The 66,608-nt window shown below is 47.7% G+C and overlaps 1 protein-coding gene across 1 annotated transcript; it reads left to right on the top strand.

The window, feature by feature from the left end:
- The first annotated feature begins 8,707 nt into the window (after positions 1-8,707).
- LOC120840523 (zinc metalloproteinase-disintegrin-like stejnihagin-A) lies at positions 8,708-33,748 on the top strand. Its single transcript, XM_040211112.2, has 5 exons — positions 8,708-8,811; positions 10,803-10,970; positions 19,259-19,400; positions 23,552-23,656; positions 33,677-33,748. The coding sequence occupies exons 1-5, from the start codon at positions 8,741-8,743 to the stop codon at positions 33,746-33,748; spliced, it is 558 nt and encodes a 185-aa protein (XP_040067046.1). The 5' UTR covers positions 8,708-8,740.
- The last annotated feature ends 32,860 nt before the right edge of the window (positions 33,749-66,608 follow it).

The raw sequence follows: 66,608 nt of genomic DNA, 5'->3' as shown, positions 1-66,608 counted from the left end.
TAGCATCCGGTTGCACGCTTTTGCCGCGTGTTTTGGGGAATCCAGATTTCTGCTCAGCAACCCTTTAAGCTCAGGCAAGCATAGTGGGCAATCCACATGTGCATCCCATTGCTCAATAAGAATTGGCTCCGGCACGGCGACAAAGCTCCCGGGCACCGATAATACCATCCGTATGAAAGTTGTTCGGGCAGCTAATAGATAAGGGGCATCGACATTCCCCTCAGTCAACACCTAAGTGCTAGGTTTTATTTTCTTTTCTCCAAAATGACACCGCGTTTATTTTCTTTTCTCCAAAATGACACGGAATTTGAATGTTTCACTAAAAATCAAGTTGAAAATCACGCGCTTCAGAACAGTGACATTCAGAGGGCGCTTAGGGTGTGGGGATAGCAAGGTGCCTTCTAATTCATTTTACAAGTAGCCACAACCATTACAAATGACAAAGCATTCGCTTCCTACTCCCTGCACCGTCACGCAGTCGGCGCTTCAAAGAAGGCCGTTAACTGTGAAAGCTCTTATCAAGAAACCTTAGGCGATCGCAGTGAGATCACACTCGCGATCCTCAAAACATTTATTGAAGGGAGCAGGGGCGGCAATCGTATATAAGTTAGGTGAGTTTTTTTTTTTTTCTTTTTTATCTTGATGTTTATGTTTCTTTTTGTCATGACAGCACAAAGTATTTACCTACGCGTTTACAACACATTGAAGACAATCGTAAGTATCGGATTCGATAAAAGGTTATCCACCTGCGAACGCTTGTTGTGCGCTTTTTAGCAATGCTATAGTCACCAAGGTTCCACGAGTACATGAAGAAATACACGCCGGATCTATTTGAAGGTAAACATGCACTCGTGGACCACTTCCCACTGGCCCCTTTATGGAGCAGTAACCGTGTGCGTTTACACGCCCTATCTCACGTCCCACCGCTCTTGGTTTGCGAAGTACACACACAGACCGGTCACCACTTCAAGTCAGTAGACGTTTTTTTAGGAAACCGCTTTGCATAGCCGATCGGCAGAAATATGATCGCTGAATGACGTGTTTAAAAACGAGTGCTCGGTTTAATCACAAAAATGCTTATCCCTCGCCAAAAGAGGACGAAGACGCTGAACATATCACCGAAGTTAACTCTTAATGCGTACCTGGGGAGAGACGGATAAGGCGTTTTGCCAAGGAAGACCTGAAGAAAAAGAAACAAACGAAAAAGTATAGCACCTAAGCGTACGTTTGTCAGGCGCGTAAACCTCTGAAAAGTCCGAGGTTTTAGTTTGGGCTGGAAGCCAAGTGGATTGAGGCGCCTGGCTGCGGTACGTGAAGTTCTGGGTTCAAGCCATTGGAAGTATCGCTTTTTTTTTTCTTTATATATATAACGTTTTGTTTTACACCATAACGCAATTAAAACACTAATTCAGCTTTCTTTCTTCTTTTTTTTTTTGCCTCTTGTCAGCGTTTGTAGTTGCAGCTTGGTGAGAGCAGTTGCCAAATCATTTGATAGTTTCCTACCGCTGTCCCGTTATACCATTTCACAAATCAAATTAATTTTTGTAAACTAGAGTGCACATTCCTACTCTTTACAGACCGTAGAATTATCTTACAAAAACCTCTAGCCGGACACTCGTCGCTGGCTCCGTCGTGAAGCACACACAAACCGTTGTAGTCAATTGGTTGTACACATTCGGTCGTCCCAAGTGCTTGATACGTACGGTAAGTACTGTCAGTCACGATATGGTCGAGACACAAGTTACGGCTTACAGAGTAGACACGATGTTTTTATAACATGCAAGACATGTTTTTGTGCTTGCTTTTGTTTAGTTTATACGAAAACGGCAGAAGGGGTATGAAAAAAAAGTGATCTGGCAAGTGATCCACCGAAGCGGTACTGCAATCACCGAAAAGACACGAAGAATAAAAAAAGCTGAATAGTAATTAGCGTTTAAATTAGGCGAACAGTGCTTTAAACAAAAAATAAAAACTAATAAATACGAAAATATAGATCACCCCAAACTGACTCAAATCCATAATTTCGCATAGCCGATCATCTCGACTACCAAGCAAATTTTATTTAATATGATTTTTAAACCCTGAGACAATTGGGACAGATAGCGTCTCAAACTCAGTTGAATAATTTAGATTTCGAAGCTTTTATACCCACCTCTTCAGGTTACCCACGACGTCCCCACTACCAAAATATATAAGGAAGAAATCCCCCGCCTTAACGATAAAATTGTGATTCATGCGCACCACCTCGCGTGCACTTCGACCATTTATCCCCATTTTTTGTTTTGTTTTATAGTCTCGAGTTCCAATCTAAACTATCATATATCAGTCTTTTCAAGAGGTTAACGAAACCTTTTTACAAATATGAGTTTATGATCTTTTTGTTTTAAGTTATTATTTGTTTCTTACTATATTCCTCGGCAAACCATTCTCTGGTTGCTTCTGAAGTATGCAAATACGGTTAATTTCGGTGATGTACGGCCTCCTCGGCCTGTTTGTCCGAGCAAACCTTTATTTCCATGACCGAAGCGAGGACGCATTCTGGCGCACGTTGATTTGTGATTGTATTCGCGCCGATTGGAGACGCACAATGGTTCGCCTAAACTCTCTATTGTCAGATGAGAGCTGTCCGCGACCGCGTCCTGTTTTTTCACTGGATCGCGAATGTACGCCACAAAGCTCTAAAAGTAAAATACTAGTATTTTCAAATGTTATATTTAAGAAAATCCCAATATATTGCCGCGCGCGCAGCTGGCCAAATAGGCAGCGCGCGCGTGGTCTAACGGTTATCGCGCTTGCCTCCCACGCAGAAGGCCAGGGTTCGATTCCTGGTCGCTACTACACATTTTTGTTGACAGTGTAATTTGATGTTCTAGTGAATTCGAGAACCGTCTTGCTGATTCGAGGTTAGAATGGTCTGCACACCGAACCTTCTACGCCGAACGATCCAGAAACCCACAAGGGTACATAAGGGATTTCGCAAGGCGAGCGGAGTCAGTTTCGCCCCAGCGTTCCACTCTGATCTTACGCCAACTTCGACGCCCGCGACGCTCTCTTATTATCTTTTGTACCCTTTTATTTTTGGCACAAGTTCGCCACATTAAACGTTTATTTATTCCTGTTCATTTCTTGTTTATTGGTCTCCACCCGTGACATTTTGGTGGAGGTGCGGGGTACCCCCATACCCGTTCAGCGCTCCACTCCGAGTTCCCGCAATGCAAGTCCGGACCCAGCCTCCCGAGGACCGAGCGAAGACCAGATCGAGACCCGATCGAGTCGCCGCACCCAAGGTCTACCCCCGGAACACGGACTTCTGCCACCCCGGACCAGGCAGCCAACGAGGCCGACGATGGACAACCAGTCGTCGCAGAACCCGTCCGCCGCCGCCGTCGTATACCTTCCCGTCGCTCCCCGGACTCCGACGCCATTCCACGGGGAGGTCCACGAGGACGTTGAAGATTGGCTGCAACATTACGAGCGAGTTGCTCGCCATAACGCATGGACTCCGGAGCAGTGCCTTCAGAACGTCTACTTCGCTCTGGAAGGCACGGCACGCACCTGGTTCGAGAACCACGAAGCGTCAATTCAGTCGTGGCAAGACTTCCAGACGGAACTTCGACGCGCTTTTGCCAGCCAGCAGCGAAGTCAGCGGGCCGAGAAACTTCTTCAAGCAAGAAGCCAAGGGCCAAACGAGAGCGTCACAAGTTTCGTCGAGGACGTTCTCCGCCTCACGAACCGCGCCGACCCAAACGCTCCTGACGAGAAAAAGCTGCGGTTCCTGATGCGAGGGGTGAAAGAGACCATCTTCCGAGGCCTTGTCCGCAACCCCCCAGCCACCGTCGAAGATTTCGTCAAGGAAGCCACAAACATCGAACGGGCACTTCAAGCACGGGCCTCTCATTACCAGCGACTCCCCGGCGTTGCTGCCTTCTCGACTTCCAGCTGCACCGGCTCGGACCTCCGCGACATCATCCGGGACGTCGTGCGGGAGGAAATCAGGAAGCTTCTTCCTGCTGCCGCAAGCCTGGATTCGCCCTCAATCGCCGTGATTGTCCGGGAAGAAGTTCAGAAGGCGCCGCAGCCACAAGCTCTTGTCAACGCCGCTCCCGAACAACCGACACTGAGCTACGCCGCAGCTACCCGACGACCACCGCCCCCTGCTCACCCGTACACCGCGCCATCCCGACGTGAACCTTCAGCGCCGCAGTTTCCCCGACGCCAGGAAGATCGGGCGCACGCCCACCCAGAACAGGCAGCGCCACGAAAGACCGACGTGTGGAGGACAGCGGATCGACGACACCTGTCCTATCACTGCGGTGAAGCCGGCCACATTTACCGTCGATGCCCCTACAGACAACTGGGGCTGCGCGGGTTCCACCCGAGCGACCCGCGCCCAAGATACGACGAACGCCCTCGCGACATTGAGGAGTACCTCCGACGCTCGCCCTCCCCAGTGTCGTCTCTCCACCGTGAAGCCCGCTCCCCATCGCCACGACGTTCAGCGTCCCCAGCGCAACGACCCAGCCGAGAGAGCCAATCTCCCCTGCGTCGCCGGGAAAACTAAGTGCGGCAACGCCTGGAGGTGACGTTGCCAAAAACGACGGAAGCAAACAGCCTCCAAGAACGCCGGAGCGCTCCCACTCTACCGACGCCCAGCATCGTACCGACGTCCCTGCAACGGTGTCCAACAGCCTAAACGTTGTTATTGACGGCCTCGACGCATCGGCACTCGTGGACATCGTGGACACCGGAGCGGACTACTCAGCCTTGAGTGGGAGGCTCTCTCGCCGCCTGCGAAAAGTGACGACGCCGTGGGATGGACCTCAAATACGAACCGCCGGAGGGCATCTCATCACACCAGTCGGAAGTTGCACCGCTCGCGTCAAGATCCATGGGGAGACGTGCCCTGTGAAATTTGTCATTCTACAAGACTGTGCCAGGGACGTCATTCTCGGCATGGAATTTCTGTCTGAATACGGAGCCGTCATCGACCTTCGTGAAAACAGATTGACGCTGCAAACCCCTGTGCCACCTTCAGAGAAACCCCAAACAGCGTCACCGCCATCCGAGTCGCTGCCGACCACGTGAACCTGCCACCGCGATCAAGTGTTGTCGTACCCATCATGGCCGATACAGCTACCTGCGGCGAAGTTGTCCTGGAAGGCAACCTTCAATTGCTCCTGGGAAGAGGAATAGTCGTCGCAAGAGGAGTAGCTGAACTTCAGGATGGGCGGACTGTGGTCCTCCTGACGAACTTCCGAAATGAAACGCAACACCTCAAAAAAGGTGCCGCTGTGGGCCACGTCGAGAAACTTCGGAACTCCGCCGAAATCGCCGCGATGGCTGAAGAATCATCACCACCTCAGCAAGACAGTAAGTCGCCAGCGCAGCTTGACATTGACCCTAAGCTTCCGGGCCCTAAACGACGGCAGCTGATTAACCTTCTCACCGAGTACCACGACTGCATTGCGACGTCGTCGAGGGTGCGCCAAACTGCCGTTGCGAAGCACCGAATCGTTACCGAGGACGACGCGCGCCCTGTGCATCGATCGCCGTACAGAGTCTCCGTCAAAGAAAGGGAGGTGATCCAGAAGCAAGTCCAAGAGATGCTGAACGACGACATAATCCAGCCATCAAGCAATCCTTGGGCTTCTCCAGTCGTACTGGTTAAGAAGAAGGACGGAACGCTTAGGTTCTGCGTGGACTACCGGCAGCTGAACGCGGTGACGAAGAAAGACGTCTACCCACTTCCCCTCATCGACGACACGTTAGACCGGCTGCGCCACTCTCGATACTTCTCATCGATGGACCTGAAGAGCGGCTACTGGCAGATCGAAGTCGACGAGCGGGACCGAGAGAAGACAGCTTTCGTCACGCCGGATGGGCTGTACGAGTTCAAGGTGATGCCCTTCGGACTATGCACGGCGCCAGCAACTTTCCAGCGTGTCATGGACACCGTACTGGCAGGACTGAAGTGGCAGAGCTGTCTCGTCTACCTCGATGACGTCGTAGTGTTTTCCAGCGACTTCGACGAGCACTTGCGACGACTCCGTGCTGTTCTTCAAGCCATACGGACCGCCGGACTCACCCTCAAGCCGTCAAAGTGTCGGTTCGCCTATGACGAACTGAAGTTTCTAGGTCACGTGGTTAGTAACGAAGGCGTTCGCCCCGACACAGAAAAGACTCGCGCCGTCGCGTCATTTCCAGCGCCGACAGACAAAGAAGGCCGTGAGAAGATTCCTTGGACTTTGTGCCTACTATCGTCGCTTTGTTCGGGATTTCGCAAGGATTTCCGCACCACTCACAAACCTCACGAAGGATGCCGAGAGGTTCGAATGGGCCGAGGAACAGCAGCAAGCATTCGACGAGCTGAAGCGACGACTCTAGACGCCTCCGGTTCTTGGACATTTCGATCAGGATGCGGACCACCGAGATTCGCACTGACGCAAGTAACGCAGGACTTGGCGCGGTACTAGTACAAGTACAAGAAGGCACCGAGCAAGTCGTCGCCTACGCAAGTCGGACACTGTCCAAGGCAGAGAGAAATTACTCCACGACTGAGAAAGAATGCCTTGCGGTCGTGTGGGCAATTACGAAGTTTCGTCCGTACTTGTACGGAAGCCCGTTCCGCGTACTCACGGACCACCACTCGCTCTGCTGGCTTGCGAACCTCAAGGACCCGTCAGGACGCCGCGCTCGATGGAGCCTCCGGCTACGAGTCTTCAACATGACTGTGGTTTACAAGTCGGGACGCAAGCACAGCGACGCTGACTGCCTGTCCAGGGCCCCTGTCGAAACACCTCCCGGCAGCAGCGACGACGATAACGACGAGTGCTTCCTAGGGGCAGTGAACACCGATGACATGGCACGACGTCAACGAAACGATCCGGAGCTGCGCGCCTTAATGGAGCACCTGGAAGGGCGCGTGAGTACCGTGCCCCGTATTTTCTCACGAGCCCTGCCAACCTTCGCCATTCGACAAGGCGTACTCTACAAAGAGAACTTCGGGGACAACAGCTCGCCGTGGCTGCTGGTAATCCCGACCGACCTTCGAGAGGAGATCTTTCAAGCATGCCACGACGACCCGACCTCCGGACACCTTGGGTACAGCAGGACATTGGCCCGTATTCGTGAAAAGTATTACTGGCCCAAGCTCCCCAAAACCGTCCACCACTACACCCGATCCTGCCACGAGTGTCAGCGACGCAAGAAACCGCCGACGAAGCCGGCAGGTCTCCTGCAGCCAATTCCTCCGCCAAATGCACCTTTCCAGCAGATCGGAATGAATCTACTTTGTCCTTTTCCGCGTCGACCCTGGGAAACCGTTGGATAATCGTCGCCACAGATTATCTCACGCGGTACGCAGAAACGAAAGCCCTTCCTTCGGGGACTGCCGTTGAAGTCACCAAGTTTTTCCTCGATTCCATTGTCCTCCGGCACGGCGCTCCCCAAGTTCTGATTACAGATCGCGGATCGCCGTTCATGGCACACCTGACCCAAGAAATTCTCCGGCTCAGTCACACCAGCCACCGTCGTACCACCGCATACCACCCGCAGACCAACAGGCTGACGGAGCGACTCAACAAGACAATCGACGACCTGATGTCTATGTACGTCGACGTTGAGCACAAGACGTGGGACGAGGTGTTGCCCTACGTCACGTTCGCCTACAATACGGCGGTTCAAAACACCACTGGATTCACACCTTTCCAGCTGGTACGTGGTCGAAAGGTAACGACCATGCTGGACGCAATGCTGCCCCATGAGCCATCTGACAATGAGAGCGACGACGCCCAGGCGGTTGCTCAACGCGCCGAAGAAGTCCGCCAGCTCGCCCGACTCATGATTCAAGACCAGCAACGCGTCGACGCAGGCCGCTACAACCTTCGTCGCAGGGACGTTCACTTCCAGCCCAGAGACAGGGTGTGGGTGTGGACGCCCATCCGTCGCCGCGGCCTCAGTGAGAAACTGCTGAAACGGTACTTTGGACCATACAAGGTACTTCGTCGCCTCGGCGAGCTGAACTACGAGGTGATGCCCGATGGAACACGAACATCGTCACGCCGCCCACCACGACCTGAGGTCGTCCAGGGCGTGCGACTGAAGCCGTACTACGCTCGATAGGACTGTGGACCTTATGTGTTTCAAATGACCCTTTAGTTTACCGTTCTGTTTTATTTGCTTCGTTTTGTTCTTGGGTTGCTTCGGGACGATGCACTTTTTAAAGGGGGGAGTAATGCCGCGCGCGCAGCTGGCCAAGTAGGCAGCGCGCGCGTGGCCTAACGGTTATCGCGCTTGCCTACCACGCAGAAGTCCAGGGTTCGATTCCTGGCCGCGACTACACTTTCTTGTTGACAGTGTAATTTGATGCTCTAGTGAATTCGAGAACCGTCTTGCTGATTCGAGGTTAGAATGTTCTACACACCGAACCTTATACGCCGAACGATCCAGAAACCCACGAGGGTACATAAGGGATTCCGCAAGGCGAGCGGAGTCAGTTTCGCCCCAGCGTTACGCCGCTGTTACGCCGACTTCGACGCCCGCGACGCTCTCTTATTTTCTTTTGTACCCTTTTATTTTTGGCACAAGTTCGCCACATTAAACGTTTATTTATTCCTGTTTATTTCTTGTTTATTGGTCTCCACCCGTGACAATATATATATATATATATATATATATATATATTTATTTATTTATTTCAGGACAGGCCCGCCTAGGTGGCGTTTGCGATGAACGTTACAGCATGGTAATGGTGGAGGACGTGCCTATGTCATTTGGAATGGTGAGCCTCTTGCCACACGAACTGGGACATGCGTAAGTTCACCTATGGAGCTTGTCGTGGTGCTGAGAAAACGAACTAAAACTTTTATTATTTTTAAGCGGTGAATTTTGCAACTTTGCCTTTCCGATCGGTGCGGATACAATCGGAAATACAAAGCTCCGCTAATATCCAAAGTCTGTATCTCCGATACAGACCTCCGATCACGGTCCATAATTTGTGTCTCGGATTCTATCTGATATACTGATCTCGGATGGTTTCCCGATTATAAACATTCCCCCATTGATACTTTATGTCTCATATAAACCTTACTGAAAACAAATAAACCAGTTATTTATTTATTTATGCCGCCTCTTAAGCATTCCGTCGTACTCCATATAGTAGTATTTTTTTCAGTACAATGTCTTGCATTGTCTGTAAATCTGAAAGGAGCAATGACCACATTTTGTTTTTAAGCAACTGAAAAGTATTAACACTTAACCTATCATTCCCAACAAGCGGGTTAAAAGATAATCAGGTTACTTGGATATTTAGTTTGTTGTTTGTTCTATTTAACACTGAAAACATTTGTTACCTCTCTCAAACAAGTGCAAATAAAATATATTTTCGGAGTACTGTACGAATATAAACCAGAGAAACACTACTCCGACATCTTAAAGCATATGAGATGATTATGAAGTCATATACACGCATGGCTTAGCGTAAATCACCCTGAATCTAATATACAAAAATCCGAATACACAACTTCCAGACCGAAAAGCAAGGTATTCATATATGATATCGGCATCGCTCGTGCAAACAGGATAAGGTTGAATCGCCCAAGTTTATCTATCTGTCTGTCTCTCTGACGTTTGATTTGTTTGCGTGCGTGCGTGTGGGTGTATGTTCCTGTGCGTGCGTGCGTTTGTGCATGTGTGTGCGTGTGTTTGTGCGGTGTGCGTGTGCGCGCGTGTGTGTGTGTGTGCGCGCGTGTGTGTGTGTGTGTGTGTGTGCGTGTGGTTTCATTGTCTCCGCACCAGGCAACTCACGCATTTGAGCTCTGTTGAGTTATTTTCATCCCGATCAGCTTAATTCTTGAATAACGACTTTTTCCAATACAAAGCAAAATGAATGGTACTACAGATCGGAGTCATTTGATATATGGAGGATTTGATTTTTAAAGATCATAGAGCTTTTTATTTTGGGAAGCTTGCCTTATTGACTATGCACGAGCTAATATATTTCAACCATACCATAGTATTTTTTTATCTTCGCAACTCTTCTGTAACAGACAAATAAAAGGTGATATTGCGTATAACTTTAGACGTATTAGATTTTTTACAAAAATAAAATTATGTACAAAATATATCGAACCAATTCTAAGGCCTTTCCTTCTGAAGCAGCACCCGTACAATTTTGTTTTTCATTTTGCCAAAAACCAAAAAAGTAGCCCATAAAAATGCGTATTATATTTTGAACATAAATATAAATGTGATTACAACGTCTCTAGCATCTTTCTTTTCCACTCTAGTGTTCTGTGTATGGTTTGCCATGCTAAACCTGTGCAAGGTACGCTAACGTTTCTGTGTTCAATTTACCCTCTGACAGACCAGAACACATGTTATACATACAAATACAATACAGTTTAGAGGTTGGGGGCTGCACATTGTGTGTGCGGGTGATATCTAGATAATTCATTCCAGACAAAACAATTGTTCTTAGTTACGAAAATATGCAATACGTATTTCGATATCTTAAACTGAGGACATTTAATTAACCATATTTCTCTTCTGTGATTTGATCAGAAAAATGTAGCTTGTTTTCTTTTTTTAAATAATAGATATTTTCTCTTGAAAACTATGGAGTCATATTTTGAAAGTAAACAACAGTACAAGTGATCGGCCGCGAGTAACTGGCAGTGAACAATCGAATTAAAGGGTAAAAAAGTGTTGCACATAGAGAAAGAGGGGGTAGACAGGGGTAAGAAGAGTTAAAGTGTACAGCAGCGAAATCTAATGATTTCAATTTTTACTTCCTAATGTTACAGTCTTGGGGCGCCTCACGACGGATTAACACATATGTGGAATGAATGTCTTCCGCCAAGAAACGACTGCCGCAGAAATAGCAATATTGGAAACTTCATTATGCATCCTTCCAAACCAGGCAATGTGAAGTTCTCAAATTGTTCCAAAGAACACATGATAGCATTCATATCGTAAGTATTGCATCACATATTTAAAAATAAAAAAAACAGGATGAGATTTACCTTTATCCTGCTACAAAACGTTTACCCATAAGATGACAGGAAGGCGGAAGCAGCGTGCTCGTTGCTCGGTGGACCAATGAACGGCCTGTTTTGTTTTTTTTTGTCGCTCGATCCTGCTTTCTTTGCACGTGGAAAAGGCCGGGACTGCGGTCACGTGAGGAAAAATGGGCGGACAAGTGGTCCATGTAGAGTGTAGCCTCCATTACCCTGACACCTTAGTAATGAACGGAGTACATATACGACCTCACACTAGCGCGCATCACATACATTATATCTTGTGGCGAAGAGCGGACGCCAGTTCTGTATATTGCTACAGAATTCAAGTAAACTTACACAATAGTGCGATATAGTTAGCAACCCGATACAACGTATTTAGGTGTTCACTAAATGCAAAGCTAAATGCTAAATGATGACCAATAATTTCCGCGAAATAGTTTGTGGCGACCAAACCACCACTTGAGCGACCCGGCTGTAGCACCTAGCAAAGGGTGTAGGGGGGGGGGGGGGGGGGGGAAGCTGAGTAAAGAAGGAATTCTCTGATTGTTCCGAGTCTTGTTTTTTTGATGATGACTACAAGAATGGCTACTTGAACCACCGTGGCAGCGAGACGAAAGCATAATTTGGCGTCTCACAAGCGACCCGTCCGTGTGGTCGGCTCCGGAAGGGGAGTGCGTTTTCTGTCGTTTGTCTCGTGCTTGCGTTCACAAGTTTTGCGAGATTCCGGCCGTAGGCAGATCCACTCGGCTAGAGGAAGCACCTTTCCTTCACGTGGCGTTCGCGAACAAGCCGTACTTCCGTGCATTATGGCACAGCTGACACTAGAGTCTTGGTCTGAGCCCTACCAGCCACTGTCAGTCAGTCAGTCAGACAACTTTATTGGTGCCCGAAAAAGGAATTAGGAAGTGGTGAGGAGCCCACTAAGTCCACCCCCCCCCCCCCCCTCAGACGACGGCCAGGATCCCTTGGACCTTGGCGGCGTCTTCGGCCAGTCGGATTAAGTCTTCTTGGACCCGAGGGTCCGAGCTGAGCAGAGTTGTCTCCCAGCTCTCTTCATCTCTCAGCTGCGTCAGTAATTTATTCGCGCAAGCGCCCCTGTCTATGTTACTACACTTCCACACCATGTGTCTCAAGTTCGCCCTCTGCCCACATAGTTTGGACGTGCCCGTGTATCTGTCCGGTTACCACTGATTTAGTAAAGCCGGAGACGGATAGGTGTTCTTTGCAGACGTCTTCACACCGTGGACTGTCTCTTGTTCAGCGAATGGTGCGCGGGGGGAAACCTCCTCCTCCCGTCCGTGCAGTGGTTGACAATATATCTAAATGTCACCAGCCTGTCTCTCCCGGACGACGCGACGGGGGCCCCAGACGTTGTGCCGGCCCGTACGGTAAGTCTTCGGGCCGCGTAGTGAGCCTCCTCGTTGCCAGGAAGCGACGCGTGTGCTGGTGTCCACACGAGTCTCACTCTTTCTCTGCCACCGAAGTACGTCGCACCCCTGGGGACAGGCAGAGTGTTCGGCGACAGTCTCCCTTTGGCGAAGTTGCGAACCGCGTTCTGCGAGTAGGACACGATTGTCCTGACGCCGGGCATGCTTAGCGCGAGCGCCTCCGCCACCTCTTCCGCCGTCTCCGGGTCGTCGGTTTTCTCGCTGCAGCTCGCGACGAGGTGTCCGTCACCGTTCACCACCGCCGCTGTTATGGCTCCTCTTCCCTTGTACTCGGCCGCGTCGACATACGCGACCCCCTCCTCTTGTTCTAGCGCTCTTCCCAAGGCTTTGGCTCTCGCCTCCCTTCTCTTGGCTTCGTGTACAGAATGCATGTGCTTTGGGATGGGGGAAATCTGCAACATCTCCCTGATGTGTAGAGGAACGTCCACTTTCTCGCCTCTCTGTGTCTCATACCGGAGGCCGAGGCTCTCGAGAATTTGCCTGCCAGTCGCGCTCCTCGTGAGCCGTTCCAACTGGGCCGTTCTTTGAGCCTCGATGAGCTCGTCGATGGTATTGTGTACCCCCAGGGCCGCCAGCTTCTCGTTTGACGTCGAGTCTGGCAGCCCTAGTGCTCGCTTGTATGCTTTTCGCACTATACATTCCAGCTTGGACTTTTCGGCCACTCCGAGTCTCATGAAGGGAACCACGTACGCCAGCTGACTCATCACGAAAGCTTGTACCAGGCGTATGAGGTCGTTTTCCTTCATCCCATTGTTCCTGTTTGAGATGCTGGCGATGAGCCGGGCGACCTGATAGGCCGTCCCTTTTAGGGCCTGTATCATCTCCCTGTTCTTTCCATCTGCCTGTATGCACAGGCCCAGCACCCTGATGCTCTCGACCTGGGGGATGCGGTGCCCTTGCGCGAAGAGTTCGATGTTCGATTTCTCCTTCCCGCCGCGTTTGGGTCTCAGCAGAAAATACTCGGACTTCTGCGGAGAGCACGCCAGTCCCCTGGGAGCTACGTACTCTTCCACCACCCAAATTGCTTCCTGCAGTACTTCCTCTATATAGCCCTCGCTGCCGCCAGTCACCCACAGCGTGATGTCATCGGCGTAGATGCTATGCTGCAGTCCGGCTATCTTCTCAAGTTTCGCGGGCAGGCAGATCATCGCCACGTTGAAGAGGTACGGGGACAGCACCGATCCCCGTGGCGTTCCTTTTCTCCCAAGGCAGATGTCTTCGGACTCGACCCCGCCGACCGCCAATCTCGCCTTCCTCCCGCTCAGGAAGTTCTGGATGTATTCATATGTTCGCTTGCCCACGGCCAGCGCCCTGAGGTTGTCGAGGACTGTGTCGTGTATAATGTTATCGAAAGCCTTCGTCAAGTACAGGCCCAGGATCGCTTTGGTGTCGAGGGGGGAGCTCCCCGTTCCATCCACTATCTGATGCTTAAGGCGCAGCATCACGTCCTGAGTGGACAGATGCGGCCTGAAGCCAGCCACCGTCAAACCATGGCGTACAATCTCCAGAGTAACCAGCTCACGAAGCGGCTAAACAAGACCATCAACGACGTGGTATGAATGTACGTTGACGTAGAACTCACGACGTAGAACAGGTATATTACGTCCGCCTACAACACAGCCGTTTAAACGACCACTGGAGTTATACTATTTTAGCTGGTTCACAGTCGCAATGTAACGACGATGCTCGACGCGATGCTGCCCCATTCGCCAGGTGCCGAGGGAAGTGAGGAAGCCCAGATGGTTGCTCAGCGGGCAAATGTCCCTCCAACTTGTCCGGCTTGGTATTCAAGACCTGTAACTTGATGACCCTGGCCGCTAAAACCTTCGTCTTCGGTGCGTTCTTCCTGCGAGGAGACTGCGTGCGGGTGTGGACAGCGGTCCGTCGTCACGGCCAGTGTGAGAAGTATTTAATGCGGTACTTTGAACCCTACAACATTTTTCGCCGCCTAGGTGGACCTGAAGAACAAAGTGGCGCCTGAAGAAACCCAGATTTTTTCACGCCGCCGGCAGCGATTCGAGGTGGTTTACGTCGTTCGTCTCAAGCCATTCTATACACGATAGCACAGTGGGGAGTTTTGTGTTCCAAGTTACTTTTTAGTGCTCCGTTACTTTTATTTTGCAATTTTGTGTTGTGTGTTGCATCGGGGCGATGCATTTTTTGAAGAAGCGAGTAATGCCACGCGCGTAGCTAGCCAAGTATACAGCCCGTCCGTGGCCGGGTAGTTACCGTGCTTGGCTCCCACGCAAAGGGCCAAGGTTTGATGCTTGGGAGCGGACGCACATTTGTTAAATCTTTAATTATCGCGTTTTGGTGAGTTCAAGATTCCTACTGCTTATTCCAAATCCGAATGCTCTACGCGCCGAGTTTTCTACACCGATTGTTCCAGAAACCTAAGCATATACACATGGGGCACTGCATGTTGAGCCGGGGTCAGCCTCGCCCCAGTGCTCGATTCTGATGTTACGCCGCTCTCGAAGGGTGCGGCGCTAGCCTTTCTCTATTTTATTTTGGGCACAAGTTCGCCCCATGAAGCGTTTAGTTTTCTCGAGTTTTCTTGGCCTCATGAACTTTCATCTGTTTCAATACTAAGTGAAAGATCAAAAACTATAAAGTAAAATGAATATAAACAAGCGTTTGGAGATGATCAAATACGTTTGATTTAATTTCTGCACATTTTGCAATTTTGTTAAAAAAAACGTAACTGCTTTTGTTATAACGCAATTCCTTTGTCCTTTTATCATCAGCCACTGTAGCTATTATTTTTCCCATCTTTACTTGGAACCAACAGCTTGTAACATCGGCTCCGCCCGGGATTTAGTTATTAACAATGAGTATTATCGCAGACTGCGTTAGTTCGTGGGGTTAAGTTAAGAAGACACTTATGACCTCATTACATATGCCCGCTATGCTATGTCAAGGGATAGATTTCAGCGTATTTTTCATAAAAATGAAAGATTTAACGTTATATAGCACTTTATATGCAAAATATATGAACAGTATATACAGCGCCGAAAAACGACAGGACAATGAGAGTAAACAGGACGAGGCGCACTCACAAGTAAAGTTTATTTAGGAAAAAACACGTAATATATAGGCCGTTAAAACGCCTATTCATCCCATCAATCCAAAAGACCTCTTGATAAAATTAAACTCTTCCCCTGAGAGAGCAAGGGAAGGCTCGCTAACGCATTCACCTCCCTTCGCTCTAATCTCAAACGCCTCGTGCACTTCTCGGCATATTTTATCTTTATATTTCGCCAGAACCTTCACATCATGCAAAACTGGTGAGCACGGGCAGCGACTACAATGAACAGCTAGATTACCAGACGGGCTTGCTCTCATAGCTGCCGCATGTTCCCGTGCACGATCATTGACACATCTACCAGTCTGGCCGATGTACACGGAGCCGCAAGTCAGCGGAATTTCGTAAACCACTCCGACGGCACACTCAGCATATTTGGTTTTGTGTTTTGTGCCGCATTGCTCCATGTCTGTCTGGGGATAATTGATTGTACGGCACAAGCGTGCCATCTTTTCCGGAGCTGAAAATACTACGGATACTCTAAACCGCTGTGCAACTTTCTTTAAATTATGGGACATGGCATGCAAGTACGGAATAATTACCAGTCTCGTATTAGGCTTCTCTCTTGCCCGATTGGTTGCCCCTTTGAATTTTTTTAACAATCCTTCCGCAACCTCAGTCAGGCATCCTTGTGGCAAACCTGCCTTCTGCAGGCGTGAAATATGTATATTAAAGCTGTCTTGCACAGAATGTTCACAAGATCGTTTTAGGGCCATCTCCAAACACGTGCTAGCAATGCCCCTTTTTACTAATTTCGAATGGGTAGACTCGTACGGCAGGATGCGTTTCTTAGATCTTGGCTCGTACACCCAGCATATGTGGATCTCCAGAAAGCGTAGTTTTCGGTCAAGGAACTGTAGTGTCCCTTCTACCGGCTTCTCGTGCGTAAACCTCAGACCTCCAGGACACGAGGAAAACACATCGAGCATCTGGGTTACAACGCCATCCAGCGATCGCTCTGCCAATTCGCTAAACACAAGGTAATCACCAACGTAGCTATAAATCTTTATGCTGTTGTCGTGCCCCAGCTTCTCGGCAATGGTGTTGTCACGTTTGCTTAAAAAAATATCGGATAGCACCGGCGCGACACACGACCCGATACAAATGCCCTTCTTTGCAAGAAAACGTCGCACATCGTAGACTACTTTAGAGACCAAGACTTAAAACTGCTTACGTCAGATAAGGAGGGTGGCTTTGTAGTGGCGTCGCGGGACTTGTACCATGAGAAGGCTCAGCAGGCTGTTCTCAAGAACTTCAAGAAAGTGAGTCCGGGACCTTTGACCAAACTCAAGACGCGCGCTAAGGAACTTTGCAGTGAAATGAACCTTCTTGGACTTCTGAAAAGTGTGCAATCTATCAAGGGACTCGATTTAGACATTTTCTTTTCTGCCAAGACGCATTAGACAGGTATTCCGTTTAGAGCGATTGTTACAGAGAGGGGATCTCGGCAATCCCAGCTGTCCAGCTTTCTCGCCAAACACCCGTTGTGCTTGGAACTACAAGACCCTTTCTTGGTTAGAAATTCGGAAACGATTATTGATTATTTGAAGGGAGACGCTAATGGGATGCGTAGTGCTTTTTCTTTGGATGTGGAAAATCTTTTTTTATTCTATCCCGCACGACCATCTCTTTTCGGGGGTTAGAAAATGCATAGAACGGAACGGTGAGGTGTCATTTGCCAATTGGAGTGGCATCAGTGCGGAGAGTTTTTTGGAACTGTTGTCGTTTTATCTGTCGCACACGTATGTTTCCTTTCAAGGTGATATGTACGTCCAAAAGAAGGGCATTTGCATCGGGTCGTGTGTCGCGCCGGTGCTATCCGATATTTTTTTAAGCAAATGTGACAACACCATTGCCGAGAAGCTGGGGCACGACAACAGCATACAGATTTATAGGTACGTTGATGATTACCTTGTGTTCAGCTAATTGGCAGAGCGATCGCTGGATGGCATTGTAACCCAGATGCTCGATGTGTTTTCCTCGTGTTCTGGAGGTCTGAGGTTTACGCACGAGAAGCCGGTAGAAGGGACACTACAGTTCCTTGACCTAAAACTACGCTTTCTGGAGATCCACATATGTTGGGTGTACGAGCCAAGATCTAAGAAACGCATCCTGCCGTACGAGTCTACCCATTCAAAATTAGTAAAAAGGGGCATTGCTAGCACGTGTTTGGAGATGGCCCGAGAACGATTTTGTGAACATTCTGTGCAAGACAGCTTTAATCTACAGATTTCACGCCTGCAGAAGGCAGGTTTCCCGCAAGGATGCCTGACTGAGGTTGCGGAAGGATTGTTAAAAAATTTCAAAGGGGCAACTAATCGGGCAAGAGAGAAGCCAAAAAAGAGACCGGTAATTATTCCGTATTTTTCATGCCATGTCCCATAATTTAAAGAAAGTTGCACAGCGGTTTAGAGTACCCGTAGTATTTTCAGCTCCAGAAAAGATGGCACGCTTGTGCCGTAGAATCAATAATGCCCAGACAGACATGCAGCAGTGCGGCACGAAACACAAAACCAAATAAGCTGAGAGTGCCGTCGGAGTGGTTTACGAAATTCCGCTGACTTGCGGCTCCGTGTACATCGGGCCAGACTGGCAGATGTGTCAATTATCGTGCACGGGAACATGCGGCAGCTATGAGAGCAAGCCCGTCTGGTAATCTAGCTGTTCATTGTAGTCCCTGCCCGAGCTCACCAGTTTTGCATCATGTGAAAGTACTGGCGAAATATAGATAAAATATGCCGAGAAGTGCACGAGGCGTTTGAGATTAGAGCAAAGGGAGATGAATGCGTTAGTGAGCCTCCCCTTGCACTCTCAGGGAAAGAGTTTGATTTTATCAAGAGCTCTTCTGGATTGATGGGATGAATAGGCGTTTTTAACGGCCTCTATATTATGTGTTTTTTCCTAAATAAACTTTAGTTGCGAGTGCGCCTCGTCCTGTTTACTCTCCTTTTTGTCCTGTCTTTTTTTCGCGCTGCATATACTGATCATGAACCAACTAGTCCAAATTTCTACTTTGCTGCACAATATGTGTCTTTGAGCTTTAATTTTTGTGATACTAAGGTAGGCTATGCCAAACTTTCGATATCGATCTCGCGCCACTGATGTCGCAGTTCTTTCGAACACAATTAAGTTGTTATCGGTGAGTTATGGCCTGAAAATGCTCAAAGAAGCAAGCGTAGAGCCAAACTTGACTTCCTTTGGCCAAAGCCTGGCTATCATGGACCTAACTCGCTAAACAAGTGCCAAAGGTAGGCTTCGCCACTGGTTGTTGCGATGCCATCTGGCAGCATTGTGCCTAAATCACCAAGACAGTGCCAGTGTCAGGCTTTGCTTCTGGCTTTTCAATTTCATATGGCTACGTTGGGTCTAAATACACAAACAAGTGCGAGATTTAGGTTTCACTGCTGGATCTTCAGTTCATACGTGAAGTTCCTACAGCAGACAACAACTTTACTGGCGCGAAATGAATGTTGCATGAAGAATGTGGCGTCTGTGACTCAAGGTTGAGGCTTCAGAAATTCCGTGACGAGCCAGAGAAAAGCCAAAGAAACACCAGATGAATTAATCTGGCAATAACTAACACTTGAGAGCAAAATCGTTTTTAGTCAAATTTAGGCCCTAAGGACTCCCAAGCTTGTGCCAAGTTAGGCGTTTCTCTGGCGCGTTACCTGGTTTACGTCTAATCATATACACCTTTTGTATTTTAGAACTCTATCCACCAGTTGTTTCGAGATTAAATCAAATCAAAACTGCACAACAGAAGTGAAAGAGCTACCAGGTGTGTCTACGAACTTAACAAAAATTTGCCAAATAGCCCATCCTAATTTTCCAGAGTGGAAAGTGGAAACTGTAAGTATAACTATTAATTTTTTATTGCACACGGTTGCGACCGTTCAGTTTTAGTATATTGTGTTTTCCCACACTAGAAATGAATATTCCAACTCCGAGCATTACCTAAATACATAACTCTATAGTATTCTGCACATCTCTGACACTTAAAGAAAGGCAGTTCGGCTACACCTCTAGTACAATTAAATATATTTACCTAAACCCCTCAGGCTCTTCAATGTATCAGAAACAGAGTAGAATTTCTGAATGTGTGCACACGTTGATTAAAGGGAAACTCCCCCTAGTTCTAAGGAATTTGGCCTTATGTGTAATAATATTTCCTGCAGTAATATTAAACGGTTCGAAAGAATTTCTTAAAAAGATATGTTAGATTTTTGTTCTACTTTTACTGAAGATAACCAAACAACAAAACCGCAACTCAGCCTGCAGCGAGCAACATTGCTCCTTCGACGTCATGTACATACTCTAACCATGTGTGAACATAATTTGACTAAATCCGTTACAAAACTGGTCACAGACGCTGCTCTTGCGGGAACTGTACCCCCCCCCCCTCCCCCTCATGCCTCCACGGTTCACCTCCCGTCGTTCAACGGGCCTGACGTGTGGTATGGTAGCAGCAGGCTATTCTATGTAATACGTCCGTTCTGAAGCACAGCGTCTACATGGCGTCCCACCGTACTCTATATAACGCACCGTTGTGAAACGAAAATTTAGATGGCACTTCAAACGACGGGAGTCGGACTGACGTAGCTGAGGGGGATGCCCCAGAACTGAGGTAATCAAGTAACGTTTCCATGTGGTACAAATCGGGACGTCAAGTAATAGGAAGCCAAACGCAGCTGGGCGCAAGAGAGAGCGTATCCTCTGCTACGACTGGAGGTCTGCTATAAACGACAACGCCTGCAATACCGCGCCAGTAGCTTGAGTTTTATCGCAGAGAAAGGCAAGCTTTCCCAATGGCTTGTTTCGAAAGCAATATTAAAATGTTCAGTTCAGTAAGCTACACGTAAATATGCCGCGATCGGTTTTTACAAGCACGCAGTGCTTAACGTGGTAAATTAGCTCTCTCGCTGTGACTGACGCTTCCAGCAATCAAGCATGCTCGAACGAGAGCCCACCACTGCTCACAACCGCATGAAAATCTCGCGAATCACTTGACCAACGATGAGCGCGCTGCTAGTACCCCCTGCAGCCTTTGCTTGAAAACGTACAGAACAACCGAACAATATCCCTCAGTGCCCTGAACATGACGTAGGCAGCGCATGGTGAGCTGCGCCTAGACGGTGGAATTGACTGCGGTGTTGGCCACACCTCGCCTCGCCCGGTAATATTTGCAAATTTCGAAGATTTCGCACGACTAAAACTTTGCTTGTCTGTTTCATCAACGTTTAGGCGGAATTAGACCTAAATAGTTTTTTCGTGGTTTTCTAAGCGATACTAAAGATAAATTCATTAATGTCTTAATATCGAGAATGAGCCCAAGTTGCCCTTTTAGTTAGTATGTAGTAATATTGCCAAACCAATTGCCGCTAGAAGTTTATGTATTTAAAAAAATGTATTCCCTTAGGGCCGAAGCATTAGAGAGGGGGCGAGGATTTGGGTAGTCAAAAAAGTTTAAAAGTTGTTTTACAGGCTGAAAACAAATTCCAGGTAGCTAAAGAAACTTTAAACCTATTGAAATCACTAACAGGCCTATAGAAAGGGGAAGGCGATTCGTATCACAAGAAGTTTAGGGATGAAATACTGTAGCAGGATTTAGTGTTACATGGGAGTGTGTCAAATATGCAGCTCTGATGGAGGCCTGAGGATATGTAGATGGAGTCATTAATTAGGTGATTTTTATATTGGAATTAGTCTAATAAACCTTGAGGGCGGTTAGTAAATTAAACCTACAAATGCGCATAGATTTACGACTCTTAGTACTGTTTTGTCGCGGTACTGCTGTCACTTTTACTGGTTCAGTATTCTAGTTGGCTGTAACACTATATGTACAATATTTATCGTTTAGGTTTTTGTTCGGTACCAACAACTTGCAATCATTAAAAGCTCAGGTCGAAACTAATTTTCCCACTCAAGACACTAGCTTCACGCAGACCAAACCTAAAGTTAAATTTATTATTTCACAATTATGTTTAAACGACTACGTATATAATATTTGATACCGAAGATTTGTAAAGATCTTTGTTTCCAGCATAGGTGAAATAAGTTAACTACTTTTTCATGTGTGCAGGAGCATGCTTCGGTATCAACCCATTTCCGTTCCAGTCTCCTGCGAGCCGATTCACACGACGGTCCGAATCGCGACTTTCGTCCGCGGACCATGTTCCACGTGACTGTCAGGTCACTGTTTCTTGCGACCCATGCCACGTCCGCGCACGTGCGCACTGAAGAAGTCGGGCTGCTTTTCACTAGTAAATTTTTGGTCGGTGACTTAACTTACTTCAAAAGCCTTCAGCCTTGCAATGGTACAACTTTGTTTTTTGGTTTGCTTTGGACGATTAAAACAAAAAAAATGTTGCATTAATGTGTTGTTTAGCGCGCGCTGGTTTGTTTTGTGACGCGATTCGTTGTTCGCGCGTGAAAGAAGCTGCAGAAACTTTGCCTGGCTGACGCGACGCAGGTTTCCGTACTCCACCGTGCTTGTGTCAAAACGCCTCTCGCATAGCACGCCGGAATATTTTTTGCACGTCCAATGATTTTCTCAACTAGCAAGGCCTTTATTCTGGCTGTTGCGTACAAAAGTGTTGTGCACGAGCGCGGATTGTATGAAGGCATCTCCAGACAGCTCACCGCCGACCCATGACTTCGTCCCCTCTACACCGAAGGCTCTTCGAGCGGGACCATGCCTGTGGCACTGTTATGCCTTGTGTAGTTAGTAAAGCTAGTGGCGCTTCGTGCTTAGCCCATGCTGTGGTCTTCATTGCTCTGCACGTGACAGCGATGCTTGATTCTTTTTTTGGCAGCAAGCGTCAATTTGGCTCTCAGACAACGGTGCCAAAAACGCAATCGTGCGATGTCAAAGCTTCGCGGCAATGTGGAATCGCGACCAGGTTCGGCCCGTCTTCGCCGCCGCTCATCGTCTCCTTCGCGTGGATGCGCTTTGGAGCCGGACAAACCGCGGACGTGCCTTCACGTGATCAATCTGTCCGTGAATGAGTCTGTCGTGTGAATCGGCCACGAATGAGAATCAACAGGCCAACGTCCCTTTCAGTCATTGCAGTAAGGCTAAAATGCGACCAATGTTCTTATATGCAAACTTTTTAAATACTTTTATACAATCCAACCGCACGTAGCATTTCTGGGTTTAAAAAATGTCCCACTTTCAAAGCTGGCGCCAAGGAATAATGTATCTTTGTCGCTCTATGTCTTTGGTACGCCTTAAAACTCCTAGACCATTCTCGTTTCAAATTCAGTTCCAGCGACGCCGGATTATCCTGCTGAGCCTTTTTGCGCGTGATCAACTGAATAAATAGTGTTTTGAAGAATATCGTTGTGGAGAGCCGACACAAAACAAGAATAAGTTACAAATGAGTAGTGATCAAGGATAAATTACCAGATAACGTGATAAGGCAGGCGAGCTGGTTAAAGTTAAACATTTCAAAAACCTGTTTTCTGTAACCGAAGCGTTCGGTTACCCACTGAACCTGGCTCTTGTGAGGACAAGCTTGTTAGAGGGCACTATCGAACAGAGACATGACTATTCCAAATTGGACTAATTTAGAATGCCAACTCTTAAATGGCAACAAGGAATTTGCCGCCACTTCGCCGTACTCCAAACATAGTCATCTATGTTTGAGACGTCCTTTTCTGTACACTCTTTGTAGCCCCCACTTTGCGTTTTAGAAATGTAGAACTTACCAGCTTTTTAGTTACTTTCGGCTGACAGATTTTTTCATCGCCCGATTCGGGTCCTAGATGTCTCTTGGGATGAATCGTCTTCAGTACATTGTCTTCATTCTTGCTGTTTTCGATATGATACACTATAGGTCGATCAGCATTTGGAATTCATTTAGTGTTAAATTTGAACAAAAATCGCGGATAACACAAATAAACTCATAAAAATATGAAAAGGCAAACTACAAAAATGCTAATGCATAGCAAATAAATAACAGTTTCAAAAACTGACGGTGTATTTAATTTTTAAACAACAGTTTAAAGAAAAATGCCGTTTTGAATGCTGTAGTAGCTTCGACTATGAATTGACCTGCGGAGCTGAACATTTCCTACCGGATGGAGCTGACTGTGGGGATGGAAAGGTAAAATACTTTCATATTTGTACTTCAGTTGTCTTGAGTGATTTAAGGTAAAGAATGGTGACACTTACAAGAACTGTTTTTTAATATTGGTTTTCAGTTGCAGACCTAGGGAAGAATGTTATTTTTTTTTATTTTACATACACGTGCCCACTGTCTCAAGTTTGTTAAACGTCCTTTGCGAGATGCCATATTTCCAATATATATAAAAACAGAACAGCGTGTCTATCATCAATCAGAAAATTGTTCACACCTTATATTGAACACTAATGTTGTCTGCGGCCTTCAATATAGTGTTAGCAAAGAAAAGAAAATGTATTTGTTTTCATGCAATCCTTTTTGTGTTCGCTTCTTCCGATATTTCATTCATCTGTTAGCTGCTTGACGAAACCGAACTTTTTGTGGTAATGCCGATTGCTCGACCGATTAAGGCAAATTTTAACCGTAATCTTGTTTTCTACAAATGTTTCATAAACTGAATTCAGCATTAGCAATATCACGTGTAGAAGTGTGTTTATTTCTTTTAGCGCACCACTGAACACAAGTTGAGAAACCCACGCAGAAATCGCTGTTAGAGTGGACCTACTTCATATGTTTTTATGATTGAAAGCAATCTTTGCTCACTCGCTTGCCGTGAACCAAAGGGGCTCGGGAAAAGAGAAGGTTTCCTATAGTTATGGGAGAGAAGGCGTGGAAAGAAAAGGGCGATTGTCTATCAAATACGAATAAAAACGATCACCCTTAAATTAAATATTCGTCAATGTAGTCAGCCCGGCAAACCTTTCGTATCTCTGCAGATCAGCGATCTCGAAATTTAAGTGTATCTTAAACGTAGCCCCTTAAAAAGGAGAACATTTTATATAATTTTTTCCAATGTCCTCTTAATTGCATGAACGCACACTGGCGGACCGAAGTAATACCAAGCTGTGACTCGTGCATCACATAGGATTAGCGAGTTTACGAATTGTGTACCTAAATTTTTTCATGGCGGAAAAAATACAATCTTGTCACCACGCGCCTATCAAAAACGCGCATTGGGTTTGGCACATAGACAGTGGTGACGACACTCCCCTTTTAATACGCAAACCATCTGGGCACGGTGTAAGAAGGCCCAGATGGAGTAACGCCGTTTCTGGAGGCTGTTGGAAGAGCAGCTGTCTGGTCATTAGTTGAACAATGTCAACAACATAGTTTATGTACAAGAATTTATATTGCAATTGTTCCGCATCGTTCGCACACGGCCAGACCTCGGTGCTTCCTCCGTGTGTTTTTTTTTTAGGATCCCGCTTCTTCTTTTTCTTTGTGGGGTGCTCGCTTCCATATAATAAATTATAACACCTCCCCCCCCCCCCCCCCGCCCTTTCCCCCGCAAAAATAAGCAAGTGCCCATATGCCGTTGTAGTGAACTTTTAAGCTGAGAAAAGTTAATACTATCGGAAGATAAGATTTTCTTTTTTTTGCGGAGGGGATGGAGGTGTTTTATAGCTCCACAAAACAAGCGCTTGGTGTTTGTGCCTGGCATGCAGAATTGAAGAGGATGGTAAGTGAGCTCGTTTAAGTTGTTGCTCTTGGCTATTCCTTTACTGCAGGCAATCATCGCTGACTCCTGCTGGTGCTGTGGTCTCGATCTCGATGAGTAGGTAGTCTAGCAAGGCTTCCATATGGCATTGCCGAAGTCCTTGTGCTGTTACAACGTCCTCCCTCAGCACGTTACGTTCGTCTCGCGGGCGCCGTCAGAATGCTCGAAGTACCGTACGTTGATGGCTCTCGGTCATCTCCTAATGTGGGTAGGGACGTCGTCGCAGTTACGCTTTCTTCGTCTGTGAAAATGGTTTTCCGTTCTGAGCGATTAACTCGCGGGAAGAAGACGGCCACGGTGTATGAGGGAAGAGTCTTGATTACGATATTTGTTAGCATAGCCGAATACGTATTGAAGGAAATTCTGAGTCCTCGAAGACTTGGAACGTGGCCTTCCACTTGGTCAAAAAGCCTTTGCAGTCCCTTCGCATTGTTGAAGGGGGTCACCGCTTAAAGAGTTCGAAGCTTTGAAAAATGGTATTGCTAGATCTGTTTGAAGTCTCCAATATGTCGTGTCAAACTTTCTACTGGATCATTGTAGTACAGATCGGTGACTTGGAGGCCAGCGATAGAGGCTCACGCAGGTAAGCTGACCAACGACTATAGGTGCTGAAAGTGCTGGCTGTTTGACAGATCGTCATTGTCAAGTACGGCTTGTTTGAATTTCGCCAACATGGCCTCCGCTCCAAACATTCGCCCCTAAATGACTGTATCTGCTAATTGGGAAGCCTTATGCCACTGCGTCTCCTTTAGCCTCTTCATTCGTAGTGTAGTCAATTGCCGATGCTGATGAACGCGGCGGTTCTTTTGAGCGCAGTTGCGTCGCTTGGCTTTGAAGCACACTCGAAACGGAATGTGTCTGTTCTTGGTACGTCATAACGGACGGGCATTCGGCTTCAGGGTCTCCATTCGCAAAGAATGAATGGCGCCAATTCGGTGTTGAATTTCATGAGCTCTTCGGAGCTGACGTGACGCGAGAGGATTTGTCATTGGTATCCTCTTGCATGTTCGTCTCTAAGTTGATAGTGCAGTGTATGACACGTGCGTGTCCTTGGCCTTTAGAGAGATGCTGTGTTCTGTCTTATCACCAGCTTGAAAACTGTAGTCACGTGACCGTAACCGGAGGCACGAGTGACCTAAAACAAACATAGCGTTTTCTCTGGAGTCAATACCAAGTGAATAGGACAGCTTCAAGACGGCGAGCTTTTAAAGTTCCAAATAAACTGCCCAACCCAAAAGGGACTCCAAAACAGGAAGTTTGAAGATCCTATATTTTAGGCCGTGAAACCTACATCATAAATTGACAAGCAGAATTAGCCGCGACTTCTTTCCGCGGAAGTTGTCCAAAACAATATATCCACCAGAAAATACCGCAGAAACGCCAACTTCGTCGAAGTGCATACTCAAGGGAGCTTGTAAACTCTGCATATTATACATAGGAGTCTTACCATCTAACTGGCCTTTTTGATTATATGTATTACGAAATGGTAAATTTGTGTTACTTGTAAACACACCTTCCGAAACATATTACTGTTGTCAGCGAGCTGCGAAATTTATGGTGCTGATTATTTCTGGGCAATCTTTTTTTTCAATTCTAAGTTCAGTTTATATCGCTGCCATCTATAAACAAACTCTGTGTACCCCAGTGAAAATACTTAGTTTGGCTGAGGGATCGAAGCTCAGCAAACAACCTTAAGGTCTCAGATTTAAAAAAAGACTGGCAACAGCACTTGCTGATTTGCGGAATTCTCAAAAACGTAAGGTGATATGATATCCGTAGTGTGGCACGTACAAAACGATCACGTGATATTTTTGGGCGGTATATCAAAGCAAAAACTTGCTTAAGAAAAAAAAAATGAGAAGGCGATTGTCTTGGTTAACGACATTCTTTTGTTGAAGTTCAACTAGCAAGCGTTTTATTTTCTTTCTTTATAAGCAAATACCCCGCATTCTTGTTTGATTAACCCTTTTAAGGAAATATAATTTACAGTGTTTAATTTTACCGCGGGCGCGGCAAGTAATAGAGGGGCCAAACAGTGATGGTATTAAGTATCCATCACATTGTCAAATAGGATGCCGGCATGGACAGGATCTGGGTCTCTGTAGCTACAGAAACAGTACATAACTTTCTATGCTATCAATCTAGCTCACATCCATGTGACATTAGGTCACAGGATAGAAATAAAGTATAATGTCTCTTAGCTCCACCAGGGCTGTGATGTCCACAGACTTTCCCAATGTTAGGATCTGCATAGAATCGCCCAATTATAGGATGTCCCTAGCGGGATCTTAGAAAGTAATAAACGCTTCCGAAGTTAGGACGTCTATAGAACGTTGGCGCGTTATGCAATGGACTTCCTAGTTACCGTTGACGGCAATCCAAGAGTGACTAAACAGGAAGTTAACTGAACACAGAAATCCACCCTGTACCTTAAAATTGACACACAGTTAATGGTACGGAAGTAGCCAGTTTGTAAAGCATCAAGTTAAATTTTTGGAGGGGCACTGACATCCTCGCTCTTTCCATCCGATACATTTTGATTTGAGGATTGCTCAGACCAAAAATACTCAGTTTTTCGTAACACGAGTAGTCGCTTGTGGCTATTCGTCATTACTGCTGCCCTCTGCAGAAAGGGGGTCATCTTCAACAAAAACAACGGAGCGTCGTACCCAATGGAGTCATCATCACTGTCTGAAAACTTGAAGTCAGACGGTTGGCTTTGCGCAATTTTATTATGTCACCTCCGCTTCGCTGATGCGTGGTCTATTTTTTAAACCGATCCCCATAAAAATAAAATCCCGCGCGCAAGACTCTACGAAAATGCACCCTTTTGCGGCACACAAATGAGCAAGCGAATGTTAAATTGCGCAAGTAAACTGCGTGTTCAGTCCCATCGCCACTGTTTATAGGACATCGCAACTTCAAAGGTATTATACCACAACAGAAACAACTAAGACCGTCTTTTCAGCTAGATGCGTACCCTAAATACTTTTATGTAATGTCCAAACAGAAGCAATATAAAAACCAAGAGCGGATTGACGAAAACATACTTGTGCGTCCGCCGCCGTAGAATGCACTTAAAGTGAATGCCGCCATTTTAAATGCCGCTAACACTCCCACCGGAAGACTGATATTTTCTCCACTTCACAGACGGTGCCATCCGATGTGCAAACTATTGGATGTCGGGTTTCAATGACCAGAAATTTGATGGTGTTACAGTAGGTGCTTAGGTGTTTGTCCAATATAACGGACAAAGTGTGAATTGGTAGTATGCATTCTATGTAAGGTTTCTAATTCGCTTAGTACGACTTTCCGAGGGAGGCACATTTTCTCAAGCAGCGCGCGGAAATGATTTCCTGCTTTTTCCATTATATATCTTTTTCCATATATATCTTTTTTTATAAAATACATGCATAATTCAGGTAAGAGGAGACTAAACTATTTTTCGTATACGAAATAAAAAAACACGTATACAAGATTTTTCAGTCAATATGCAACAAGCCTTAAAAATGATGAGCGCCCTAAACAGACACACACATGATTACTTGTTATTAGCAAGCGTCATTTAAAAGAGCCTCTAGTGTTATTCTCTCACCTTTGGGAAAACGTTTTATAACGACATTTATTGGTCGTACTTGGAGCCCTCCGCCTAATGACAAGTATTTAAACGTCAATTTTGTTTTAATGTGCCATACTAATACATTTTTAGACAAGCCTAATAAATCTAAGGCAAGACATACATTGAAAACGTGCACTATTTTCATGAAAATGACATTTGCGTAATCCAACTATCGTTTAGTTTTTGTGTGCAATATATGATGCACAACCTTTCGTAAAAGTACTGAGAAGCTCTCCCCCGTCTACCGCGGGCGTAAATAAGTAATAAATAAGTAAATAAGTAATATGAACATCTGGAGATTATTTGTCTATGTTTGCATTATCATTGAGAATACATGCTATTAAACATTTGTGCCAAGGTTTGACATAATAAAATCAATGTCTAACGTTCTGCGTGCTGCCGTATGTAGCTGCAGTCATTTCTCTTCAATATGAGACCCTCTAATATGTTAAGGCCTCGCTGTATAGCGGATCATTTAGGGGTTTAGTTTATCCTCGCACAATTATATCCCAACAAGCCCTCAGTCCTCAGCATACACAGGTAGCGTTTGAAACAACAGGGTACTTACATAAATCTTAGTCTCGCTAATATACATGAAAGAAGATACAAGAAATGTCAGCAAACTTAAAAATGAATTTAATATTACAGGAAGATCCATTGGTGCGTTCTTAGTGAATGCGTTAGTATGACGCTCGGAAACGCTACACACACACCCCTTCGGGAACAACTAACGCCGACCCCTTCACTTTTTCTTTTTTTTTTTTTTCTGTTTCTAGTTTTTTCTTTTGATTCCTCAATTTTTTGCGGCCTCTTTTTTGCCTCGTTACGGGGTCAGTGGTAGCGTTTCTCAAAGTGGGACATGTGTGACTATTACGAAGGGTCATGCTATCACTTTCAAGTTGAATCCACCGATACATCCTCCTGTAATTGTTTTAACTCTTTTCTGTACTCTGGCTGTCAGAGTACGTCGACGACCTTGGATAGGGTCATTCATATCCCTCGTGGAAAGAACCGCGTCCATATCCCTCCTGGAGAGAACCGCAATCATAGTTTTAACCACACACAGACATCAGAGCCCACGCACTGCTACCAAATACAATATAGCTTCGCCAATACTGGAAACTCCTCCGAAAACACATAGGAGCGGCGGCGAACGTGACAGTGGCGCCTCTAGCGGACTCGGAGTCTACGGAAGCGGTCGTCGCAATGGAAAAGTATAGGCTCCGCGACGTCTTCGAGCTTTACAAGCCCCGTATCGTCACCCTAACAACAGAAACAGTTTATTACGGTCAGTTCGCTTGCAAAGCGGAATCCACTGATCGCAACTGCAACGACAATCGAATAACAACGCGCGCATAAACAAAGAGAGAGCAGTTTATTTAGCGGTCTCAAACGCCTCTCAGGGGATCACACGCGTTTGAAACGCGTCTGGGAAGCGGAAAAAAGACGTTTAGCTACTCGAACTACGTCGTAGTCGTTAAAACATGCAAAAACGACATGTTAATATTAGCAGAGCAAGCGCACGAGCTGCTGGAGCATAAAAACAAAACAAAAAGTAAGGATAAAAATTAACGTGCAAACACTTACCGAACTTTGCAGAAAAAATGGTGTCGCCATTCCCGACGAAAATAAGAAGAAACGGGAAAGAGAAGCGGACAACGGCGAATAAAACAAAGAAGCTAGCAAAAAACTATTTCAACGACGACGAACGTTGCGGCGCTTATAGAAAAAAAGAAAGAAAAATGGAAAGCAGCATATGAATAGCTGGTGGTCGCCACCGGTGTTGAGTTCACGACAAACAAAGCGGAAGCAACAGACGAAACCAATGAAAAAAGAAGAAAGCGACCCTTTTTTTTTTTCAGCTGCTTGTTGTACATTTCTTTATTTGCTTTCGCGGCGTAGGTACAAACTAAAAACAAAACAGGGGAAATAAATAACGTAGTGCAGCTCACACTGCCCGGTAAAAAAGAGTCGCAGAAATGTTTTGGTCGCAGGCAGCAATCTTCTATATGTGCTAGCAGTCAGTAACCTTTTTTTTGCTTTCGAATGTCTTTTTCCAGTGACTTTGGCGGGTTGTTTGTTCGCTCGCTTGACGAAGCAGTTTAAAAGTGCATTCAAGTACTTGTTGACGTAGATGTCCGTAGGTCGATGTAGGAAGCAGAAGAAAGATTTTCCATCACATCGCACAAACTTTGTCTTGAATGCGGCCGGTTGATCAACAAACGATGACCCGTAGCAGACGTGCCGGCCGGAGTACACAAATAAAATTCGAATAAAAATGGGTAACGAGCTTACACTTCTTAATATATTTAATAAATATCAAAAAGCACGTATGACGATTTTGGATTAGAAACTCAATCGAAGGCGAAAACAGGAGGTTATCGGAGACGACAGTGGAAGAAAACAACAAACACAACAGCAAAGTTGCAGACGGCCCTCAAAATGCCCGGGCCTAGCGCAGACGAACCGGGGGTAGTAAACGCCGAAGCAAAGGAAAGGGAGTAAAAACTAAGCCAAACAAAGCAAGGATACGCGATTGTTTACACGTCGGGCAAAAAAAAGAAAAAAGCAAACAACAAACAAAAAATATACACAGCAACATATAAGCAGGAGGAAAAAAGAAGGCGGCAAAGTGCCGTCGCCTCAAAAATATAAAAGAAAGAAGACTCAAAAATGGAAAGAGTGGAGACGGTTCAACGGGTCGGCCTTTATCGTAGAAGTAAAGAAGCAGCGAAGCAGAAGATGTTGGTCGTCCCCGCGCTAACAATCGGAATTTGTGCAGTGTAAATAACGTGACTGAAATCATCTTTTTTTCGCGGGGCTACGACGCTCTCCCCTTCTTTCTTTTCAAGCGCGAGAAGTCTGCTTTTTTCGTAACTCCGCTGTTGTTAACCCATAATCGCGTCAGCTTTGCATATGCACAACGCCTTTTTTCGGAGCATACTGACATCGCCGTAACGTACGTGGTTCGAAATTGACTTCTGCTTCTTCATCCGGAGACGATCTTAACGGGATTAGCCAGCTCGCCTGTTCGACAAAACGGTTATAAGCAAGACACTCATGAGAAATGGGAATTGCAACGACAAAACGAATTGACTGATAAGAACAATAAAGTTGAAACGAAGCTATGTTCTGAAATGTTTGTACCTTTCCCTTTTTCACGAAACAGCGCGAAGGCATACATTCGTGTCTTGCTTGGCTTACATAAGTTGTGACAGAATGTTTTCTTCGGGAGAACTCCGAAATTGCACCCAGAAAGCTGTAACATCTTTCCCACGCGAAGAGAATGTATTTCACTCATGAGCTGGCACCCATTTTTTAACTTTCAAGGCAGCGAATGTCCGTGACAATTTTTTTTCTTTGGTCACCTCGCACGGAGATAGGCAAAACCAATGCATTTCGGAGAATTTGTCTGCCAGCGGAGACTCCGAGCTCGCCAGGGGCGCTGCAATCACTTTTCGCCCGTTTTCCGCGGGAGTTGCCAGTATTGGCTTCCACGGTATTTGCTGCTACTGCCGACACCCAGAGCGAAGGACTACCGGAGACGCTAGAGTGGCAACTGAGCGCGCCCGCATTCCATTGCGCCGCTGCGCTGCACCTCCTAGATAACAAAGCTGTAGTGCAGAATGACATGACGTCATCAGATAAGGTGAACGCTGGGCAGAGATTGGACAGTACGATTGTGTCAACGTTTGGCTCAAACTTTACTCGAAACCAAACACTGACACAGCACTCGTTCTCAATCTGTCTAGCGTTGGCTTTCTGTAATGTTTCCATTTCTTTCAGCACTACCGCTTGGTTTTCCAGGAGATGTTGCCCGGCACCTCCTCCTCTGTGGCTCCTCGCCAGCTCTTCGCGTGACTGAACAAAAACGAAAGGTCTCATTTTGGCGAAAATCCGGCGGTGTCTGCCAGTTTGCCATCACCGGGGAAAGATGGAGAGGTTGACTCGTGCTGACGTTAGCGCTTCCGACTAATGGGAGCGTCGCAAGCCTCACCCTCTTCCCCTTTTTCTCCCTCGCTCCCCCGTGCTAACAAGCGAAAGACACCGACGGGTTTTCCTCAAAACGAGCGTTCTACTGCTAACGTATTAAAACAAAAGCAACAGACGCACACGTAGGTAGCTTTCCTATTGTGCTTTATTTGTTGCCCGTTTTGAGGCAAATATTAGTGCTGGGTCTGGTGAACCAAACACTGTTTTAGTGTTTTTTTTTAAATGTGAGGCTAAAAGACTTAGTTTTTAATTTCCTCTGTCGTACTCGTGCATGCTGTGCATGATCTAAGAATCAATGTTCTACCTTTCATCTGATGCGCACATTTTTTTCGGGAGAAAAGCGTATAGAATGTAAAGAAGGAAAGGGTGCGAGTCAATCGCACAACGATTGAGAAATGCAGAGCTCAGCGCCTTGAAAATAAAGAGATATTTCACTGAGTATGATATTAAGAAATCGCCTTGCATTTAATATAATACATTTATCTTAGCAGTGTGCAACTTTACTGACAAAACTGTTATTATGAAGTCTATAAAGTGATCGACTTTGTAATGGATAGACTACTTGCGAAATTGTATGCCAAATATTTTCAACATATGGCAAACAAAAACTGCATTTTTTATGATCAGCTAATTGATACCGTAAGGGTTTCACATATTTTAGAGTATAGCTCGAAATAAGTAAATTCAAAATGTGATAGTGCGGAACCCCTAAATACGGTATAAAAAGCAAGTGCAAAGGGCGGGTTTGTAAACACTTTTCGTCTGTGCTAAGTTTGAATACGTCTCATACTTAAACTATAAAATATACAAAAATGTATGTTTTATTTTCTAGAGGTGCGTAAGAGGCGAGTGCGGCTACTACGACCGATACGGCGAACCGACGACCCCACCGAAAAATGGCTGAAGATAAATATACAACCACCACCTAGAAATGTCTCTTCAAATCGCATAAAAACCGTGTCTGGGGAAAACTCGATATTCAAGTTTAGGAATTTCTCTCCAAAACAAAATAAAAAAAAAATCAACTAAACTGCAGCTACTTGAAGCCTAAAGAGCATACATTAACAAGAGCAAGTAAGCAACTTTCTGAATATAGTAAATAAATGTATTGTTAATTTGAAATGTGTGCATGTTTCAACTTTTCTTTTGATGCACACAATACATAAAACACAAGTGCATCACGCTCGCGCCTCTAGATTAGGGCACTTGTTAGTTGCAACCTTCAGATTAACTAAAATATCCGTTTTTAACTAGTACATCCCTCAAAACTTGCACCATAAAATCCAGAACAATTCGTTCTGTTAAGCATATCTGCTGTTCCTAAAGGCTTAAGTAGACATTCGGCTTCAGAGCGGTCTCGGTCACCACCCCAGAAAAAAAGAAGGACTACTTATAATGACTCTTTTATTTCTAGAAATGTCTGTACACTACGATAGTCCTTAACCGCTTCCTCAGCAACTCCTGGCAAGGCAGGAGTTTATGCGCACACTAAGTACCCTCAGACGCCCACTTCCCTGACTTGGGGGTTTAGCCCAATTCAGTAAGTGGTATCTGTACTTGTACGGTTGCCTAAGATGGACGTTATTCCAGTATGGTATTATGTGCGACCCTAAGGTGGGAGAGTCGCTTACCTCCGCCTCGGCTGACTGCGCTATGTGCGCCAAAGGTATTTTGGCCACCTGGTACTGGTGGTTTCTGATTTTAATTCTCCACATTCGACTTGCGGCTACTCCTCTACCAGCGCAGAACGGCTACGTGCAATGGACACTTGTGTGGACGCTCAATTCATCCTCTTAAACGTCCGAGACGTGCCAACATCTCGTGATGCCTACCCTCAACTTTCTCCCTCTTCTACCGATATGTCATTACGACTTGTAGATGTCCCCATCAACCGGGATCGAGAACCGATCTGTTGACGTAGCGATCGTTAACCCCTCCATCTAGGTCTGCATTCAGGTCTCATGTGCCGCCTCCGCCGCCCGTGTCGTGTGACGAACTGGGATATGTTCCTCTATCTCTTCAATGCTGCCTTGCGTTCAAGTTTCCAGAACAAACTTGGAGACCCCCTCTCCCTTATCTGGGAGGTAGTCTGGCGCAACTACGTGCGCTTGGGTGGATGAGTCAAGTCCGGCGCGGGACCTAGAAGTTATGTTTTTATGGAGTGAACGCAACCATCCGGAGGCTGCTGTCTCCTACGACCCGCATTCTATCAGGGCTCTCTCCGAGCTCCACCATCTCATTGCTTTGGCTCGTGGACACAAAAGTCGGCTGTTTCAGTGCTGTTGGTGCTTACTAAAACATGACCGGCACAGATATCAAGACATATCGACCACTAACACTGCATCTCAACTGATTTGCTATTGTCTTTTATTATAAAAGATACGTCATTTTTCCCCCTTTGTAGATGACTTGCATGCGACCTCATGTCATTTAGACGGAAGACCTTGCAGGCACTCGAAGGCGGGGGGAGGGGGGGGGGGGGGAATTCTGGTATGCTAGTGGTCAGTACTGGGAATGCATTTGGTGGTAGAAGTTGTTACCGCTTGCTAGTTTTGGAGCGTAGGCTGCTATCTTTGTACCCTCCCCGTCTTAGTAGGATATAAAATTGTCAAGAAACCTTTACGTGGGAACAGGTGACCTTTATATTTAGCAATAGGGCAAGCGTTTGCACGTGTGTGTCCGCTCCTGATACATTAAAGACGTGCAGCTTTAGGATGGTAAAGGCCTGCAGCTATTTGGTTTCAGTGAAACTTTCGAGAAACAAATCGTTATCTGACGATGAAAGACGCGGATATGAGATACTTTTTGTGAACAGTAATAATACTGAAATAATGGACGCAGGCTATTCCATTAATCTGTGGCATGCCTTGTTAAATTAAAGCGGATTCCTCCCCATGTCCTTTTTTTACGTGGACCTTTAGTACACAAATATCTCATCTATTTTATTTTTGGAATTCAGAATCCGTTTTTTCTTTGTCATCCCACTGCAAATATAAGAGTGTATAGGCTGCTGTGGTATTACAGAGGCTGCATCCTGACACAAGCCGGTGGTGATTTTGTCTGTTCCTTGCGTTAGCTTTCATATCACAAGTGACTTGAAAGCAATGTTCCTTTTTTACATAAAGACGATACCGAGCGAAGAGTGCATGCACCAGATCCAGGAGAGGAGGGGGGGGAGATTCATAAGGAGTCTTCGTGCCTGACACATTTGTGCTCCCTTGTAATCAGGTTGTCTGTTGTGTAATCCTTTCATTTTATAGGCTTAGGGAGTCACGGGTTTGAATCTACCACAGGGTTATAGTTTATTTTCTTGTTTTAATTTTTATAACTTTTTTGGTGTACTACATAACATTATCCTGTGTGTTTTCAGATTCCAAGTTATTCTTTGTGCCCCCCTTTCTCTTGTCAAATATATGACCGTCATTTGCTATCCCTACCGCCATCCCTCATCGCGGATAAAACGCACATGGCCCCGCAGGGGGCACCTGTGAAAGCAGGTGTTTGGTGAGTGGCGTCACCACGGACCCCAAGCCACGCGGATTCACCCGCCCACGTCTTGCTGTGCGTGGCTTTCCCTTGTCTGGGGAAAAGGGCATCCTGGTTGTTGAGCTGAGCCCGGGGTAGGTTTGGACACTTCGGGGCCCCCCGGGCGATGCAATACTCCACTTCGGCCCCTCCTTCCCATAGACGGGAGTCCTGGTAAGGCCCGGCCAGGATGATTCCGTCTAGTCGCCACTCCTTCTACTATCCCCTCCTTTCTTTCACCCTTGTCCTCTCCTTCTTTTCACTCTTCTTATTTCTCTTCTTTCCTTTTGAACTTCTTTGGCGGCAAGGGCTAACCTTGGGTGGTGACAGATACTCTCGTCCAGATCCACACTTGGTTATAGTTTCTGGGTAGCGCTAATAGAGTAATGCTTGCAGCAAAGCCATATTTGTTATCGGGTGTTACCTAGAGATGTAAAATTTCCGGAAATTTTGAAGGCCGGAAAAAAACGACGGAAAAAACAAGTTTTTTTTCGGAAGTTTTGGAAACATTCGAAAAATATTCTCAACAGCTATAATTCAGTACTGATTCGAAATATATCGAGAGAGGTCAACAACCGCAAGATATTTCCGCCAGTTTTACGGTGAACTATTATATTATATCACCTTTTTTAACATTTACGACAACTTTTGTCAATTTAGCTGAGCATTGACTACTCATCTGGCAACAACCGATAGCACCTACGCAGTTCTTCGTTCCCGCCGGTGCCGTTCGCGCTCTCGACGGGCAGTCGGAGGAGCCATATCACTTTAGCTTTCCCAGCCCCTTAGTGAAAGTTCTGAGCATCTTACTCTGGTGTGGACACTTGCCGTGGACCGTGGAGCTGTCAAAACTGTGTGCTGTGCGCCGTGGAGAGGTCAGCCAGGGCAGCTATAACGCTTTAGCTTGAACAGCGCCGTTTCTCAAACCTCGCGCGCATCGTTCTCGGGTATGGACTTTCGCCGTGGATCCGTGAAAACTGTGCGCTGTTCGCTATGGTGAGGCCGCGGTCCAACGTTTGGAGGAACTTTGACGTGCTAAACAGTGGTAAGGGGCCAGCAGTGTGCAGATTTTGCTGTGCCAAATACGAATTTCCCAACGCAACTCGCTTGCGGCAGCACATCGAAAGGTGCTCGAAGTGCCCCCCGGACATCAGGTCTGCAGCATCGGACGACCCGACAAGATCAGAGTCTGGGGCATGTCGGTCCAGGAGCCCATCTGTGGAAGTTTTACGGTCAGAGCGTGCACCTGTGGAAAATGAAAGCACAAGCTCTCAAAATGAGGCCGACCGGTATGTCAAGCAGCGAACTTCTATAGAAGCGTTCGTTGACAGAATGACGCCAGGGTGTCAAAGCAAGCTTGATGAGGCGCTGGCTCGAGCGATATATGCCAGTGGAACGCCTTTATCAGTTACGGAAAACAGATACTGGCGAGAAGCGTTCAAGCTCCTCAGGCCCGCATTCGTGCCGCCTTCCAGGCATTCTTTAGGTGGACGACTCTTGGAGGCCGAGTATGCCCGAGTGATGACGCAGGTGGAAGAGAAAGTCAACGCCGCTCTGTGCGTCACTGTACTCACGGACAGCTGGACCAATGTACGGGGCGAGAGCATCTTGAACTTTGTGTTGGCTACACCGAAGCCTATTTTCTACAGCGCCGTGGAGACGGAAGATCACAGGCACACAGGAGACTACATCGCGGGAGAGATTGTGAAGGTTGTGGAGAAAATTGGAACCCACAAGGTTTTCGCTCTTGTTACCGACAATGCAAGCAACATGAAGGCCGCGTGGACAATCGTCAGTCTGCGCTACCCTAGCATCACTACTCTTGGATGCTGTGCTCATGGACTAAACTTGTTGCTGTCGGACATGCTCAAACTGGTGACATTGCAAGAAGTTTGCAAGAGGTCCAAGACTGTAATCAAGTATGTCAGAAACTCTCACGTGGTTGCGGCTCACTTTGCTAAGAGGCAAGAAGAGTGCTATGCTGGAAACCAGACCACATTAAAACTACCAGCTGAAACTCGCTGGGCGGGCATTTTGATGTCACTAGAAGGCTTACTGAAGAACAAAGAAGCTTTACAGAAAACTGTGATCGCTGCGGAGCTTCAAGTGAGCAGGGAAATAAGATCAACGATATTAGATGAAGACTACTTTTGGCGAGATGTGCAAAGCACCTTCCACGTGTTGCAGCCAGTTGCCCGTGCTATTTCCGAGGCTGAGTCAGACACTGCTGTCCTCTCAGACGTCCATGAGATCCTGTTCAAAGTAACAAGACAAGTCGAAGAGGCCCTTCCAAACTCTGCCTTGACAACGGGCGAAAAGGAAAGAGTAGCAGAAATCCTGCAAGAGCTACGCAACTTTATTTGCCGTCGAGCACATGCTGCCGCAAATTTGCTCGACCCGAAGTTCAAAGGGCGGTGCTTAAGTGACGAAGAGGTATGCCACGCAATGGACTACATCACAGAGACAGCAGAAAGGATGTGTCTCGATGTGGGAAAAGTGTTGTCAAATCTCGCCGAATACCGGGTCCAGTCAGGTGCTTGGTCGAGGAAGGCATTGGAGGACTCGGCGAAGCATATTCCACCGTCCACGTGGTGGCAAGGGCTGTGTGCCTCTGAACCCCTGGCACCAATTGCTTGTCGCCTTCTCCAAGTCCCGCCCTCCTCCGCTGCGTGCGAACGAAACTGGTCGAAATTCAGCGGTGTCCGCACCAAAAGTAGGAACCGACTCAAAGGACACAGAGTGCAGATGTTGGTGTTTGTTCGCTCCAATCTCGAGCTCAGGAGCCCTGATCTGAAATACCACGACGGAGATGACTCAAGCGTGGAGTCAGAGTAGCCCTAACTAACACACTGCTTTGGAACATCCGTCTTAATTTACAAAAGATATCTAGTCAACGCGATGATTATAGGATGAAAAGGTCTGCCGCTGGGCCGCTAGTGATGACGCCCTCTCAATGCGCACTTCAGTGCCGTCCAAGATCACGCGCGTGTCTGGGAACTTCAAAAAAGCGGAAGGGAAGTGGCCTTCGAGCTCTTCACACGTTGGGAAACGCGTGGACGCCTTCAACTGGCGGTGCAAAAAAATTTATCCAAGCTGGAAACAGCCTACTGAAATGGCCCTCGGAAATTCCGAAATTCCGAGCAATTTCCTTTCCCGACATTCCAGTTCGAAGCCGAACCAGCACCATAAAAAAACTCTTCTTTCGGCTCGAACTCTCGCGTCCGTCCCTTTTCCTCGCCCGGTGACCTCCTGTTAATGCCCCAATACTCCATCCTGGAAGCATACTACGCTAAGAAGTCGTAAATACCCTCAAAAATCTCAAAATCTGACATGCCCGTATAAAACGCACAGTCTTTCTTGCTTTTGCGGATCATCTTTAGTGTGAGCTGCCTGGACAGCAGGTCGTTCACTTCTCTATTGACGCGGGCATTCTCTGCCTGCAGCCTCAAAACCTCTTGCTGCAGACTTGCAATCTTGAGGTCTTGAGAGTGCAGCATCTTGCAAAGCTCAGGTGTCATGGTTTCTAGTTTGATGGGTTCTTTAAGAAACAGAGGATAATTAGGAGAATTTAAGGCAGCTTCAGTGACTGGGTTCTCTGCACCTCCATTTGATGGAGAGCCTATAAGAGTCATGTTCTCATATCAACTCAGTACCTTATAAACCCTAGCACTATAAGTGAGAACTGCAGTACATTGTGGGGAGGCAGGGGCAACTGAGGAGAGCGGCTCCTCGACGCAGTCACCCAGTGCGGATTCTGATGGGGATAAACATTCATTGTGGATTGAGAACAGCGACTTTGTAAATCAGTTGAGCACACGGCGACTGTAACAAGCACAAGGCATATGACCGCCTATGCCAAAGCCGCCTGCCTCATTTTAACTCAGTACTCTATACAGCCTAGCACCATAAGCAAAAAGTGCAGTACCTTGTGGAGAGGCAGGGGCAACTGAGGTGAGTAGCTCCTCGACGCAGTCTCCCAGTGCGGATTCTGATGGGGACAAACATTTATTGTGGGTTGAAAACTGCAAATTTGTAAACCAATTGAGAACATGGCGACTGTAACAAGAACAAGGCATAATATGTTGATCTAGGGAAACATATTTATGCTTTAAATAAACACAAAAATACTGACAGCCAGTATTCGTGACATATTTATTGAAACCCAACACTCTAAAAAAGATTCAATAAATCAAACTGATGCTTATACCTTCTCCATCCCTGCAGCTGCTTGCAGTATTTGTGGATTCTCGAAAGAAAAAAAATGTGATTAACGAGCATAACAGTTTCAACCTCTGCATTATTTCACGTCGTACATGCATCCATCTCAGACACACTGGGGCACGAGCTTCTTTGGCTTGGCTCACCACTGGTCGCAGCCTCTGAAGATGGTATAGATAATCAAGTAAATATATTAAATGAGTGAAAGTTTCGAGCTTGCATAAAGTCTCTACAAACACCACTACTTATGAACATACACACATGAAGGTGCGAATTTCGAACAAGAAATTTATTAAAATTTACCTAGCTACTGATGCACACCACATTTTACATTGTACGACTCAATGGGGCATATTCACACGTGACTAGCAAGCGTTGCACTTTTTGTTCGTGATCACCATCATGGCGTCCGTGATAGCAGATGGGCAGATGGTTGTGTCCGCACAGCTGCATGGGCCTCTCTCAACAAAACGGCCACACTACGCAGGGAATCTTCGACTGTTTCAGATGACATCACGCATGAAAACAGTGTCGCACTCGAAAATCAAAACCGAGAACAGCAGGCATTGCTGATTCCTGGTTTTTGCAATTTCCTAGAGTTCGAACATATGAATTCAAAAAGGCTCGGTCGCCCTCCGTAAGGAGGCAACGTGAATTACTTGCGGTCGCAACAATGAAGAAAGTCTTGACAAAGATTTCGACAAGTAGAGTTTTGGGTAGGTGTCAGCACGGATGACCTAATTGCAAAAACAAAGTTTTATTTTAACAAAAAAGATGCTAGAGAGACTGGAATGGAAGTTCCTTACCGCAGGAGCAGCAGAAAATTGGTATTGAAAGACGCCACTGCTCGTAAGCACGCATTTCTTTACCTGGCAGAAATCTTGAAGACTGTTGTTGCCCTTAGCTGCGACTACAAAAAATCTAACACATTGCACGTTCTCTCCTTTGGCCCTTTTTTGATTGATTCGGCATTGTGCAAGTACTATATCAAATTTGATGAGTACAGTTCCGATTGGGCAGCAAAGAAACATCTCGGCTACACATGCACGCTCAAGAGGTCGGACCCCTCAAAATGTCAACCATCCCAACACTTACCCGAGATGAAGTGCCTTGAACATAAATATATGCTCGCTACATATCGTGACCTTTGTCAAGGTTTTCCCTCTTGATGCAAGCGAGTCATTCACGCTGCCCACTCAGGGAGAGCGTCTGAACCTTTGCGCAGTTATGTGTGTTACGATTCTCTGGATCGGACTCCGCAATGCCTGCTGTCCTCGGTTTCCCTTTTTAAGTGCATCCTAGGTCCTCATACCACAGGCGACTGCTACAAATGACACCGTTTATGTGCACGGTGTCACCTCAACCAAAAAAAGTTTGCCGAGTAACATATAGCTTTTGCGGCTGTGCAGGCGCTGCCATTTCCTATCACAGGCACATAATTGGCGTAATACTCAGAGTGCACCGTCTGGTAGCCATGTGTGGATAGGTCCTATACATAGCTTGCAACTGCCAACATTCCTGTGTACTGCCGGCTATTTCTACATACTGATTTTTTCATACTTTGCCCTCTGCGTTCTAAAACTAGCACAGTGAATCAAACACTCGTGGCACATAAAATACGAGCAAGGCCGCAAATTATGTCACATTCAATTTATGTAGAGTTCGACAGTATCTATAAACTTTGGTAGGTGCTATGTGAGGAGTGGGCGGGGGGCGACGGAGGCGGCCGCCCCCCCCCCCCCCCCCCAAACAAAGATGACCCCTCCCTCTTCCTTTCTCGGAGGGCGACGGAGGCGGCCGCCCCCCCCCCCCCCCCCCCCGGTGCACACGAAAGAATAGGAGAATAGTATCCTTACAAATTTTCTCTCCCTCTCCTCACTCCCTCCCTCCCTCCCTCTCCGTCCTCCCTTTCTCTCCTCTCACCCCCCCCCCCTCCAAACGGAGTTCAGGATTTGCCCCTGCCTCCACATCACCATACTATAAGTGTTTATCCTAGTGCTTTGTATTAAACATGCTGTCTCTGAAATGAGAATGACTTACAAATTACCAGTGTACTGTTTTTGATAACTGGCCGAGACGAAAGAACAACCCTCACGACAGTATTTGTTCACAGTAAAATCGACCCCAACTTTGAAATAAAAACCACACCAATAATGTAAAAGTAGTTTTTTTTTTTTTTTGGAGGGGGAGAATTTTAGAAGTTCAAATCTCTCGTGACAACTCTAAAAATTTAGCTTGATATGCTTTTGTTTTTCTTATTTTTTGTTGATTAGAGCATCGTTGGCTCATTTACGCCGGCGATGTAAGTAGTCACGCGATGCGACTAGATCGCATCGCGAAAAACATTAGATTAGATGGTCACACTGGCGTGCGCGATGAGCGAGTCCAACGCCTTTGTTGGCGAGTCGCTTCTCGAAAACTCTTGCTCCGAACGCCATTGACTGGCTGAGGTCGCTAAACTCGTCAACAAAAATATGCTTTTTGTTATGACATAGTGGGGGGAGGAGCCGAAAGATTGCTGCGAAGTTTTCTTTTCTCACAAACCCGCAGATCCGTCTGTCTTCGTGACGTTTTTCGTTGAGGGGACAAAAAATCCCGACGCCTCCCTAGGCACCGAACAAGAGCAGCTCTAGAGAGCGCGCGGAGACGACCGTGGCTGAAACGTGTGACGTCACAACAATGATTATCAGCTGCGACCGTCATGTATGATGGTCTCTAAAAAGCACGATGGATGCTTGGGAATTGCATTTTAAAATCAACACCGTCGAAGTTGATCGTCTGATATCGTTCTTATTTCCGCCGATAAAGCAGAATTTACTAAAAAGCGCCCCTGCCGTTCTTTTGATTTATCTCGGCCTTTCAAATCTGGCTAAAGTGTAGCCCGACGTGGCTAGGTCACAACCAGCCAACTACCGTTGTCCACTTTCGGACGAATTTCGCCTCCGGGCAGTTGTCCCTTCATCGGCCGGATAAAATCATTTAATGGTAGGCATTCGAAGACGAGTCAGTTTGGGACGTGGTTTGGGATTAAGCATGTTTATCAACGGAAATAAGGAAATAACAGTAATGTCAGGTTTTCAATATTGGCGGTGATGCTTCAAGAACGCAAGGACACTAAACTTGACTTCGTCGATTTCAACACGCACCATCAAATTTGTCGTTCACAACCGATAATCCCAACTCCATCGTCGAAGGTAACGACTATAAAATGACTTCACTGAACGCCCCGCACACTTCTTTCACTTGAAAGTCTGTCATGGCCACTCTTCAGTTCATGGAACGCGAGCCGTTCTAATTCCAGAATCTCTTGAACCTTTGCAGGCTGTGCTGTTCCTCGTCATTGCTCATTGGAACACCTCTAAGCAGGGTCGTCGAAACAGGAGGATGGGGAAGGGGGGGGGGGGGATTTAGCCCCCCCCCTCCCCCAGTTGCGTCGAAAGAGGGAGCAAGGGGCATAAGGGTGGAAGGCTTTGTCAAGAACTCCGGAGGAAGTCGTCCACCGGACGCCATTGTTGAGCTGACTCTGAATGGAGGCCGTTCTATCTAGCCGCCATCTTGATTGTCGCTGGGACGAAGAAGGCTTGTCCAGCAGGATCACTCGTCGGGGCACAACCGGCGAAATCGGAGACCGAGCCGTTGCTTGCCCAGGAGAACGGTAAGGCCCAGGGACCTCCTCGTCGCCAAAATGAATGTAGAGTCCCCGGGTGTGGGGATGTGTGTCAATAACAACCAGTTCAGTCGGAGCTCTCAGGAAGACTGCTTTATGTCACCAGGATCGCTAGGTTGGACATTTGAGAAAAGGTACATGGAAGTGACGTAATGCAAAGGAGGAGCGTATCCTAGCAACACTCACGTGGCGGCTCTGCCCACTTTGACGCCGCTACGTCATCGCAAACTTGACACCCGTCACCCGTTTCATCGACGTCCGGAGCCAACCACCGACGAGCGGAAGTAGCTACGCATTCCCTGAGGCGTCCCTACGCGCGGGATACGGGGTAGGATTTACTACGACGCGGGGAGCAGTTCCTGCGTTTAGCGAAGGAACGACAACCAATCCTGTGCGTCGCTGGCCGTCGCATCTGTTCTAGTACAGGTAAAAGTATTGAAAAACAATCAAAACCTTTTGGGCGTTGTTAAAACAAACCGCTTTTTTGTACCCTTTTGCAATACATTTAAGAATTAATTGGAGAGAAAGTTGTTCCAATATTATGCGGGATGTGCGCTACGCGCCTTCTTCAAACCAAAATGTCGAACCACGAGGAGCCGGGTGTGCCGGGGGCAGCGGAGGGGTCGGCGGAACCAACGGGGAGCGCGCGAGTGACGGCTGCTTTAGTCAGAAACAATTTTTTTATCTTTCGAGAACTTGCTATTGCTGTGCTCCAATAAGAATGTTTGGCGCAACATCTGTGATAATTCTTTCAAAGTGGTCCAGTGTTTATATGGTGGTATGCTACTCAGAGAATATATATATATTTTTTTTCCTTTCGAAATTTAACTATTGTGCTCAAATAAGACCAGAGTGTTCAACAAGATATCTGTGATATATACTTAAGATTGCCCAATTGCTTACATGGTTCCAGTCGATGCTCAGGTTTACTTCCACGAATGAAATATTACATTCCATGTTATCACACTTTTATTCATGAAGTCACAGGTTTTTCTTTAAGAAATAAAGCAATTTTCAAAACAAACTACATGTGCACTGTCTTGAGATAACACAATCACCTAACTTTGATGAACTACCATAAAAGAGATAATAAAATGGAGCAGAAGGCAGGACGCTTTGAAGCATTTGTACAATGAAACAATGTCCATGACAACAATATCCCTGGTTCAATCAGCAACTAAGAAAGCAATCTCTGCAAAAACAAGCATTTCTTTCTAGAGGTAGTCTAAATTACTTCTGAGTTCTTTGCAGGGGCAATCCAGATGACCTGTTGGTCTGGCAACTAAACCTCCGAACCTTTTCTGTCACTGTCAACTGCGTCTCGTGCCTTCTGCTCATAAAAATTAAAAAAAAGGCTGTATCGATTTCACCGCGATGCACTCGACACGTATCCGAAGGCAGCACGCTGGCTGTGCGACGAACTTCACAAGGTGTAGGAGCTGAAGAGAGTATGTAGCTTGTGGACGGCCATGACTGTGGAGCAGGAAGCAAAGTGTGCACTTTACGGCTTCCACGGGGAAGGCTTCACTCAGGGCAAGGATGTGACGGGGTTCTTGGTGGTCAGGACCTCAGTCGTGGTGGCGAGAGGTTCCCTGTCGCTGGCGGCGTCCGTGCTGGGCACCACCGCAGCGAGGGCGCTGAGGGGCTTCCCGACGGTGTCCCTGGTGGTCGGAACTACCGTCGTGGCGGCGGCGGACCCCTTGCGTGTGGCGCTCCGCACGGGCACGTCTGCGGCGGGTTCCGAACCGGGCGACAAGGCGCTGCCTCAGAGCCTTCCCCCTGTCCGAGAGGCCGACCGGAAGGCCGACCGGAGGGCCGGCAGGAGCCAGCCTCTCGGGAGCTGACGCTGACCTCTCCGAGCTCGGCTCAGAACCGTCCGAGCTCGGCTCAGACTCCAACTCTGACTCTTCCGGGTCGGAGTCTGACTCCGGTTCTGGCTCGCTCGATGCAAGGCAGATGTTGTGGAGCACTGCACATGCCGAAATAATGGCGGTGGCTGTTGAAGGGTGGTAATACAGAGCCCGGTGCCTTTGCAGACACCGGAGTCTGTTTTTCAACAGCCCGATGCAGCGCTCCACAACAGACCTGATCGAGGAATGCGCCTTATTAAACCGGCCGCAAGCGGTGGAGGTCGCGTGGTTCCCGGGGACAGGGGTGATGAGCCAAGGCTCCAAGGGGTAGCCGCTGTCACCTGCACATGTAGAGGATGGAACATATTACAATCTTTACTTTTTAAAATAAAAGGCAAGAAAACAGCTGTGTGCAACTATGTCAATTATAATGTAACTTAAGTGTGACTTAAAAGTGTGTTAATATTTCTGCACTACAGTATCAGTTTACATTATTATTAATTAGCACCAGCTTGCCTGCAAACTCCCTGCTATTTCATGTAACTACACTCTTAGAAAAAAGGGTCAGTATAGTCCTCCCTAAAGGGAGGAACGCTCTTGACACATATGTTCCTTCAGGAAGGGAGAAACTTTCGTCCCTTAAGCAGGGGAGGAAAAGTTCCTCCGTCGACTGCATCTCATTATGGCGGCCACGAATCGAGCAAATCGAGCTCGGTAAGGCTTAACGAGAACACTAAGTCTATTGCACGAAGCGAGAGCAGCAGGAAATAAAAACGTAACACGAGCTTTCCGCGAACTGTATTTATTTCCGAAGTTTCTTTACGCCTGCAGGTAAAGAAACTTACGTTTCGAAAGCATGCAGTCACTCAGTCTTCTCATCGTCAGCACTGCGATGTTCAACGGAGGAAAACAAACAGCGCAAGGACAAGGACAGAGTAGAAGGCGGTAGACACACACAGCGCTGTGGCATACAGCGCCAGCAGTTATAGCCACCAGGACACTCGGGTCCACGGATAAACACTGAATAGGGCCCGTTGTATTAGAAATGAAGTTCAGTAGTGTTGACGATTGGGCTAGTTGGTCATTCATATTAGCGGAAAACAAACAGCGCAAGGACAAGGACAGAGTAGAAGGCCTTCTACTCTGTCCTTGTCCTTGCGCTGTTTGTTTTCCGCTAATATGAATGACCAACTAGCCCAATCGTCAACACTACTGAACTTCAACGGAGACAACCGGCACTCAGTTCGCGCACTTTATGTCCTACCTTTGCTATTCCTCGAGCCACAATTCCTTCGTCAACCGTTGAGTCAACCGCATGCATATCACGGAGGAGTGAAAATCATTCGCCCGCAAAACCAAAAGCCGCTCTCAAAAAAAAAGCAAATCCGAAGCAACCTCTTGGCTTATCTCAGCACGGTACCACGAAATTATGGCGTAGCCGCGTAGCGTAAAAGGATGTTAAATCGCTTGCCACCAGATGGCAGGGTCAAGCAGAGTAATCGCACGAAGCTAGGCTAGGTGGCGCTAGATACCGCCCAATTCATGTTTTACAGAAAAATATTTTTATTTCCTTACGCCACAATTGCGTTTCCTTTTCTTCGGAATCTCTAACACATGTAGACACGTTGCGCACACTAGAAACATCAGGTCAACATATATTGAACGCATACACAGGCATCGCACATACAAACATCAATACAGCAGCACACTACACAGGCATCGCACATACAAACGTCAATACAACAGCACACTACCCCAATCACTACTACCGAGCCCTGCGTTTCCGTCTTTTATAGTGGTCGTTTTGAACGTACGGAATTTTTCGGTGACTCCCTAAGGAAAAAAAATATTCCGAACATGTTCATTTTTTTTCAGCAATGTCATACATCTGAGGCTATTTTTAATGGCTCAGGGGATGAATCTCTTATTAAAAAGAAGACGCTCGATCATGCCATAATTATTTGAAAGCCAATAAATCGAGCCGCTCCAATGTGGTTCCAAGCCATGAGTTTGTTTTCCCGCATGGCCCTTCGTAGCCAGTATTTATATTGTAGTGTTCGTTTTTCTATTAGTGCTGTTCGCGCAAAGCTGCAATTGCCGTCTTGAATTAATCTCTGTAGAGCGGATATCCACTCAGCTGGAAGTGATGCTTCACGGGCACAGAAATCGCTTTTCGATCAACTTGAATGCAGTCAAAGCCGCGACTTGCGACAACTGTTAAGTGTACGGAGCTGCGCCGTTGCGAGCTCGAAAACTTCTAGCGCTCACCCCAGCGCGCCACTTAGAGGGCAGTTTCTACAGGAACCGTAATATATTTAAACAGTAAAATAAAGGATAGCGTTCTCTGTTCTTTTTCGATTTTGCCTGTCTTTTTTTTTATGCTAAATTTCCATTATAAATATACGTACTTTCCGTCATACTTTCGTAGTGTTGTCTTTTCCCCAGAGCGCAATCGCTCTCGGGGACCGACAGTCACATTGGCCACTGTACGGTAGGAGCTTACCGTTCAGACCAGCGTTCCAACATGACTATCCACACGTCGATCGACTGCACCTAATCCCTCAAGTGGTTTTAAACTCTTTAATGTAAAGCGGAATGTCATCCTGCGACACCCCGGCCTCTCCGATTACGGCCCGACCAGCGGCATCAATGCCCGACAGTTTACGTCATCTCATTTTGTTGTTACACCACTGATACGCGAACACACGGTCACATCGGCGATAATTCCAGTCTTCTGTTCACAACCCACAACACTGCCATCACGATGTCGCTGACACGAAGAAATACAGAACCACGTTGACGATGTTGCTGACACGCAGAAGAATCACGTTGAACGCCGGTTGGCACTCGGCACGGGACAACGGAACCGAACTCAGCACGGAAGGCACCCAGGCAGCCGGCAGGAAAACCTGCCTTCCTTGGACGCAGTTCCCGCGATTTCCATAACGTCGAAAACGTCGACACAGTTCCTCGTGGTTTCGCTGCTGTAGTTCCGCGTGTGTCCCGCAAATTGGAGACGGCCGTCTTACCCAGTGTATGTAGCGCTGCTGGCACTGCTCCGGAACTTCGCTGTTTCTAGCGGCTTCGTTAGCTCGTTTGATAAAATTAGTGGTAAAAACGTCAATGCAACCGAAATGTTCTGCACGTTTGGACTAGAAGACGGAATTACAGGCGGCCTTCGCTGCCGCTGAAGCTCAATCAACTCAACATTAATTTATTAAACAACGTGCGCAATGTGCCCGAAAAACGAAACCGAAAGAAGATGGGTCGGGAGGGCGAAAGCTTTCTCCGGTCTGCCTGGAGGAGGAAAACGTCTCGGAGAATAATAAGGACTTTAATTTTCCTTTCATCGGTCTGGGTTTGTTTATGTGTGTTTTGGTAAACAAAAATAAAAATAAAAACTTTACAAAAAAAATAAATAAAAAAAACCACTTTTCTGGGGATCGAACCGTTGACCACTTGGTCAGTAGCGCGATGTTCTACCCCTGCGCCAACTGAACAAGGAGGACCTCGCCCCCCTCCTTTCATCTGAACTGCCGTTCCTCCCTTCTCTGGGCAACTTGTCCGCAACAAGGAGGAACAGTTGCTTTTGCTACCTTTCTCCTCCCTTTTTTCTTAGAGTGTATGTGTTTTCCTGGTGGGTTGTATGGGATGTGTGCACGATTCCTTAGGGGTACTGTGTTGTATGCAAGTGCATTATTAGGCCCTTGCATCCGACAGATAAAAGCTCTGCTGCTTTTGGGAGTGTGGCCGTGACCTTAGGCACGGGCAGAGCAGAACACGCTGGCCTTGTCTTTGGCAAGCAAGGGGATAAGGCGCCAGTTCGACGAACCTCTTTCCTAATCCTCGGTGGAGTTGGAGATGGGGAAAAGAGAGGGGTGGTTAGATTGGAAAGGAGTCAGGTCCTGTTGGGACACGGAGGGTCTAATAGGAGGAGCTATATAGGCAGACCGAAGAAGAAGGGTCAGGGAAAAGAATCCAGTGTGTGGGACAGAGACGACCCGAGGACAGATTTGGCGAGCCCCAAGTGGCCAAGGAGGAATTGATCCCATTCCGTACAAACTGACGACCGTCAAAGCGACCAGGCGAGCCCCCAGGTATCAGTGAAAGAGCTCCAACTTCATGCAAAAACCAACCAGCAAGCGGGTACAGGCAGACAGTAACAGTGAGTGGGCCGAACCGGACAGCGACTCGCACTGCGGTCGCATGCCTTGCATAGTTTATCACTGTCGTGAGATTGGTGTAGTGTGGCTTTCGTAGCCTGTAGAGTGTGAGAGTTATGTGGACATAAACAGAGATTAATGGCCAAACTTTGGGCGTTGTCTCACTTCAAGGAGTTCCAGCAACTGTGTCTGTGTGCCTCACAACAAGCACAGTACGTGTGGTACTGTGGCTTTCAAGCAGTGGGAGCCACCGTGTGCGTAAGGAATGAATTTAGTATGCTCACCAAGCAGGAACCGGCCGTCGCGTGGCACCTGCCCTTGCTCGAGTTGGTTTCGGAGCCAGGAAAATTGCCACACGAAGGAGTCGTGCACCGACCCGGGATACCGTGGGTTGATGCACATTATCCGGCAGTCGGCGTCACACACCTGAAAGTGAGAGATATTGACATGTAATTACCTGAATCCACAAATAGTAGATTGTACTTATGGTTCACAAAGCAGTCGCAATTTCAGAACCTTTTAAGTTATTTTGTCTGACACATGGATGTCAACACAGCTTCCTGGATGCAAGGTAAACTAACTACCTTGAAACAAAAATAATGTGTTTTTTTTTTTTTTTTACGGAAGCTTCCACGTTTTAGCAGACAACTATTATTTTTGAGAGAAGCGTCTCACGGCTCACATGCTACGTAGAGCACACGCTCGCGCAGTCGTGAGACCCCACAGCCCGCAGTCATAAAACGGCATACTTAAACCGTATCGGCAATACGTTTTTTTTTCTACAGATTTGGGGCGCGTTTTGACAACGTAACATGAGTGTACTTACCACCATCACGTTGAGGGCGTAGAAGTACTTGCGGCACGAGTACGCCGCCTTCGTGACGGTGGGGTCGTTCTTGGACGGCCGACGATGGAGACCATGGTCCCGTCCACGCAACCGATGACGCCGGGTATCCTGCCGAGCAGCCTGAAGCCCTCCTCCGCGTCGAACCTCTCGCTCGGCGTCTCGGGGAGGTGGATCCAGCCACGCTGGACCCCGAGACGACGCACGATAGCGACGGACACGGCGCGGACCGCAACGCTGACTGTCTTTTGGTCCCGCGCTACGTGTTCGTCGCTCGCTACCATGCCTTGGAAGCTCCCCGAGCCGTAGAAGCGCAGTGCACACAACACTTGAAGCTCCACAGTCATGACCGTCCACGAGGTACGCACTCTCCTCACCTCCGGTTCGTCGCGAAGTTCGTCGCACAACCACCGCACCACGATCTTGGGCAGGCGGTATTGCTTCCAAAAGATCTCCTCCGCGAGCTCGAATGCATCGCGGTGTTCCCGATACAGCCTTTCTGACGAAAAAAAAAGCTCTATTAAAGAAAAAGACGAAATGACGAGACGGCGACGCCTCGCCGCCGAACACATGCTGCCAATGACACCTAGTTCCGAGCAAGCACCTTTTGAAACGTACTCGGTACAAAACGAAACGTCATTTTGTTGTCACGTCCGGTAGCCGACTCCGCCCAGTTTTGCCGACTCCGCCCACATTTTTCTAGGGAAATTACGTCACTTTTGTTTCCAACCAATCAGACGTGATGACGTCACTTCCGTGTACTAAAAAAAGGTACATGTACAATGTCGAACCTAGCTATCCAGGATAGCTAGGTTCGACATTGTACATGTACCTTTTTTTAGTACACGGAAGTGACATCATCACGTCTCATTGGTTGGAAACAAAAGTGACGTAATTTCCCTAGAAAAATGTGGGCGGAGTCGGCAAAACTGGGCGGAGTCGGCTACCGGACGTGACAACAAAATGACGTTTCGTTTTGTACCGAGTACGTTTCAAAAGGTACTTGCTCGGAACTAGGTGTCATTGGCAGCATGTGTTCGGCGGCTAGGCGTCGCCGTCTCGTCAATTCGTCTTTTTCTTTAATAGAGCTTTTTTTTTCGCCAGAAAGGCTGTATCGGGAACACCGTGATGCATTCGAGCTCGCGGAGGAGATCTTTTGGAAGCAATACCGCCTGCCCAAGATCGTGGTGCGGTGGTTGTGCGACGAACTTCGCGAGGAACCGGAGGTGAGGAGAGTGCGTACCTCGTGGACGGTCATGACTGTGGAGCTTCAAGTGTTGTGTGCACTGCACTTCTACGGCACGGGGAGCTTCCAAGGCATGGTGGCGAGCGACGAACACGTAGCGCGGAACCAAAAGACAGTCAGCGTTGCGGTCCGCGCCGTGTCCGTCGCTATCGTGCGTCGTCTCGGGGTCCAGCGTGGCTGGATCCACTTCCCCGAGACGCTGAGCGAGAGTTTCGACGCGGAGAAGGGCTTCAGGCTGCTCGGCAGGATACCCGGCGTCATCGGTTGAGTGGACGGGACCATGGTCTCCATCGTCGGCCCGTCCAAGAACGACCCCACCGTCACGAAGGCGGCGTACTGGTGCCGCAAGTACTTCTACGCCCTCAACGTGATGGTGGTAAGTACACTCATGTTACGTTGTCAAAACGCGCCCCAAATCTGTAGAAAAAAAAAACGTATTGCCGATATCGTTTAAGTATGCCGTTTTATGACTGCGGGCTGTGGGGTCTCACGACTGCGCGAGCGTGTGCTCTACGTAGCATGTGAGCCGTGAGACTCTTCTCCCAAAAATAATATTTGTCTGTTAAAACGTGCAAGCTTCCGTAAAAAAAAAAAAAACATTATTTTTGTTTCAAGGTAGTTAGTTGTACCTTGCATCCAGGAAGGTGTGTTGACATGCATGTGTCAGACAAAATAACTTAAAAGGTTCTGAAATTGCGACTGCTTTGTGAACCATAAGTACAATCTACTACTTGTGGATTCAGGTAATTACATGTCAATATCTCTCTCACTTTCAGGTGCGTGACGCCGACTGCCGGATAATGTGCATCGACCCACGGTATCCCGGGTCGGTGCACGACTCCTTCGTGTGGCAATTTTCCTGGCTCCGAAACCAACTCGAGCAAGGGCAGGTGCCACGCGACGGCCGGTTCCTGCTTGGTGAGCATATTAATTCATTCCTTAAGCACAGGGTGGCTCCCACTGCTTGAAAGCCACAGTACCACACGTACTGTGCTTGTTGTGAGGCACACAGACACGGTTGCTGGAACTCCTTGAAGTGAGACAACACCCAAAGTTTGGCCATTAATCTCTGTTTATGTCCACATAACTCTCACACTCTGCAGGCTACGAAAGCCACACTACACCAATCTCACGACAGTGATAGACTATGCAAGGAATGCGACCGCAGTGCGAGTCGCTGTCCGGTTCGGCCCACTCACTGTTACTGTCTGCCTGTACCCTCTTGCTGGTTGGTTTTTGCATGAAGTTGGAGCTCTTTCGCTGATCCCTGGGGGCTCGCCTGGTCGCTTTGACGGTCGTCAGTTTGTACGGAATGGGATCAATTCCTCCTTGGCCACTTGGGGCTCGCCAAATCTGTCCTTGGGTCGTCTCTGTCCCACACACTGGATTCTTTTCCTTGACCCTTCTTCTTCGGTCTGCCTATATAGCTCCTCCTATTAGACCCTCCGTGTCCCAACAGGACCTGACTCCTTTCCAATCTAACCACCCCCTCTTTTTTCCCCATCTCCAACTCCACTGAGGATTAGGAAAGAGGTTCGTCGAACTGGCGCCTTATCCCCTTGCTTGCCAAAGACAAGGCCAGCGTGTTCTGCTCTGCCCGTGCCTAAGATCACGGCCACACTCCCAAAAGCAACAGAGCTTTTATCTGTCGGATGCAAGGGCCTAATAATGCACTTGCATACAACACAGCACCCCTAAGGAATCGTGCACACATCCCATACAACTTACCAGGAAAACACATAGTTACATGAAATAACAGGGAGTTTGCAGGCAAGCTGGTGCTAATTAATCATAATGTAAACTGATACTGTAGTGCAGAAATATTAACACACTTAAGTTACATTATAATTGACATAGTTGCACAAATCTGTTTTCTTGCCTTTTATTTTAAAAAGTAAAGAATGTAATATGTTCCATCCTCTACATGTGCAGGTGACAGCGGCTACCCCTTGGAGCCTTGGCTCATCACCCCTGTCCCCGGGAACCACGCGACCTCCACCGCTTGCGGCCGGTTTAATAAGGCGCATTCCTCGATCAGGTCTGTTGTGGAGCGCTGCATCGGGCTGTTGAAAAACAGATTCCGGTGTCTGTAAAGGCACCGGGCTCTGTATTACCACCCTTCAACAGCCACCGCCATTATTTCGGCATGTGCAGTGCTCCACAACATCTGCATTGCATCGAGCGAGCCAGAACCGGAGTCAGACTCCGACCCTGGAGAGTCAGAGTTGGAGTCTGAGCCGAGCTCGGACGGTTCTGAGCCGAGCTCGGAGAGGTCAGCGTCGGCTCCCGAGAGGCTGGCTCCTGCCGGCCCTCCGGTCGGCCTTCCGGTCGGCCTCTCGGACAGGGGGAAGGCTCTGAGGCAGCGCCTTGTCGCCCGGTTCGGAACCCGCCGCAGACGTGCCCGTGCGGAGCGCCACACGCAAGGAGTTCGCCGCCACGACGGTAGTCCCGACCACCAGGGACACCGTCGGGAAGCCCCTCAGCGCCCTCGCCGCGGTGGTGCCCAGCATGGACGCCGCCAGCGACAGGGAACCTCTCGCCACCACGACTGAGGTCCTGACCACCAAGGACCCCGTCACATCCTTGCCCTCAGTGAAGCCCTCCCCGTGGAAGCCGTAAAGTGCACACTTCGCTTCCTGCTCCACAGTCATGGCCGTCCACAAGCTACATACTCTCTTCAGCTCCTACACCTTGTGAAGTTCGTCGCACAGCCAGCGTGCTGCCTCCGGATACGTGTCGAGTGCATCGCGGTGAAATCGATACAGCCTTTTTTTTATTTTTATGAGCAGAAGGCACGAGACGCAGTCGACAGTGACAGAAAAGGTTCGGAGGTTTAATTGCCAGACCAACAGGTCATCTGGATTGCCCCTGCAAAGAACTCAGAAGTAATTTAGACTACCTCTAGAAAGAAATGCTTGCTTTTGCAGAGATTGCTTTCTTAGTTGCTGATTGAACCAGGGATATTGTTGTCATGGACATTGTTTCATTTTACAAATACTTCAAAGCGTCTTGCCTTCTGCTCCATTTTATTATCTCTTTTATGGTACTACATCAAAGTTAGGTGATTGTGTTATCTCAAGACAGTGCACATGTAGTTTGTTTTGAAAATTGCTTTATTTCTTAAAGAAAAACCTGTGACTTCATGAATAAAATTGTGATAACATGGAATGTAATATTTCATTCTTGGAAGTAAAACTGAGCATCGGCTGGAACCATGTAAGCAATTGGGCAATCTTAAGTATATATCACAGATATCTTGTTGAACACTGTGGTCTTATTTGAGCACAATAGTTAAATTTCGAAAGGAAAAAAAAAATATATATTCTCTGACTAGCATACCACCATATAAACACTGGACCACTTTGAAAGAATTATCACAGATGTTGCGCCAAACACTCTTATTTGAGCACAGCAATAGCAAGTACTCGAAAGATAAAAAAATTGTTTCTGACTAAAGCAGCCGTCACTCGCGCGCTCCCCGTTGGTTCCGCCGACCCCTCCGCTGCCCCCGGCACACCCGGCTCCTCGTGGTTCGACATTTTGGTTTGAAGAAGGCGCGTAGCGCACATCCCGCATATTGGAACAACTTTCTCTCCAATTAATTCTTAAATGTATTGCAAAAGGGTACAAAAAAGAGGTTTGTTTTAACAACGCCCAAAAGGTTTTGATTGTTTTTCAATACTTTTACCTGTACTAGAACAGATGCGACGGCCAGCGACGCACAGGATTGGCTGCCGTTCCTTCGCTAAACGCAGGAACTGCTCCCCGCGTCGTAGTAAATCCTACCCCGAATCCCGCGCGTAGGGACGCCTCAGGGAATGCGTAGCTACTTCCGCTCGTCGGTGGTAGGCTCCGGACGTCGCTGAAACGGGTGACGGGTGTCAAGTTTGCGATGACGTAGCGGCGTCAAAGTGGGCAGAGCCGCCACGTGAGTGTTGCTAGGATACGCTCCTCCTTTGCATTACGTCACTTCCATGTACCTTTTCTCAAATGTCCAACCTAGCGATCCTAGGTTGGACATTTGAGAAAAGGTACATGGAAGTGACGTAATGCAAAGGAGGAGCGTATCCTAGCAACACTCACGTGGCGGCTCTGCCCACTTTGGCGCCGCTACGTCATCGCAAACTTGACACCCGTCACCCGTTTCAGCGACGTCCGGAGCCAACCACCGACGAGCGGAAGTAGCTACGCATTCCCTGAGGCGTCCCTACGCGCGGGATACGGGGTAGGATTTACTACGACGCGGGGAGCAGTTCCTCCGTTTAGCGAAGGAACGGCAACCAATCCTGTGCGTCGCTGGCCGTCGCATCTGTTCTAGTACAGGTAAAAGTATTGAAAAACAATCAAAACCTTTGGGGCGTTGTTAAAACAACCCGCTTTTTTGTATCCATTTGCAATACATTTAAGAATTAATTGGAGAGAAAGTTGTTCCAATATTATGCGGGATGTGCGCTACGCGCCTTCTTCAAACCAAAATGTCAAACCACGAGGAGCCGTGTGTGCCGGGGGCAGCGGAGGGGTCGGCGGAACCAACGGGGTGCGCGCGAGTGACGGCTGCTTTAGTCAGAAAATTTTTTTTTATCTTTCGGGAACTTGCTATTGCTGTGCTCAAATAAGAATGTTTGGCGCAACATCTGTGATAATTCTTTCAAAGTGGTCCAGTGTTTATATGGTGGTATGCTAGTCAGAGAATATATATATTTTTTTTCCTTTCGAAATTTAACTATTGTGCTCAAATAAGACCAGAGTGTTCAACAAGATATCTGTGATATATACTTAAGATTGCCCAATTGCTTACATGGTTCCAGTCGATGCTCAGTTTTACTTCCAAGAATGAAATATTACATTCCATGTTATCACACTTTTATTCATGAAGTCACAGGTTTTTCTTTAAGAAATAAAGCAATTTTCAAAACAAACTACATGTGCACTGTCTTGAGATAACACAATCACCTAACTTTGATGAAGTACCATAAAAGAGATAATAAAATGGAGCAGAAGGCAAGACGCTTTGAAGCATTCGTAATATGAAACAATGTCCACGACAACAATATCCCTGGTTCAATCAGCAACTAAGAAAGCAACCTCTGCTAAAGCAAGCATTTCTTTCTAGAGGTAATCTAAATTAATTCTCAGTTCTTTGCAGGGGAAATCCAGATGACCTGTTGGTCTGGCAACTAAACCTGCGAACCTTTTCTGTCACTGTCGACTGCGTCTCGTGCTGTACGCTCATAAAAATAAAAAAAAGGCTGTATCGATATCACCGCGATGCACTCGACACGTATCCGGAGGCAGCACGCTGGCTGTGCGACGAACTTCACAAGGTGTAGGAGCTGAAGAGAGTATGTAGCTTGTGGACGGCCATGACTGTGGAGCAGGAAGCGAAGTGTGCACTTTACGGCTTCCACGGGGAGGGCTTCACTGAGGGCAAGGATGTGACGGGGTCCTTGGTGGTCAGGACCTCAGTCGTGGTGGCGAGAGGTTCCCTGTCGCTGGCGGCGTCCATGCTGGGCACCACCGCGGCGAGGGCGCTGAGGGGCTTCCCGACGGTGTCCCTGGTGGTCGGGACTACCGTCGTGGCGGCGAACTCCTTGCGTGTGGCGCTCCGCACGGGCACGTCTGCGGCGGGTTCCGAACCGTGCGACAAGGCGCTGCCTCAGAGCCTTCCCCCTGTCCGAGAGGCCGACCGGAAGGCCGACCGGAGGGCCGGCAGGAGCCAGCCTCTCGGGAGCCGACGCTGACCTCTCCGAGCTCGGCTCAGACTCCAACTCTGACTCTTCAGGGTCGGAGTCTGACTCCGGTTCTGGCTCGCTCGATGCAAGGCAGATGTTGTGGAGCACTGCACATGCCGAAATAATGGCGGTGGCTGTTGAAGGGTGGTAATACAGAGCCCAGTGCCTTTGCAGACACCGGAATCTGTTTTTCAACAGCCCGATGCAGCGCTCCACAACAGACCTGATCGAGGAATGCGCCTTATTAAACCGGCCGCAAGCGGTGGAGGTCGCGTGGTTCCCGGGGACAGTGGTGATGAGCCAAGGCTCCAAGGGGTAGCCGCTGTCACCTGCACATGTGGAGGATGGAACATATTACATTCTTTACTTTTTAAAATGAAAGGCAAGAAAACAGCTGTGTGCAACTATGTCAATTATAATGTAACTTAAGTGTGACTTAAAAGTGTGTTAATATTTCTGCACTACAGTATCACTTTACATTATATTTAATTAGCACCAGCTTGCCCGCGAACTCCCCGTTATTTCATGTAACTATATGTTTTCCTGGTGGGTTGTATGCAAGTGCATTATTAGGCCCTTGCATCCGACAGATAACAGCTCTGTTGCTTTTGGGAGTGTGGCCGTGACCTTAGGCACGGGCAGAGCAGAACACGCTGGCCTTGTCTTTGGCAAGCAAGGGGATAAGGCGCCAGTTCGACGAACCTCTTTCCTAATCCTCGGTGGAGCTGGAGATGGGGAAAAGAGAGGGGGTGGTTAGATTGGAAAGGAGTCAGGTCCTGTTCGGACACGGAGGGTCTAATAGGAGGAGCTATATAGGCAGACCGAAGAAGAAGGGTCAGGCAAAAGAATCCAGTGTGTGGGACAGAGACGACACGAGGACAGATTTGGCGAGCCCCAAGTGGCCAAGGAGGAATTGATCCCATTCCGTACAAACTGACTCAAAGCGACCAGGCGAGCCCCCAGGGATCGGCGAAAGAGCTCCAACTTCATGCAAAAACCAACCAGCAAGAGGGTACAGGCAGACAATAACAGTGAGTGGGCCGAACTGGACAGCGACTCGCACTGCGGTTGCATGCCTTGCGCAGTCTATCACTGTCGTGAGATTGGTGTAGTGTGGCTTTCGTAGCCTGCAGAGTGTGAGAGTTATGTGGACATAAACAGAGGTTAATGGCCAAACTTTGGGTGTTGTCTCACTTCAAGGAGTTCCAGCAACTGTGTCTGTGTGCCTCACAACAAGCACAGTACGTGTGGTACTGTGGCTTTTAAGCAGTGGGAGCCACCGTGCGCGTAAGGAATCAATTTAGTATGCTCACCAAGCAGGAACCGGCCGTCGCGTGGCAGCTGCCCTTGCTCGAGTTGGTTTCGGAGCCAGGAAAATTGCCACACGAAGGAGTCGTGCACCGACCCGGGATACCGTGGGTCGATGCACATTATCGGCAGTCGGCGTCACACACCTGAAAGTGAGAGAGATATTGACATGTAATTACCTGAATCCACAAGTCGTAGATTGTACTTATGGTTCACAAAGCAGTCGCAATTTCAGAACCTTTTAAGTTATTTTGTCTGACACATGCATGTCAACACACCTTCCTGGATGCAAGGTACCTTGAAACAAAAATATGGTTTTTTTTTTTTGGTTTTTTTTTTTTTGCGGAAGCTTTAACAGACAAGTATTATTTTTGGGAGAAGAGTCTCACGGCTCACATGCTACGTAGAGCACACGCTCGCGCAGTCGTGAGACCCCACAGCCCGCAGTCATAAAACGGCATACTTAAACCGTATCGGCATTACGTTTTTTTTTTTTTTTCTACAGATTTGGGGTGCGTTTTGACAACGTAGCATGAGTGTACTTACCACCATCACGTTGAGGGCGTAGAAGTACTTGCGGCACCAGTACGCCGCCTTCGTGACGGTTGGGTCGTCCTTGGACGGGCTGACGATGGAGACCATGGTCCCGTCCACGCAACCGATGACGCCGGGTATCCTGCCGAGCAGCCTGAAGCCCTTCTCCGCGTCGAACCTCTCGCTCGGCGTCTCGGGGAAGTGGATCCAGCCACGCTGGACCCCGAGACGACGCACGATAGCGACGGACATGGCGCGGACCGCAACGCTGACTGTCTTTTGGTTCCGCGCTACGTGTTCGTCGCTCGCCACCATGCCTTGGAAGCTCCCCGTGCCGTAGAAGCGCAGTGCACACAACACTTGAAGCTCCACAGTCATGACCGTCCACGAGGTAAGCACTCTCCTCACCTCCGGTTCCTCGCGAAGTTCGTCGCACAACCACCGCACCACGATCTTGGGCAGGCGGTATTGCTTCCGAAAGATCTCCTCCGGGAGCTCGAATGCATCGCGGTGTTCCCGATACAGCCTTTCGGGCGAAAAAAAAAGCTCTATTAAAGAAAAAGTCGAATTGACGAGACGGCGACGCCTCGCCGCCGAAAACATGCTGCCAATGACACCTAGTTCCGAGCAAGTACCTTTTGAAACGTTCTCGGTACAAAACGAAACGTCATTTTGTTGTCATGTCCGGTAGCCGACTCCGCCCAGTTTTGCCGACTCCGCCCACATTTTTCTAGGGAAATTACGTTACTTTTGTTTCCAACCAATCAGACGTGATGACGTCACTTCCGTGTACTAAAAAAAAGGTACATGTACAATGTCGAACCTAGCTATCCAGACATTCCCATTATATCACAGAAAACAAGGAAAAGGAAGAATTATAATATTAAAATAAACATATTCGACAGATATCTGCCTGGTTGGGTGAGAGTTAAAGTCTGAAAATGTGTCTCCAACCAAAAAATGAAAGGCAACCCGACGTTTCAAAACCAACTCGGTTTCTTCTTCAGGGGTGAATGAAGGCACGCGGACACAGCAGCAGCTCCCAACCTCTTCGTCTTCAAAAAAAAAGAAAGAGAAGAGGAAAAGAAAAGAAGGAAAGAGAAACGGAAAAATTAAAAAGAAGAAGTTAGGAAATTGGAAAAGTTGTAAAATAACTTGTTAGTTATGAAGATGGTCGTCTCTTCAGCTTTTCCGTCAGGTCACGGAGGCCATGCGCGTACACAGAGGGCAAAGCGCCCAGCGACTTGTTTAGGTTTCCTGGCATGTGCTGGATTTGCCACGATTCCAAGAAAAGTCTTCTTCGAAAATTGGGCTCTGTGTCCACCACGTGCGCGTTCGCGAAGTCAATGCGATGGTCTAGGGCTGGTCTAGGGTATCGCAATGTTCGGCGCTCACTGTCAAACTTCCGCACGTCGTTCTTGTGTTGGCGGATACGCTCCTGAAAGTTCTTCGTCTCGCCGATGTAGGTTGCGGGGCACTCTGCGCAAGGAATGGTGTAAGCCACGCCCTGTGCTTTTTCCTTTGGTAGATGGTCTAGCATAGATAGCATAGGAAGAGTGCCCTTCAAACGACAATACAAATAATTATTCAAAAACTGCCTGACCTTCGAAGGAAAATTTGAGGCACGGTGGAGTAGCGGTCGCGATAAAAGTCTAAAGAAACAAAATAAATAGCCTAACGGTCGTCGGCCGCGTCATGAGGCCTCGCCGAGTGCGGAGTATAACGGTCTTGCAGTATGGTATATATTGTGCATTTTTACTTTTCTTTTCAAGAATTCTGACGCCAATTCTGACGTCGTTGCAACGCGTCTTTGTTGTTGAATTAACAAATCAGCTTCAAATAAGGGTCGTGGCACCCTCTAGGGTAAAGAAACAAAAAAAAAAAAAACAAGTAATATTGCGAGCAACACCTCTCGTCAAAGAACACGCCGCCCGAGAACGGTTTCCTTCTTATTTTTTTTTATTCACTTTGTTACTTTATTTTGTTGTTGGGTCCGACTGCTCTTTTCTTTGTAGCGATGCCGACCGTGGCAACCGTTCTGGTCATACGATTGGCGTTTGTTTTGTCATGCGATGACATGTTCCGACCGATTAACCAATGAGTTTGTTAGAATGGTGTAACGAGGGTATAAAATGGCGGATGAAATAAAAATAATAAATGCAAAGAAGCGCGCAGTTATTCTCGTTTATCCCCCTAGGCGCTTAAACCTTCCAGAGGCGAGCGTCGCAGTGCCATGGCGTTTAACTTGTGCCGTCTTCATGACGCCATGAAAGACCCTCTTGAAGCAATTAATTTGCTTCAGGGCATGGGCCTGCTCCTGGGTTCGTGTGCGTGCCCAGAGTGCGAAGCTGCGATGACGCTGCAAGTCCGTGCTAGATCTGCGGATGGTTATTCCTGGAGGTGTGGTGTGTGGATGACTCGTTATGTGCCCAAGAGGAGGCCGCTCAAGGTTCAGTGCCGGGGCGAGGTCTCGGTACGGAGCGGTTCCTTTTTCGAGGGATCGCGCCTGACGCTTCCCCAACTCATGAAGATCATCTACCTCTGCTGCCAGAACCTACCGTGCGCCGTCATTCAGCGGGAGACTGATGTCGCAAGTAAGACAATAACTGATTGGACGAGCCTTTGTCGGGAGGTTGTGGTAAATGCCGTCTTTACGCATTCAGAGATGATTGGCGGCGAAGGCGTGACTGTAGAACTAGGCGAGAGTATGTTCGGGCGTCGGAAGTACCCTCGCGGGTATTTAAGGCCTGGCCAGTGGGTTTTCGGTGGTGTGGAGCGTGGCAGCGGGTGCTGCTTTCTTGTTCCCGTGGAGACCCGTGACGCTAAAACCCTGCTAGGGCTAATAGCCAAGTTGGTCCGCCCTGGAACAAGAATAATCACTGATTGTTGGGCTGGCTATCGCAAGCTTGCAGATGACGCTCGCTTCACGCACCTTACCGTTAACCACAAGCTGCACTTTTCGACCCGAACACTGGTGCGCACACTAATACGGTGGAGGACACCTGGGACCACGTCAAAAACTCTCTTCCATCCGGACGGCGCGAGAGCCACCATTTCACTGGTCACCTTGCACAGTTCATGTTTTGGAGGAGAGAGAAGGCGTGCGGAAACACTGATAGATTCCAGTCGTTCGTCACTGCGGCCGCCAAAATCTACAGCCCCGGCGCAGACAGGGACCTTCCCTATAGTGCGGAGGACGATGATTTTGACGGCCCCGGTGACTTTGAGTGATCCGCTGCGCTGAGCCCGTCGCCCGCCTACGTGCATAAAGACGACTTATGCGCCAACCGCGCGCAAGTGCTCGTGACGTCAGTTAAAGGTTCTGGTAGCGGTCTAAACGGCCCTTTTCAGGGCCCCCATATTTTGCAAACGGAGCTGTGTTTTGAATGTGGCACCCCGTGTCTCTGTAAAAAGTTCACAGGAAAGACCCAGCAAAGGTATGTGGACCCCAACTTGGATATCACGTGTTATGATTCAAATAAAAATTGTTCTTGCTTATTTCGCGCCTTTGATCCAAATAAATGCCGCCGTTGCAGTCGTCCCGCGGTGCTCTTCCTCGCCCATTCGCCGTCGGCGTGCCTCAGCTTCGTCGTCTTTGCTAGCGGCGCACCGGCGAAGGCGGCCTTTGATCCGAATAAATGCCGCCGTTGCAGTCGTCCCGCGGTGTTGTTGCTTGCTTGATCGCCGTCGGCGTGTCTCAGCTTCGTCGTCTTCGCAAGCGGCGCACCGGCGGAGGCCGCGTTCGGCAACGGTTAAACCAGCTGAACTACGGAATTAGAGAGAAAGGAGTAAAGATTTCGTAGTTCAGCTGGTTTAACCGTTGTAATATGTACCACCAACTAGCTCAGCTTCTACCGCCTCGTTCGGCTTTGGCTAGCAGTGGGCGTTCGCAAAATGGCGTCAGCTGTTGCTAGCTTCACGCGGCGGTAGCGTGCGTGCTTCTATTCATTCGGCGTTCGTTGCCATGGTGACGGCGAGGAAAGCAGACGAACTTTATGTTGCGGAACAACGCTGCGGCGCAGCGATACCAGGTGCGTTCTAAAGCTCTTCCCGCATGCTTTTCAATGGGCGGAAGGCGAACATAAAGAGTTCGAAATAAGAACTTAACGCAGAAGGCTGCATTTCTCCAGCGCCTCATAATTTGACGAGCCTTAAACGAAAAACGCTTTTTTTTGGCCATCCCGCCTCCTGTTTTTTTTATCCGTAACATGGGTCTAAAGTATCAAACTGCCGCACTTCCTTTAGTCCCCGTTTACTGTGCGTTGTTTTCCTTTTCGTCAGTAGGAACCAACTAACCCACATCGCCGCACTACACACATATAACCTCGGATGACCGCGTGCTTTTTCGCATAGTATTTCAACAATTCCCACTTGCAAGAGAGAGCGACGTATTAGGGAGTTTTAGAATAGCGCACGCTAAAGCTTTGCGTACGCAAAGAATAGCGTCGTCGCCACTGCGCATGCTCCGAACGCAAACCAGGTTTTGCGCTTTGCGTTTGCAATTTTAGCGTGCGCTATTTCTCGGAAATAGCGTGCGTACGCAAAGAGTCTTTGCGCTTCTCCAAGGAGGATTCGTGATGAGAAGTTGGCTAAAGCCAAGACGAGCACAGTTAAAAAAATGGCGGCTTCCAGGATTATGTCGGCGGCTGCTTTGGCGTCGTCGTGAGTGCGACGTCGGCGGCATCCTCGCGACTGCGATTTTCAATCCGGGACGACATTGTACCTGGTTTGGCAACGACCCCCGGCAACTTGATGCTTGCGACGCGCGAACATTTCTCGGCGAAGGTACGATGTACGAAGGTCAGTACGCGAGACCTCTCTTGCCGAGGCGACGCAAGCGGACACGACTTGTCAACCGCTCGCGTCGCATTCTCATGTTTAAACAATTCTAAAATAGTACTCTGAACCAAAAAAACTTCTTTTCTTTTTCTAAAGTTACAGCATTTCGTGTGTGAAATAAAAATTGGGATTGTACCTTGGTGGCGTTGCAAGCGCGAGGTGCTTGGGCTTTTGCGTCGCGGCGGAGAAAGGCTATTCTAAAACTCTCTTGAGTCGCGTGCGCTAATACAAGCGCTAAATTTAGCGCTGGCGTGCGCTAAAATTGCGTACGTTATTCTAAAACTCCCTATTAATAAGATATATCCCGAAAGTAGGAAACAAGTTCAAGTTGTTGCTCCCTCATTGAAATATTGGTTTCCTAGACACGCAATGTCTCCATTGTTTTGAAAGAGGAGCTCTCTGAGCCACCGCTTACGTCGTTGATATGTGACGGTGGCTACATTAAAGGTCCCCATTTTAAAAACACCCCTTGGAAGCATCATTCATGAATATATGTAGCTAACGGAGCGAAGGGAAGCAGCTCGTCTTACTTGCTTTACGCATCCTTAAGGTCGCGTGGGATTTGCCTGAAAAACTTTATTACAGGTAATTCAGGGACTAGGTGTGGGCTCCTCAACACAAGAGCCCATTGGCGACCGCCGCGGCTCAGGCTCGGTCAACCAGGGCCTTCTGGCTCGCCAGCTCGGGCGAGTTGGAATCTTCTTTCACGTTTAAAGCTTTGGGAGATGAAACATTTATTCTGTTTTTTTTTTCTTTTGTTTTTCTTCGTCTTCATTCATGCAGAAGTGGAGCCAGCCTTAATCCGGGCTTGCAGTTCTCCTTTTCGTTTTTCGAAGGTTTTGCTCTCGTTGGTTTCCTCCCCGTTTAGATGCACCTCAATTTTCTTTGTTTTTCTCTTCCGTTTCCTGCTCATGGACAAGAACTACGAATGAGATGGTTTTTGGGTCCGTCTAATGTCCTCTGTATTCGAGCATTTCGTTGTCCCGTCTTTGTTCTTCTTAGTTGGAGTATCTGTCTCAAAGTTGTTCTTGTCAGGAACTACTCCAGATTCTGCTAAGACCTTCGTTTGGGTAGTCTCTTCTGCACCCAGCAAGTTTTCGGTAAGAATCTTGAGAGACACGTTTGTTCCGTTGGCGTAAGTTGGAATGCAGTCTTCGGATCGTGAGATCGTGAACAAATCGCCGACATGTGGTGTTGCAACGAGTGCGGCACTGGCCTCTAAGACGACCTTCCTGCCTGCAGCGCGGTCATTGCGGTACCCTACCAAGTACAAAAACGTCAACGTTGGCTCCCAGAATTTTGAGCTGGAGCGGAAAGCTGTTCGAAACAACCCGTGTCGCGGTCTCCACCGATTTATAGCCAGAACAGTGCCGCTAGTCTCGGACGATGGTTTTGACTTTTCCGAGCGCAGATAAGGCGCTTGCAACGTTGGGGTCTGAGATGCTGATGGGTATCCAGTGTAGGTGATTTGAGAGCGCAGCCTTGGCTAGCGCCAATTATCCAGCACTTTGTTTTCTTGAGTTGCGATTAGCGGCGAGATGTTTTGGTGGCGCCCTCCTATGGTTCCCCCTTGTGACGTCATTACCTTGCGAACAACAAGTTCGATGGTGTTTGTAAATAGCATATTGGAAGCCTGAAACCATTGCGCTCTCAAAGCAACACTGCCAACACCGTCGAAATTAAAGTTCTTTCATTCCTCTTATTTCCGTCGCTAATATACCCTTTCCGACGTCATAGTCAGTTTTTGGGCCAATCGTGGATGGCCGACCACAGCGACGCTTTCGGTCGCGCACGTCGCCAATTGTCAAAGCTGCAACAGTTTTTCCTTTTTTTTTTTT

This window comes from Ixodes scapularis, unplaced genomic scaffold, assembly GCF_016920785.2.
Source record: "Ixodes scapularis isolate PalLabHiFi unplaced genomic scaffold, ASM1692078v2 PGA_scaffold4__175_contigs__length_147842914, whole genome shotgun sequence".
NCBI lineage: Eukaryota > Metazoa > Arthropoda > Arachnida > Ixodida > Ixodidae > Ixodes > Ixodes scapularis.
Note: the sequence above shows the minus strand (reverse complement) of the source record. Positions and strands in the feature narration are given on the sequence as shown.

Bases quoted from the DNA above. Each gene is read 5' to 3' on its own strand.
- LOC120840523 (XM_040211112.2), top strand. From the start codon at position 8,741: ATGGTAATGGTGGAGGACGTGCCTATGTCATTTGGAATGGTGAGCCTC. The intron at 8,812-10,802 runs GTAAGTTCACCT...CTAATGTTACAG, and splicing joins CCACACGAACTGGGACATGC to TCTTGGGGCGCCTCACGACG. The intron at 19,401-23,551 runs GTAAGTATAACT...TTTAAACAACAG, and splicing joins CAGAGTGGAAAGTGGAAACT to TTTAAAGAAAAATGCCGTTT.